Source organism: Cygnus olor, chromosome 23 (genome assembly GCF_009769625.2).
Source record: "Cygnus olor isolate bCygOlo1 chromosome 23, bCygOlo1.pri.v2, whole genome shotgun sequence".
Classification (NCBI taxonomy): domain Eukaryota; kingdom Metazoa; phylum Chordata; class Aves; order Anseriformes; family Anatidae; genus Cygnus; species Cygnus olor.
The window spans coordinates 4,933,431-5,002,958 of record NC_049191.1 but is presented as its reverse complement, the minus strand read 5'-3'; the positions used below and the strand labels follow the sequence as shown (position 1 = coordinate 5,002,958).

Genomic DNA, 69,528 nt, shown 5'->3' with positions numbered 1-69,528 from the left:
CCCTGTACACCCCTCTGAAACAGCGTATCTCCTGTCACCCACAGCCAAAATGATGCATTATTTGTACACCAACCCTTCTGTGCACCTCCTGGATGCTCCTGCAGCAACCCTCCTGACCACGTTTGGGGCAGGTGGTCTCTGGGTTTCTCACAGTGCCCCGACAGCCCTTCCCACCTCCTTCAAGGCAGAAGAAGGGACAGAGACAAAGTCATTTGCCAAACACCATCAACAAGAAATGCCAGGGGTTGGAGCCTACCTTTCTCCTCTCCTGGCTGCTCCCCCCGTGGCCACCTCACGGGACTGGGGAAGGGCACAGAAGGGTTTGCTTTCCCCTCTTGCTCCCCACGATTGCCATCGGCTTGCCTGCAGAACAGAAGCCTGCCCTTGGATGGGCCTCAGTTGTTGCCATGAAGATGACTCCTGACTGCACCAGAATGGAAAAGCAAAATTAAAAAAGCAGCAAAAACACAACTAAAAAAAAGTCTCATTTGCATAACAGGTTTCTAAAGTTTTTCATGCAAATTGGGGCATAGAATACAATGCGGAGCTGAGAACGGAGCAGCTCTGTGCTGGTGCTCTCCTTGCCCAGGCAGTGAATCCTCTGCTCCCGGCAGCAGCACAGGGCGGGATCCATCCCAGCACGGAGCAGCCACCAGCAGCCCATAGCAGCTGGCAGTGACCTGGGTTTGGTTGGGTTCCCTGAAACCTGCGCCCCAAAACCCTCAGCCCAGGATGGGAAAGCTGCCCTGAGTCTGTTCCCCATGGAGATCTCCTGGGCTCCAGGTGGTCAGATCCCATTTTTACCTGTTCAAGCTCTGGGCCGTGCAGAAAAAACAGAATGAGTCACAAAACAGCCTGGCTTGGCTTAAAATGACCGATTTTGGAGCTGTGCTGCTAAGACACAAAGCTACTGCTGCGTGGCGAGGGCTCTTTGTGGGAGCTGGCGGCTCTAAAATTGGTCTCATCTCTCAGGCTTTGCATGCAGGCACCAAATTTTTCTTCTGGATAAACTCTGCCTTGGAAAGGTTCTTCAGGGGAAATTCATGAAATTTTAAATTACACCAAGGTTTGAGCACTTCAAAGGGCTTCAGCATCACGATGCTTCACTTACGAGCATCAGCAGCCTCTCAGGTCCTCCACGGGCAGGGTCACCAGGACCTCCTCACCTCCTCTCACTCCAAGACTTTAAACAAGAGCCTCTTCCCTGCCACCTCAACAACATACAAATACCTCACCGACAGAGAGCAAACATCTCTTTGAAAAGCATCGTCAGCCTTCCTCGGGGCCACAGAGCCCTTACTGGAGCTGGGTGCCCATCGCCCCGTGGTCCAGGCTGCTCATGGGGATGGTGGTGCTGGCTCCAACAAAACCTCCTCGCCTCGGCCGCATTCAGGGCACGGCATGAAGTGCTTCTCTTGGTGAGACGCACTAAGTAATCCCAGCTTCCCAGGAAGATAATTAAGTTCCACTCAATGGTGTGACTGCTACAATTTAAAGCACGCACGTACACACACAGAATGAGTAAAGGTGGTGCTTTTTTTTTTCTTTGTCCTAATAAAAATAATTGTTTTTGGCCAGTTGAGGGTGTTTCTTCTCCCGTTTTCAGCAGCAGCACCGTAGTGAGCAAAGCCTGCTCAATGACAAAGCTTGGGCCATCCTTTCCACGGCAGGACCCCAGGGAGGTGCTGCACCCTTTGCAGCACCCATGGGATGCACACACAGACACAGACCTCGCCCTGTGGCCTAAACAGGCAAGAAAACAACCCCAGCAGAGCAATTTGCCTTTAGGAGCATTGGCTGATGCAAAAATAGGGAATTATTGGGATGATGTCCTTATGCTGCCATTTTCACAGCATGTTTGACGTGCCCACGGGAATGTCTGGCAGCCCCGGCGAGCTGGCCCTGCTGTGTCCCACACCATATTGCAGTGACAAACGGAGGCACAACGGCAGTGACAGACGTGCCCCAGGGCTGCAAAGGCTGTGCACAGTGGATGCATCCCCAGGCACACCTCCACACAGCCATACAGCCCTGGGGGCCCCATATGGTGGGGCTGCAGGCACCCGCAGGGTGTATGGGCTGCAGGGACCAAGGCTGTCCCCAGGCCCCCCTCTGCCCATGGGGGCTGAGCTGCTCCATGCATGCATGGGGAGATTGTTTCCAGCCTGGATGAAGCCCAAACATCTCAAAGGGGATAGGATCCCGATTCTGAATGCCACAATGTCTCTAAGCTCTGGATAAGGTATTTGTTGTCTTGAACACCACTATTTTCACTTGCAGACCCCAAAGCATTTTGCAAAACATTCACCCGCCCTGTTGAGCAACGCATCCCTAACATGAGGACATTGCAGCACCTACCCTGCAGCCAAACCTGAGCTGCCCCTGCCCAGCTGCTGAATCGGGCCCATCTCCACAGTTCCACGTGGAGACAGAGCTGGGCATCAAGAAACGGTTAAATTCCTAAGCGAGCCAGTAATTACATTTTTACTGTAGTTTAAAAAGGCCATTTGAGGCCTTACAGAGCAAACATTTTCCCTTTTAATGACACGGTAATAGATTAAGAGGGGCCTGTCTCACGACAAACATCAAACAAGGGAGATGGATTCCCCCAGTGGTGGGAGCGAGCGGATCTCTGGCACACGGTGTGGGCACAGGAAAGCAGCGGCCACCACTACAGCATGGACCTGGCACGGGCAGGGTGGCACCAGCATCCCTCGTGCCCCTCCTCATCTCCAAAAGGCACCAGGGGGCTGAAGCTGTGCCAGAAAAAGGAAAAGAGAAGGGGCTTTGGGGGGAAGGGGGCGTGTTATTGTAGGTGTTTTAGTTATTGCAGATGTTTGGGTTGTTGCAAGATGATGTCCAGGAGGAGTGAAAGGGAGAGGCAGCGGGGGAAAGGAAATATTTACCAAGCTTCAAAAGCAGCAGATGGTTGCAATGGAAGGGAAGTGCAGGCAGGGCAGCTCCAGCGGGAGCAGGATCAGCCCTGATATTGCAAAGGATTTCAGGTGCTCAGCACTCCGGGCCACCACAGCACTGCTGGAAGCCCAGGGTGCTCCATGCACAGCTGGGTGCTCCATACAAACCTCTGTGCCCAATGCAAAGCAGGGGGTCCTGGGGATCTGGGAGCTATCGAGCACCCCACCAGCCCGGACATTGCTGGTGCTTTGCTCCAAGACACGCATCCAGCCAGGATCTGCGCTCCCTATGGGCCACATCCCCTCCCCTGGCTGCTCGGTGGGGGCTGCCCCCAGCGCTCAGCACCTCCAGCCCCCACTAGGAGAAGCGCCTGCGCTCGACGGGATGGAAACCTGCCTAATTAGTGCCAGGAAAAGCAGCAGCAGCAGCAGGGGCCCAGGCAGCCCCTTGCCAAGCAAACATGTTCAAATCAAACCAGAGCTTCCTCGCTCCAAAGTTTACAAGATGTTTCTTTCAAACCCTCATTAAGCCCTTCTGTCGTCGCCTGCGCTGCCTGGCCCCCGTGCCGGGGCTGGGAGATGCCACCAGGCGCAGGAGCTGTGGGTTTTCAGAACGTCAGGGGCTTCTCCTAAAGCCCTACATGCATTAATCCACATTTACACCCAAGCTGCCCAGCCAAAATCCTGTAATGCATGCAGACAAATAATCCTCCTGGAGCGCTGTCCCCATTTTTGCACTCTTGGCTGGATCAGACCAGCCCCTTGGGCATCCCTGCACCATCACCCCGTGCCTGGACATGGTCTGGGCTCCGTAGCTGGTCACCCATAGTTTGGGGTTAGTGGGCAATAAAACCAGCAGACAGAGCTACAGCCTAGTTCTGGGCTGTACTGGCCTCCGGCCACGGCTCAGCACTCAGAAACAGCCAGAGCCCCTGCACGGCACGCAGCGTACCCGTACCTGCCCCCTGCCCAGCACCCACAGCAAGATTTGTTGGAAAATAGCACAGATATTGAGTTAGGGTGAAACCAAGCAGCTGGGGGACAAGGCGGTGGCGAAGCACATCCATATGGGATCAGCGCAGCTTGCAAACCCTGGCATTGCTGCTAGAAACACACCCCAAGCTTTGCCAAATCCAACTGGGTTTTTAAAGGGTGTTTTTTGGGTGGGGGAAGGCCGAGGAAAAGCACTGGAAAATATCGGGTTTCAACGCTCTTGCAGCATTGTGTGTTTTCCCTTTTGATGTTACTTTTTAGTTTTTATTGAAAAATATTTTGTGGTCTGACACAAACCTCACTCTTGCCTGAAGAGCCAATGTCAACATGAAATTCTGCGAGCGCCTCAAAGGGAAACATTTAAAACTACATAATGAAAAAAATAAAAAGAAACTGCCTTCTCTTTCCTTAGCTTTTCCTTTTTCCCTCCTGGCAACTTTCAGCATTTTTTGCTCTTTTCTTTACGAACCAAAGTCATGGTTTGGGGTCTCAGCGTGGAGCAGAGCCCAGCTCCATGTAACAGGGCAGTGCCCAAACCTGCTGCGCTCCAGGGCAGCATCCCGGGGAGAAGACCCTGCCGAAGTTTCCCCCCCATGAAACCATCACCCCTGGAGCTAAGCCAAACACCTTCCTCTCCTGGCACAGCACACAGAGGCCAGCTGGGAGGCCAACGGCTCTTTGGTTAATGTCAGAGAAACCTTGGATCAACCAAAAAACCAACATCTACCCCCAGGAAAATACAGCCCTCACCCCCCTCCTCCAGTCAATTAGTCCTCCTGTTAATTAGGGCTCCCCAGACTGGCCTCACACCCTTTCCTTGACCAACAGGGCTTGGTTTTTTTTTTGTGCTGTCATTAGTCGGCACATCACAAAACCAAAAAAGCCCAGGAAAGGCACGAAACTGGGCAAGGGCAGGCTTGCTAAAATCTGCAGCTTCTGCATCTTGGCAACACGTTTAATTTTGGCTAGAGAGGCTCAAACCAAGGGCTATGCCAAACAGTGCATCTATAAAACCGTGCACGTTTAAGACGTTTGTGCCCCACTTTTGTGCACGTTCCTGCTCTGGCTGCAGGGAAGGGGAAAACCCATGCCCACACGTGCATTTTTGCACACCTGAGCAGCTCTGCAGAGAGTTGCAAACACACCTGCCTGCGTGCACGCACTTCAGGCTTACTGGGGGGCGTGAGCCTGTTTATTTGTGTCTGTTTGTGTGTCTGCACTCAGGCTGTTTGTTGGTACGGGCTGCCTTTCCCTCCACATATGTCTCTGTGGCTACGTGCCTGACTGCGTAGGAGAGCTCCCGTGGCTTTCTGGTGCCATTCCCAGGCAGCTCTGACAGCAAAAGGCACGCTTTGCACCGGGAGATTATTAAACAGTGATGGAAGAGGGGAGGAAGCACTGAGAAATGGTTAATTTTCAACCTGCATCTCATTCCTTCATGGTTTTAAAGGATGTTTCCCACCCACCTTTTCTGGCATGCGAAAGAAGATCTGCCCGAAGCGAAGCTTTCCTGTACCCAGGCATGCACAGGAGCAGGGGTTGGATCCTTCTCAGTGTGCAAGAAAGCTGCTTGTGCTCAGGTCTCCATTTTATCCTTCTCCTCTAACCAGTCCCCCCGACCCAGCATCTGTACTAGTTTTTTTTCCTACTGGATTTGAAGGAAAAAATAAATGGAAAATCCTTTTTGGACCACTACTAACACCTTGGAAGAGTCGAGCCAGAAAGGGACAGGAGACAGGTGGTGACCATAAAACATCTCGAGGGTGCTCCAGGGGCAGAAATTGGGATCTCTCCAGTAGACTACTGCCAGTTTAACGAGCAGAAAACAACAATCCCTTAAATCTCAACTGCGCAAGTGCTCCCTGCCTTTTTGCAATGCCAAGGCATGCTAGGGCCTGCGCCTGCATTCAGGAGGGAGGATTTATCACACAAGCACATCTTAGCACCACATTATAGGCAGCAGACCTGTCTGGACAGCGTCTGCAGGGCCCTCAGGTGTGCCATGCCAGTGCTACTGGTGTCCCACCAGTAACCCCCATTGCAGCCCAGGGCTCTTCCCGATAGACGGGCACTCCAAGCCCCGAGCAGCAAGCAGGCACAGCAGTCTCCAAGAAAACCAGGCTGAACATCCATCCCTGCAGTGCAGGCGTTGCAATGAGACAGAGACACATCATGCTGTGAGCAGTGGCGGCCCCAGGAGATAAATCCTTGTTGCACCCACACCACAGCTCTGAAGCACCTTCCTCCTGCTCTGCTGGCACCTCCCAGCACCACCACCACTCACCGGGCAGCCGTTCAAGCACCCTGGGGTGAGGTTCCACCAGCAGGTTCCACCAAACCAAAAGCTTTGCAGTTCCCCAGGGTCCGTACTTGACCCCTTCCTGGCCCCAAGGTCCTGCCCACCTTCACTGCTGTCAGCTGTGGAACACCTGAGCACCACCTGAGCGCTGATGAAGACCAACGACAGTGACTGGTGCTTCATCCATCCTTCAGCCTGCTCATGAACCTTCCTCTCCCACTAAGTCCTTGGGCAGCTCTTCCTTGTTCTAACAGCCTTACAAAAGGATTTCTGGTTACTTCAGATGCCCAATGCCAGTCTGCTATGGTTCCTCCAGACTATTCTGGGCTCATCTTCCACTCACAACCTAATTCCCCTTTCCTGGATGCTCTTTGCACGTGAGTGTGCACTGTGTGTGCTCCTACTCACTTGCTCCCCCAGCACAAGCCATGCAAGCCACCAACACTCTCCTGGTGATGCCTCAACCCCATAGCAGAGAGCAAATCGCTCTCTTGTCGAGGAACCTCCATGCCAAAGGTCTCTGGGGGTCCCATCTGTAACTCTTATCAGCGCCCCTCTTTGGCTCATTTCTTTAACAAATCTTCCCTGCACATCTCACTGGAAACAGCCCAGAGATAACAACAGCAGATATGGGCTGACCTATGGGATTCCTGGAGTGATCAAACTGTCAGATAACAGAATAAATCTTTCTCATGGGCTGGGGATTAAATCAGAGAGTGTTAGCTGCTGCGGCTTCTTATTTATTTCTGTTCTCTTAAATTGCATTTCCCTTCCCCCCACCAAGAGCGCAGGCTGCCTACAGCTGTAAATTACTGCAAACCTTTATGGCACGTTTAGACACTGAGTCTCTTAACCTTGCAAACACCTCTTGTTTTCCTTGATGGTCTCCAAAAGCTCTAGGGAAAGAGAAAGCAAAAAGGGAGGGGAACGATTTGATTGCAGGCGCGTGCCTCAGCATTGCACGATGGCATGACTGGGTCTGAAGGTCGCCTGAAGCCCAGGGGCTGGGTGTGCAGCTCTTGGCTTTTGCATTCAGCAGCCTCCTGGCCTTGGGTGCAGCACCTCATCTCTGCTTTGCCCCAGCCCTCCTCTGTCCCTGCATCCTGCTGAGGATGCAAACCGGGCTGTGGGTGCCGCTCTCTGATGCAGACGTGTTGTCGCCCCAAAATGTAGTGATTCCCTGTTGGATTTGGTGGGGCTGCACTAAGCAGCATCTCTGGGGTTTGGGTGGAAGAGAACCCTGAGAACTGCAGAGCACAGAGCTGCCCAGGGAGCTCTGAAACAGGGGATGGAGAAATATCGAGAGGTGGTTCGGTCTCTGGCGTCTGTTGAGCAAAAGCGTTTGACATGGCAAAATATGTTCTCCTTCCAAAAAATAAAAAGAAATAAAATAAAAAGCAAGAAATAAAAGAAAAACAAATAACACGAGTGCTATTCAGGTCCAAAGAGATTTGCAGGCATGCACCTTCTGCTAAGAAAACCTCACTGCACGGGTTTGCCCCCACAGTGTGCTGCAGCCTTACCCCACGTGTGGGGACAAACGAGGCTGGTGGGCAGCCTGTCAGTGCTGGGATTGGCAGCCTGATGTCAGGTCCAGAGGTGGCACATTAGCTTGCCAACACCTTCGTGCAAGGCTGGGAAAAGCAATCAGAGGAGACCAGCTCGGGCTGCCCGGGGGGGCTCGCCTGCTGGCTCATTACAGGATTGCTGCCCCGCTGCGAGCGGCGAGGACGAGCAGCAGGTCAGTGGAAAAGTATCAGGGGAAGAGAAAATCCCGAAGTCACCTGAATGTCCAGATGCCCTGGGCACCACCCCTTGGGGCTGTGCTGGTCCTGCAGCAGATCACCACTTCCCAAATCCTGGGGACGGCCTCGCCGTGCTGCTAGCCTGCCTCCAGCCCCGCGCACCCCTGCGGGGCTGCTGCAAGCCCTCGTTTCCCAAACTGCCTGCGAATTTTGGGTGCATTCATCTCCCCTTAGGAGGCCCGGCGTTCAGACACAGCCGAGTGCCTCCCCTTTACAGACCTGGCAGCTTCGCCAGCCAGCTGAGCCCTTCTTAATAGGCAGCAGCAGCGGCATCCAGGTGCCCTGGGCCAGCCCCGCTTTGCTCGGCGCTGTGCAGTCCTCAGCCCAGAGCTCTGGCTCGGGGGAAGGCAGGAGGACAGCAGGGTTTTTGTCCCCAAGGTGACAGCGAGATGCCAGCACGGGCTCAGAGGCTGTGCCCGGCACAGGGACACCCTGAGCCCTTCCCCAGCGATGCTGGGTCGCTGCCCATCTGCTCCACCTCGGACGAGGTCACCTCGGATTGTGCAAAGAGGGGAAGCGTTCAGAGATCCTGTCCCAAAAGTCCCCCAAAGGACCGTTGACCAAACCAAGCAGCCGACCCCACTCCCCTCCACTTGCCTTACCCACGGGACCACCCCCCAGCCCACCAGAAAGGGACAATTTCTCAATCCACCGGCACCACCAACACGTCTATATGGCACTGAAACCCACCCAGGAGCTTCATCACCTCTTGGGACTGGACAGAAAAATGTCACCTGGCTGTTGGCCCCAAAACACAGAGGGACACGTGGGTTGGAGCACCAGCTCCAATAGCATCAGGAAGGGAACAAGGAGCCCATGAACGGGAGATTTTCTATGGACTCAAAGGACTTCAGGCTGCTCAGGGAGGGGAGGATCAATGATCCACTGCTGTTAACCTGCAGGGGACCAGAAACTGCAGATAAATCCCCGATAAAAGCTGTTCCAGCAGGAACACCTTCCCTGTCCCATGAACCTCAAAGGCACAACACTAAGGGAAAGGTAAATGATTCATTTCTTTTACAAAACCACGTCCTGAGAACACTATCACGTTTTCTAGCTGGAGTGAAATCCTCCTGGGAGCCCCTGTTGCTGTTTGGGACCTCGTACTAGCTGGCTGCAGAATGCTCGTGTGCTTTTCGACACTGCAGATCTGTGTTTGCCTCCCTATTTCAAATTCTCCCCAAACTTCCTGGGCAGGTTTTTCTCACCCAGCCATTCGTATTTGGTATCCGTGCTGAAATACTGCTTTATAAATAGCAAGAGCTTTATCTTGACTCTAACCAGCAACCTCAACTTAAAGCTAAATGCATAATTTACTGCAAATTAAACTTAATGGGACTAGAATAATTATGTTGACTTTTGGAAGTACTTAAGGATAAATACATGATTAGATATTTTGCACACCGTGAGGAAATATTTATTTCGAAATACAAATTCTTCCCATTGAGCCTTTTGATGGCACATTTAGAGGTGACACCATCAGCATATAGATTGCAATACCATTAAGGCTACTTAAATAAATTACCCGGCTGTATTTGCAGCACTGGGGAGATGGGAAGGCTCCAGCCGTGCACGGTGCCTGTGCCACCAGCTCGCCGGACACTGCAGCCTCTGCTCGCCATGCCCGTCGCAGAGATGCTGCGAGCTTCCCTCCACTCCTCTTGCCAAAAAAATGAACCGAGCAACATCAGGGCTAATGCATATTTCTTCCCCCAGGGATTTGTATTTTTTATGGAAATGGCTCAATTTGAGAAGTGTAATTTTTTTTTCTTTCCTGCAAGTCAAAAGTGAGGGAAATTTCAGCAGGAGGACTTGCAGGATCTTTATCAGCAGCTGATGCTGTAAAAGCAGCTGTGGCCACAGCACGCTCCTGCTTTGTGCTTGTCTGAAGCTCTGCTGCTCTGAGCTGCCAAGAGGTGAACAAAGAGGTTTCGGCAATGGGCTGCTCTGGGGGGAACCCCAGCTCGTGGCTGCGTGGGGTCAGGGCAGCCCCGAATTAACAACCAAAGGGGGAAACATCACAGCAAAGTGTCGCTCTCTTCCTCCTCCTCCTCCTGCAGGCTCTGGCTCCAGCAGCCACTGCCCAGTGAAGATGAAATCTGGGAGACGGGGCACTATTCCTGGCTGCCAATGGCCGGGGACAGCCCAGGGTTTAAATCAAAAATAATATTACGTGGGGGCTCTTTTTTTTTCTTGTAGTGATGCTAGCAGAAGGGAGCTTTCCTCTCACGTCTCCTGAGGGGTGAAACCTTGGCTGATCTGGGGCTTTCCTGGATGTTAGGATCGTGCTCCCAGCTGGGTTCCTGTTCCAAGGACGGGTGGGATGGCTGTCCTAGGCGAGTGGCTCTGCCCTGGGGACAGCTGTGACACGTTTGTCCCCTCCAGGCCAATCAGAAAGGCACCAGCACTCAGAGGCTGGCGATGGCGAGGGGATGGAGGTGACAGCCCCACCTGAGCCACAAGCAGATAAATCACAGGCAATAAATGAGCTGCTCTAGCTAATTGAATTTAGGTTTCGCTTTCATGAATTAATCTGCCAAGGTTAATTTGGGGGGGGGGGGGGGGAGTTAGCTTGCTGTCCTGGTTTCAGTTAGGACAGAGTTCATTTTCTCTTAGTAGCTGGTAGGGTGCTATGTTTTGGATTAGGATGAGAAGAGCGCTGATAACACGCTGATGTTTTAATTGTTGTAGAGCAGTGCTTACACCAAGCCAAGGACTTTTCAGCTTCTCACTCTGGCCTGCCAGGGGGCAGGCTGGGGGTGCAGCAGGAGCTGGGAGGGGACAGACCCGGGACAGCTGACCCAAACTGGCCACAGGGGTATTCCATACCATCTGGCATCACGCTAAACAATATATAGGGGTGGCCAGCCAGGGTGGGGGGGCCGGCTGCTCGGGGATAGGCTGGGCATCGGTCAGTGGGTGGTGAGCAATTGCATTGTGCATCACTTGTTTCGTACACGTTATTAGTAGTACTATTACCATTATTATTATTATTATTGTTATTATTATTTTCCTGTCTTAATAAAGTGTCTTTATCTCAACTTACAGACTTCACTTTCTCGTTTGCCTCCTCCATCCCAGAGAGGGAGGGGGGAGGGTGAGCGAACGGCTGTGTGGTGCTTAGCTGCCGACAGGGTTAAACCACAACACTTGCCCTTCCCTCAGCCCTCCTTCCACCCTTGCTCAAGGCAATCTTGACAATGCCACGTACAAAGGAGCAAGCCCGAAGCCTTGCCATCTGGGTGGTTCCACAACAGCCACCCCGGCACCATGGCAGGATGCTCACCATGGATGGAGAGGATGGAGCAGAGCGTCTGCAGGGAGTTTTAGCCCCTGTAGATGGGAGGACGGGGGGCATGGGGGGTACGGGGGGCATGGGGGACCCCGCCTGCAATCCGCTGGACACCAGCAGGGGATGGAGTCGGCACCTCCTGCACACCCAGCCCTGGTTAGGGAACGAGGCTGGGAACGGAACAGGAATATCCAGGTCACCTCCAGCACTACCACAGCTTCGGCTGTGGGAAATCACTGCCGGCTGTGCTGCGGGTAAGGGCACAAAAGAGGAGAGGAGGAACAGTTCCTAGGAACCAAAATTTGGGTATCAGGCAGCACGTTTGCATTCAGTATTGAAAGACAAACCACTCCGTTGAAGTAGCTCTAATCCATCCAGGGGCAACAAGACCCGGGTACTTGTAGCCATGCCCAGGGCCTGAGGCTTTCCTCTCCACCCCGTCCCCAGCCCGTCACTCACCGGGATGCGCTGGGACAGAAGGGACCTCTCCATGGGACAGGGACCCAGACTCCAGGTCCTGCCCTGGCTCCGCAGGGTGGTGCGGGCTGCCTGGTGCTCCGGGCTCTCCGCACGTCTTCGAGATGTTGTGGGGATAAAACAAGGCAGGAAAGTGAGGTCCTCGCTGCCACCAGCTGCAGGCAACACGTCCCCGCTCTTCTCGGGCCCCAAAAGCCCTCCTCCACCACCCCATCACCCCACAGAGGCCATCCCATCCCCTCCCCAGCTGGCCACCAAGTGCCACCCCGCTGTGCCCCATGGCCAGGCTGGGACCCAGACCCTGCTGCCACCCCTTGTCCCCAGGGAAAAGCTCCTGTTTTACCTTCACGGGGCACGGCGGAGAAGGGCAACACGTCGGTCCTGGCAGAGCAGCTGCTGTTTGTATTACGGACCCGCCGACCGAGTGATGGCCTTCATAAACCCAGGGGAAAGGTTTTGTCATCGTTAGTGGCCGGTGACAGCGAGCGCCCAACGAGCTGTGGCTGAAATACGGCTCGAGAAGAGCCCGAAACCAGCAGGGAGGTGACCAGGGGGTGGGCACGGTGACACTGCCACCGCTCCAGGACAGCACCGCAGGGCTTGGGGACACCCGACCAAGGACAGACCCCGAAGCCTGAGGGTGCTGCACACACCCCCAGCCCTTCCCAGGTGTGGTTCTTGGTTTTAATTTGCATTAGCCCCTTTTTTTATTATTTATTGGTAAAATGTAATTACCGCATCCTTCACGAACCTTAATTAAAGATGAAAAACAGTCCTGACAAGTCAATTAGATCTTTTTTTTTTTTCCTTGGTCTCCATTAAATTAAGACTCAAGTGTTACTGGAAGTGTTTAATATCACAACACATTAAACTGAAGGCTGCTTTGCAATAAATAAATCACCAAAGACAATGCAGGAGCTTTCTTTTTCAGAAGGCTTTCCTTACAATAGCTGTTCACTTCCCAGCTGGGAAGGGCACGGGAAGTTTCTTCTTGCTTTGTGCACCTTTCCCAGCACTGGCCCATCCCATCGCTGGGAGTCCAAGGACTGGTCCCTCTCCCTCTTTGCTATTCCCAGCATCTCCACGGAGCCCCCTGCTTGCTTTCTGGGAAAACAGAGGGATGGAAAATCAGCCCAGAGGCAAAAAGGAGCCAAAGCATCATCCTAGGGGCTGTCCCGGGAGATTCAGACCCTGCCCTGAGCGATGGGGATGCTGCTGAGGTTTGGGTCAGACCCAGCTGAGCTGGTTGAGGTTGGGTGAGAGCCCTGAGGACATCCCATCATCAAATCCCAGAGGATGGTGCCCCTGTTGGATGGAGCATTGCCCACCCCCGCCCTGCTGCAGCCCCAGCTCCCAAGCACTCCATGCAGCAGCTGCAGAGGTGGCACCAAATGGGAGCATCCTCCCTGCTGCCTGCTCCATCCCGAGAGCTCTCTGCACCTCCAGAGGCTCCACCAGCGATTCCTAGGGCCACGCTCCCTGGAGGAAAACGGGACGACCAAGCAAGGGGAAATCCCCTTCCCATCCCATGAAAGGAAACCTCGCTCCTCGCCAGCCAGCCAGAGGAACGGGCAAGGACAGGCACTTTTACCGTCCACGAGGACACCGCTCCATTACGACCGCCACATGAAGTTGCGAGCACTCACCCTCCACTGGTTGAGGAGGGGGGAGTTGCAATTCTCAACCATGGGACCTCGTCTGAGATGTCATCATACTGCTCGCAGAAGGAACCCCTAAAGCTCTGCAAGCACAAGGCAGCCCTGTCCTCAGTGCCAGGAAGGTTTTGCAATCCCAGAATCTGGCCCTACAAATGGGTTCCCCCAAAATATCATCCTTCAACAAAGCATGATACAGCTGTATCTTTATATTTTCCTCTCCCTTTTTTTTTGTTGTTGTTTTTTTAAACTACACGGTGCACCAGGGCTCCCTAAAGTATGGGTCCCAGACCAGGGCCAGCAAAAAGAAACCTAGAGGCCATCACGAATTTGGAACATTTATTTATGCAACTGATTTTCTTAAAAGGAAAGAAAGCCAAAAATAATAATTAAAAAAAATAAAAATTAAACAGATAACAGCTGGATGCGTGTGGTACAATCCACATTGGACGTGTCCCTCCTGTGCCACCCTCAGTCCCCACCACGCTGCCCCCGATGTCCCCTCCACGGTGGAGCCGCTTCATGGCACCAGTCCCCTTGGCAACAGCTCTTGGATGCTGCCAAAGGTTTCGGGAGTCAAAACCATTCCAATTCGGTGTTTTTCTTGGGTTCTGATTTTTTTCTTTGTTTTTTTCTTTTTTTTTTTATTAGAAATGAAAAAAGAAAGCACCACTCCAACCTGTAATACCAATAAACATTATCCATCTTAAGAACAGTATTTATATTTATATATATATATTTCTCTATATATATTTCTATGTACAGGCTGTCCTTGCCTTGTGTCACGTGAGCATCCCGGCAGGAGTTGGAGATGGGTCGGCTTTTATAGCACTTTGATGTCAAAGTCTGCCCTTTGGAAGAGATACCCTAAAAACCCAGAGACATCCAGCAAGGAGATATCAAAAGAGAAAAGGGAAAAAAAAAAAATCTCACTTTTAAAACGTATATACAACTCCACCAGCCTCTACCTTATCGGGACTAAAGGGGAGTTCAAATTTTCCTTTTTTTCTTTTTTTTTTCTCCTGTTTTTCTGGCCACAGGTCAGCTGCGAGCAGCACCCAACGCAGCACCCTTCTCGCGAGAAGGGGATGGGACGAGGACACCAACTTGCTCCATACGAGTACCAGCATTACCCAAAGTCCTGCCACAACCAGCCCGTGTCGGGGTAAGGAGACTATTTGGTCACAAAACAGCACTGGCACACAGCACGGATGGAAACGAAAGGGAACACGTTGTATAGCCCTTGGATCAGGTATTGTCAAGCCGTGCGAATTAGGCAGCGGGAGCACGGGAAAGTCAAGGATCCGGGCAAAACCCACGGACATGCTCCGGTGCCACTGCAGTCCCCTCGAAGGAGGCGCAGGATCCAGCTCAGGGCAGTGCAGCTTATTCCCAGCTAAGCACCGAGTAGCAAGTGTTGGCTCCCCAAGCATAAATCCTCCAAGGTGGAGAGATTCATCTCATGTCCCTCTGCCTTTGGAAAGCAGGTGGAAGTTTCTCTGGGTTTTGCTCAGCTGGGGTGAATCCCCTTTGGCTCTGAGACCTTCACGTTGTTGAGTGGTCCGGCCAAATAGCATCTGCCTGGGCTTTGGATCATGGTCGGGGTGCGAATGCACCAGGGCTGGAAAGGGTCTGCTGTCCAGGGCAGGTGGGGCTGGAGGATGAAGGATGCGGGTGCCCACAGGCAACCTCCAGCACATGGAGGCCGGTTTCTCATTTGCTCTTGTCTACCCACCAAAAATGACTGTCAAGGGTCTTGCCTGCGTTGAGACAAGCAAGATCCCCAGTTCGTCAAGTCTCTGAGGCAGCCCCCAGACCTGTACCTCTTCACTGCACCTTTGTGGGGCCACATGCAGAGAGAAATCCCTGACCACAGCTGGCTCCCCAAGCCCCAGGACAACCTGGCTTCCCCCAGTAAGCAGGAAACCCTGCAATTATTACAACATCGGACAGCAGAAATGACATCTCACGCCTGCCTGTAGCAGGATGAAGCCAAAAAGCATCAGATGCCCTCAGCCCCAGCCCCAGCCATTTGCCTGGGTGGCAACAGGAATTTGTCACCAGCACTCAGAGCCCCCCAGGAGGGGATAATTGATATGGATGGAGATAACTGCATGGAGACAGACAAGCCACAGGGGAAACATCACTTCTGAAGCTCTGCAAGGACACCGGGAAGGCTCCAGGCCGGTCCCCACAGAGGGACACTTTTTGTCCCCTGCCTCCCATCCCACATCCCTGCTCTGTCCAGCGCTGGATGCACGAAGGGGCGCAGCTCACAGAAATACGACAGTGGAAACCAGGCTCGTGGCGAGCGGGCAGAAATCCACGAGCTGCCTTTAGGGGCTTTGCTCCAGCACAGAGCACAAAAGGTCCCCACAAAGGGCAAAACCAACCGGTAGCCATCAGGGCTCCTCAAAGAGCAGCTTTGACTCCACATACGATTTAAAAACAACGTCTCTTCCCCAAATATCTATCCTGCCCTGCTGGGAAACAGGCTCACATCCTTCTGTCCTCTTCCTCCCCTCCTTGGGGTCTTCTCCGGCTATTCCAGATGTGTCCAAGCAGGACCAGGCAGCACTCCGGGGCAACTTCTCAGGCTCACCAACCCCACGCCACCGCAGGGACGGGACAAGACGAGCTGTGGCAGCGACCCACGACCACCCAGACGAGCTTGGAGCAAGGGGAGGGGAGTTGGAAAGCAGAGGATGAAGATGGAGAACGGCCAACGCATCCCCACATCCTTTTGTTGCTCTCAATTTGTGTTTGCATCTGCTCCGCTGCTGTTTTTTCCCCTCCTTGCCTTCAGCACTAATGCAACGTCTGAGCACAAAACTGCGCGTTTGGCACAAACCCTACGCAGCCCCCTGCCTTCGCCCTCCTGGCGAGGTGCTATCTGGTCTCCAGCGACTCCAGGTATTCCAGTGCTATGTCGTAGCAGAAATGATACTGCTCCTGTTCGGGGAGAGAGATGAGAGAGTTAAGATCCCGAATTAAGTGTTTCCCAAAGCTTAAGGGCAAAATAAGTTTCAGCAGCCCTAAGGAAAAGCTGTTGAGCTCTACAGGACAGGAGTATAACCCTCGCTGGGGGCTTCCTCCCTCTCCTGTCCCCTATAAAGCTCCTGCCAAAACAACACTGCCACAAACAACTCTTTTAGCAAACAATGCCCATTGCTGGGGAAAATGGATGAAACACCCGTTGGATGCAAACACACCAACAGCACTGATTTTCCTGTATTTAGGGGGCACAGGGCATCTTCACCTCCCCCAAAAGGAAGAACAAGGACTGCAACATCCCCTTAGTGTGAGGATCTTGGTTTATTAATTGCACCAGGGCTGAGCCTTCCCTGAAACCAAAGGCATTTTTTGCTTCCCACTACCTGGCTCCCTGACTGCACGAGGGCAAGCCCAACATAGCTGGCTCCTATTTTTATAGCAAAAATCACTGAAATTGGGCTCACGAAGGCTGTTTTGTCTATCCTTGTCCTCCTTTATGTGACCTGTTCTTGTGCTCTCCTGTCCTCATACAATTTATAGCACACAAAACTACGGGGAACCTCAGAAGTGTCCATCCCCACGAGATGTTGCTCCTTCAAGCATCCAACAAGAAAGAGAAAAAAAAAAAAACAAAAACCATTAAGATTTCTGATGCCCCTGCGTGGGAGCATCCTGGGTCCCCCCATCTCCCCAAATCCTCGGCAGCATTATGGAGATGGCAGCTTGAGTGCCGGCGTGCGAATCCCGTTATCCCCAGGTGGGAGTGGGCAGAGGGGCTTCAAAGCGAGGAGGCTGCTGCAGCTTAGATTAAAAGCACATAAAGCTTCTGGATTAAGAAAAGGGATTGTTTCCATTTATTTTAATATAAAAATAACCCCCCAGAGGCAAGCAGAGGGGGAAAAAAGCACAAGCTGGATCCAGAGGGAAATGTTCTGCTCCGGCTGCTCTCTGCGGGGCTGCAGCTCCTTACACCGGAGGAGGATCCAGCCTCCAGCAGCTCCGGTAGATTGGGATTCCCAGAATAGCTGTTTCAGGTTCATTTGAGGCTGGAGGACGCTCGTGTCCTGATGCGAAATGTCGCCTTTTTAATACCTTGGCAATTTAGCCCAATGGGGCTCGTGGCCTCATGCTTGTCACATCGTCTTTCCATTAGCTGCAGCTCTCCCTCCGCTCTCCAGTCCCCTCCCTCACCTTCTCCTCCACTTTAATTCCTGATGCAAATCACATCCCCCTCAAAACCATTTCATTTCTCAATTTAGGGATTTTATAATCCGGACAGGGTAAACATTTCCGGCTGGCTTGCTTTGGAACCACCACGAGGCACCAGCCCAGCATGGGACGCATGGGGACAGCCACGTGCCTGCTCCCTCCCCGGTCCTGCCATCGGGGTCTGGAGTAGGGCACAAAACTTTCGCCCTCCCCCCATGAAACGTGGCTCCATCGCCACCCCCAGCAGCTTGCCCACCAAGTCACTCTGCTCAAAATGCCGTTCCCTTTTGTATCTCCAACAGGAATTTGTCAGGCTTCACCTTCCAGCCCTCAGCTCCCCTCCTGGCAGCACGAAACCATCCCATGGAGCTGGCTGGGTGAATTTAACTCCAGGCTGTTTTCTCTAAATTACATCCACTGGAAGGAGACCCCCTGCTCCAGCCGAGGATGGGGACAGGGAGCCAGCGCCATGCGCCACCTCTCCAGGGACACCCCTGGGCACACGGGTGTTGCCGGGGGCTCAGCTCAGCTGAGCCGGGCAGGCAGCGAGTGACCCAGGGCTGTTCCCAGCCCCCCAACCCTCAAAAAAGCCACAATTACAGAACCACAGGATGGCTGTGGTGGGAAGGGACCTCTGGGTCCATCTGGTCCAACCTCTGCTCCAGCAGGGCCACCCAGAGCAGGGTGCCCATGACCATGTCCAGAGGGCATTTGAAGATCTCCAAGAAGACCCCACCACGTCTCTGCGCAGCCTGCTCCAGTGCTCTGTCACCCCTGTGAACCTGCCCTATTAGTCCAGGGATGGATTTCTGGCAAGCCCAGTGCCAAGGGCACATCAGCACAGTGAGATGAAGGCAGCACCAAGGCAGCTTTCAAGAGGCTTTCACCTACCCACCCAGCCAAGCCTGCTGGGGAACTCACTGAGACATGCTCCTGCAGGATGCCCCAAACACTAGTTGGGTTTGGGATGGGAAATGAGGTGTTTTGGGGTGCATGCATCCCCCAGCACCTCGCCCCCTCTGCCAGAGGCTTGCAGGAAGGCAGATGCACAGGGAGCAGCAGCCAGTGCAGACACTGGTGGTGCCTGATGCTTACCAAGGTCTCCACCATGTTTGGCTTGTAGTTGCGGAGGGTCTTTGCGGCGTAGAAGACATCCGCCATGTTGTGACACTTGAGCATCTCCAGGATCATGGTGGAGGCACAGTAGGTGCCGCTCCGGCCGCCCCCGTTCCTGGTGGGAGAGGCACGCGTGGCGGTGGCAGGAGGATGGCACCTGAGCATCCTCCTGCACCATCCAGTTCCCCTCGTACTCTGCCCATTCCTCCCCTCCCAGGAGAGGTCCCAGAGCCCCCCTAAAGTGGGGGACCTGGACTGGACCCCACCGGGCCTCACAAGAGCCACAACAGAGCAGGAAAACGCCTTTTTGGACCATCAGGGCTAGACCTGCGGCGTGGCAAAATCATTCACCCTGGGGTGAAACCATCCGACATGGTCACGTCTGATCACTGACAGCAACGGGGACTGGGGAGAGGAAGAGCAAGCATGATGCCGGTGTTTTATAAAGCATGTTCTCAAATTATCCCTTGGCTAATGAAGACAGACGAGGCCGTCATTAATTTTTGATTAAAGGCTCGCCTGCTGTCTCTACCAATCTGCAAACATGCTGAGTCCCATCTGAGCAGAGCGTGCGGGGGTTTGGGCACAAAAATTGCCAGGAAAGGGATTTTCAGAAGAATTTCTGGCAGGACTGCTGACAAATGAGCTGGTGGCTTCTCCCCCCATGCCAGAGCCCGCTCCTCTCCAGTGGACACTCACAAGCAGTGCACCACGGTCCTGCCATCGCCACTCTCCTTCTGCCATCTCTCCACTTGGGCCAGGAGGTGCAGGAAGGACTTCTTGGAGTCCGGGGTCTCTCGGTACGCCGACCACCGCAGGTACTGGAAATGCCGGACCATCAGGTGCCCCTCCTGCAACTAGAAAAGTAAACCTCATTAACGTGATCCCACATTAATGGGATGTGCCCTCTCTTTTCCTTCTGCTGCCCTTTTTTCCTCCACTGGAGGTTTCACGGAGGGCTCTTGCCATGTATTAATAGCAGAGGAAAAGAGGAAAAGCTTTTCCTGGCGCAGTAGGACGGATGGTTCTCAGCTCACACCGACCCTTTGGTCCCACCAACCCAGGCAGCTCCACAAACACAGTTTCCCCTAACCAGCAGCATCTCAGGCTGTCCACGTATCTCACAAAACTTTCCACCTCAGCCTCCCCACGGCTTCTCCATCACATCCTCAGCTCGCAGGCAGAGGATCCCCAGGGGACACGTTTTGTTGTGTTCGCTGGAAGCCAGGAGCTCACCGAAAGCTGCCTCCCACAGAACTGGGGCACGGTGGCAGCGCGCCTTAATACCCTGGTAAGCTGGTTAGCCTTGAAACCTAATCTAGTTAGCAGGCTGCGGGAGGAGGATTACACCCAGGGAGCTGAACGAGGCCAGGTTCCAGCCCGGCAGATGTGGGGCTCTAGCTCAGAAATACTCTGGACACCAGGAGGAAACTTCTCTGACAGCCCGCTACAGAAAGCTGCAGGGTAAATCTTGAAGCTTAGGTGCTCCTGATTTTTGGGTGGTCCTGTGTGGACCCAGGGGTTGGACTCGATGACCCTTATGGGTACCTTCCAACTTGGGACACTCTCTAGTTCTGTGGCTCTAGGTGAAAGCTCTGGCTCACGGAGCTGGCTCCCCTCCAGCCACCAGCAGCCGGCACGGCTCGGCTAGAAGCGGCTCCTTGCGTTTAGCAGCGCTCCTCCGGCACTCTGCTCCCTGGGGAGATCTCTGCTTGGATCCAGAGCCTGCGATCACACTGCATTTTAATTCAGCAAGGGGCATATTCTGCCACCAGCCATGGCCAACGAAGGATTTCAGGCTGACACCCACGAAAGACCAGATGCTGCCATGGGGGGCAGAAACCAAGACCCCCTGATTCCAGACCAGTCAGGACCTGTCTCCTCCGAGCCCAGACTCTCCCCAAATTCCCTCTGTCCAATGACCTCCATCATCAGAGCATCACCCTAAGCCCTTTGGCAACCCCTGGGAGATGTACAGCCTTCGGAGCCATCACCTCTTCCTGGCCAGGTTCTGCAATCAAACCAGCTCTTCTCTGCATGAAACTCTGCACCCACACGTGCTGCTCATCACAATCGGTGTCCTTTCCCAATTTCACTCCATTTCTCCTCATTTAAAGGCAAGCCAAACTGACCAAGCATGAAAGCCGGGCTTGCAGTGAACGCTGCAGCAAGGACATGAAACCCTCGGCAGGTCTCACCCCAAAGGAAAACTGCTCAGCAGGTCCCAGAGAGCCCACAGCACCCACGGGGGGCATTTCTGTCCCAAGGTGCACTCACAGCGGGGTACAGATGGACCTCCAGGAGGATGGGAAAGGTCTTCTGTAGAGTTGTCTAAGATTTAAAGTTGCGCCAGGGGAGGTTTAGGTTGGATATTAGGAAAAACTTCTTTACTGAAAAGGTTGTTAGGCATTGGGCTGGGCTGCCCAGAGAAGTGGTTGAGTCACCATCCCTGGAGGTCTTTAAAAGACATTTAGATGTAGAGCTTGGTGATATGGTTTAGTGGAGGGCTTGTTAGTGTTAGGTCAGAGGTTGGAGTAGGGGATCTTGGAGGTCTCTTCCAACCTAGATGATTCTGTGATCTTGTAAGGATGTGGGAACTGGAGGACGGTTGGATGGAGCCAACGGCACTGAAGGCTCCTCTCGGCCAGGATGCAGCTGGTGCTGCACCCTCTGGAGGAGCTGGGTTGGGCTGAAGAGCACGACAGCACCTACAGGTCGGGTGGTCTGTAGGGTGAGTTACCCGGCCGAGCTCCAGGACTGCGTGGCCTCACTAGGTACATCCTTCTGCTCTCCAAGGGTCTTCACTCTCATAAAGAAGCTCTTTGAGGTGCCCCAGCCCTTCCCCAGACCCATCCAGCCCGGCCCACAAGCTCCTTCAGTGATCTGCACTGGGGGAACCTGGTTGCACACAGCCACACGTGGAGCCCCCCGACCCACCCCGTGCCTCACCCGCGTGATGTTCTGTACTCGGAAGAGTCGGGACACGATGTCCTCATCCGCCGCTCCCGAAACGTACTCCACCTCCATGGGGCCGTAGTGCTGGAGCCCGGGCTCGGGCCAGTACTGCAGGCAGGGCTGAGGGGAGAAGAGGCACAGCACCGTGACCGGGGACACGGGCAAGGGCCACCTCGCACCACGGGCAGCTGGTCCCAGAGGGGGCAGGACGGTCCCCAGGCCTGATCCTGTGCTGGGATGGAGCAGGGCTTGGATGCTCTGGCTTTATAAGCAGCTTTGCCACCGGCAGCAAATGGGACAATAGGGACCCTCATCCCATGGCCAGGACATCCCCAAAATCACGCCGGTGGCAGCCAACAGCCCAGGGAAGGTTGTGTCCCTCCCATGTGTCCTGCAGGGCACTGACGGATGGCTCCGGCCAAGGGTCACAGATGGGATTGTTTTCACACCCTGACAGCTGGGAAACCAGCAGCGATACAAAATATATGATGTTTGTCACCGCACTTTAACAGAACATTTAGCATTTCAGGCCATCTAACGGCTTGGGCCTAACTGCATGGCAAATGTGTTTGAGAAATAATTGGTTATTAATAGGGGCTATAAATCTCCAAGATCTCTAAGCCTTCTAGACTCAGAGCTATAATTTGGATATTAAAACTTCCTTCGGCAAGACATAGTTCAAGTGAGGGATATACCCTCTAAGTCACCTTTCAAAGCTGCCTGCTGTAAAGGCTGATTTATTAGCTGTTGGTCCTAAACTGGTAAACATTTAAGACCCAGCTAAATATTGTAACACAGACATCCCTGAAGAATAGATGTCCAGAGAGAGAGACAGGGCTGAATAATGAAGAAAAACGGCAGAGACCCCGCCAGGACAGTGCCACGGGACAGCAGCTGCCCTGCCATGCTGCAGGGGATGGGGACAGGGATGGGGACAGGCAGCTCCTGCTGGGCATTTCTGAACTAGGGGATGAAAGAACAGGTGGACAGGGAAAAAATATGTGTTTTTTTCTTTTTTTATCCCTTGCCGTGGTTCCCTGCAGCCGGGTTCAGCCAACAGCTGATGCTTTTGCTGCAGAGGTGATGCACGGCCCCGGTGGAAGGACGGTGACATGGTGGCACAGCCACAGGGCTGGCTTTGAAGGGGCACTTTGTCCCCCCTGCAGGAGGGTAAGCGTGAATCCAGGGGCAAAACGCACTGGGCACCCACTCCAGCTGGACCTACCCGCTGCTCCTGCATGGCACCCCCAGTGTAATTGTATTTACACCACTTGTATTTACACCACTTGTATTTACACCACTCAGGACCAGTGCTGCATCCGTGTCCTTGTGATGAATGGTACAACTGCCAGTCTGGGTCATTTACATCGCGTATCTGATCTCACCTCGTCAAATAAGCCAGCTAATGAAGTCTTCTCCGGACATCCATTAAGTGCCCATAATGCTAATTTTATGTAAAATCCACTAAGTTTCCTCACTGAATTAATGTTGCAGACCTGGAGTGGACTTTTACATCTGCTCTGGCTGTGACTCCAGCTCCCTGGCCACCTCAGGAGAGGGCTTCTGTCCCCTCTCTACAGGGGACAGGTGACAGGGAACACTCCCCTCCAGCTCAGCAGATCTGCACATCCCATCACACCGTAAAGCCGCAGGACAGCCACTTTGCAGCAGGCTCATTTATAAAGCAGCATTCACAAGTCACCACTCATTTGGAAGACAAACACCTGATGGCTTGGCGCCGAAACATCACCTCTGCCAGGGCAGAGCACTGGAGGGGCTGACAGTGTGCAAGGAAACTACAAACCCTCTCATGGCAGGAGAGAGGGAAGGACACACCTTGCTAGAGAAACGAGGTCCTGGTGGTGTATCCCTGCAAGAAGAACCAGGGGAGTCCCGTTTTGTGCCAAGCTGAACCAAAACATCTCAAAGAACCAGGGAAATCCCCCGTGCCTCAGTTTCCCCTTTGTAAAAGGAGGATAAAATCAGTTCTTTACTCCCACACTTTCCGTTTCCTGTTAACTCTATCTCCTCTGGGCATCCCCAAAGATTAGAGTACAGTAATGCAACGTCAACGCAACGTCAACGCAACGTCAAGCAGGACAGGGCCGCCTGCAGGGCCAGCAGCAGCACTCACCCAGGCGGAGTTGGACTGGTTGAGCTGGTTGAGCATGACGATGGAGGTGCAGCCGTAGTCGTACACCAGCCGCCAGAAGTCAGTCATAGTGTTCTGCAGCGGGTGCAGGGTGACAATGAAGGCAGCGCTCTTGGTGTAGCTCTGCAGAGAGGGAAGATGGGCACCATTAAGGATATGGTGGCAGCACTGAAGCCATTGCTGTCACACCCCAAAAAAAAGAGTACTGAGTGCCAGTAAAGCCATTTTCTCTGTGCTGGAACAGAACTGGCCTCCCTGGCATTGACCTCGGTCTTGGTGCTGGGAGACGCTATCAAACCAGGCCCAGGCTACTGGTGAGGATGAAAGCATCAGCTTTCTGCTCTCGGTTCTAGCAGGGAAAGGCGTTTTGAACACATAACTAGGAAAGAGAAATCACCCTGGATCCAAGAACAAGCGCAGCTGGATGGCCCCAGGCCTGAGCAAAAGTGCCTCTGCATCACCCACGGCCTCACCACCGCTGCGCCCCAGCACCTTTGGGCACCCCAAGCAGCAGAGACAACTGGCTCAGCTTATTTTCAGGGGGGAAAGGAAACCAGAATGAAAGACCTCTAGAGACAAGAGAAACCATTTCAGCTCCTTAAAATATCACCCCTCAAATTAAAGACGGAGGAAGGGAAAGAGGCAAAAGAAAGAAAGCGGAGGTTTCCAGAAAGGAAACTGGGGTCCTTCCTCCCCATCAAACCCAATGGGGACCCAGAGAAGCTCAGTTGGGTGCCAGCACCCTCCCAGCAGGACTGTCTGTGCCCGATCACAACCTCCCCAAGCACAACAGGAGCAGCGACGAGGTTTCCATCCTCCCCTATTAACCACACGTGCCTCTAGCACCCGCAGTCATTTTGCGCCCATGTCAATGACGGTGCTGCGGCTCTGCCAGTGCCACCACCGTGCTCAGCACCAGCGGTGGGCAGCATGGACCGTGGATCTGACAGGCGGACAGACTGACTGAGCAAATGGCTTTGGCACTAAAAGAAAATGAGACTTTTGTTTGTTTGTTTTCTAAAGAGAGAAATGGATTTTAGCCCTTCAGCAAGAATTTCATCCAAAGGGCTTTTTGTGTCTGTATAGAAATGTATTCTCTGACCCGGGCAGTCCCCGTAGCAGCGATTAAGGAAGGGATGCTCAGTGATGTATAAACACAAAATGGATGTGCAGACCCCAAGCAAGCTGAAAACAAAGCTGCCAGCACACGATAGCCACAGTCTCCATTTGCCGGCTGCCGCTCCCGAGCCATCAAGCAGCCACCTCCAGCACAGGAACTGCTCCTGCTGCAAGCAAATGCAGGTACAAGATCTGTACAGAGATGCAGCGTGATAAATCACCAGCTGGGGGAAAAACGCAGGGCTGAGCCAGGAGGTGCTGGTGCTCAGGTGCTCGGAGGCGCTGGGGGGAGGCAGGGGAGGGGAGGCTGCCCAGTACACGCGGAGCTGCGAGGCTCAGCCAAAGCTCCCAGCTCGCTTCCAGAAAGTGGTTTCGGTGACAAATGACCCATCACTCCACACTCCGAGCTTGCAGCAAGCCTCTCTGCTCTGCTTTGCCATCACTGGCAGGCAGGAAATAGCTTTTCCATGACGGGTGGCCTTTCTGATTGCACAAGGGGACGCACGGTGGCTTGGGGACCACTTCAGAGCCCCCTGAACTGCAGCAGAAGGGGCAAGCAGCACGCACCGCGGGATGCTGGCAGCACACAGGGAGGCTTGGCGCTAACAACCCCCTGCCAGAGCTCCGTCTCCCTTCCGTGCTCCAGTTTCCGTATGAAATAAATGAAGATAATGCCCTGACTTTCTTTTGTGAGCGATGAAAAGCTCTTCTGAGACGAATAAGATGCCACCGCACAAAAGAAGGGGTGAGAGACCCCACTGTGCTGGTTCCTGCCCTTTCTGCACAGGCTGGGGCCGACATGGGCCCACACCTTTGTGCATTTGTGAGAAACAAGGCACTGTGAGTGCACACTGAGCAAGGGTTTGGCATGAAAGTCCACCCCACAGCCTGCGAGAACCCTCCACCCACGGCATGCCCACTTCTGCATTGAAAGGGGGGCTCAAGGCCGCATGCTGTGGGCTGCACGGGCACTGACCGCTCTGCAAGATCAGCAGCGAGCTGCAAAACCGCACCAGGCTTCCCCACATCCCCTCTGCAAGCCCAGGGCCCCCATATCCAAGGGGGACACCCTTGAAATTATACCAGTTATACCCAAGAAACCCAGCATTTCCACCCACAAGGACACCAAGGCTCGCCTCATCCCACCTCCGAGCCCACACACCATCCAGGAAGGTTTGCAGCGTGGCATGAGGACCCTGAACCCAAAGCAGCCCCTTCCTTCCCACCCCCAGAGCACACGTACATCGGTTAAGGCTGCGTTGATGTAGTTGTTGCTGTCTCCGTCCACGGAGATGAGGAAGGGAAGGCATCGGTCGGGCGGCAGGACGTCCATGCTGCGGTTCCTCTCCCGGTTGCGGGGCAAGAGGGCGATGCTGCACTCCTCCACGTCCAGGTGGGGAGTGACAGAGTTCAGGGTCTGCAGGCAAACACGCTCCCCTTAGCTCCATCCCTGCTGGGACCGGTCCTCAAATCCCCTCTCTCACCTCTGGAGCTTGGGAGGGGTGGCAGGGGTTTTGGGGCCGCTCACCTGGAACTCCTCCCGCAGCTGCGAGGAGTTGCTCTGTGGCTCTATCCTCACCATCTCCTTGTAGGTGGGCTTGAACTCGCTGGCGGGGATGCTGGTCTCCCCGCACAGGCAGGCTTCCAGGATGGCATCGTGGATGAAGACGTACTGCTCCTTTTGGGGAGGGAAGAGGCTGAGCTGGGCAGCAAACACAGGAGGTTCCTCCTCCTCCTCCTCCATCGCCCAGCCCCTTCTCTGCCAGATCAATTTGTGCAAGGCCAGGGCAGCTGCTGCTTGCGGGCAGCAAAACAGCCTCACACTCCTGCTGCAGCTCTGCCAGCCCTAGAAAAACCACCCCACAAAGGCTGAAAAGCCACAAGATGGGTGCTGGCTTTCCATGGGACACAATCTTGGTGATACACCAGGCTGAAAGGACTTTACAGTCTGGAAGGGGACAGCAGAGCGAGAGCAATCCCTCCACAAGGTGCTGGCACCCGCAGCACGACCTGCCCCCGGTCCCCAGCCATCCCCGCTCACCTCCGTCTGTATCATGTTGATCCTCCGCGAGCACAGCGTCTTCACACAGTTGTAGATGTCCACGACGCCCTCACACTCGGCCATGTCCAACATGACGTCCAGGACGATGTAGCAGCCGGTCCTCCCCGTGCCAGCGCTGGAGGAGAAAGGGAAAACAAAGCAGAGATGTTCCCAGTCCATACGGCATCCGCATGAAGCCCCGGGTGCCAGCAAGGTCCGCACGGTGCCAGAGGACATCGCACACCTCCGTAACGCAGCCCTCAGCCTGGCTTTCCCTTCATCCACCCCCTCCACACACCCACACGCTGCTGCAGGGCCGGGGCTGTGCGTGGGAGCATGGGCGCTCACGGCAAAGGGGAATCAGCGCCTTCGCGCAGCTGCAATCTACGTTTTTTGCAACAAACCTGGCAGTCCTGAGCGCTGACAGTCCTGCGGGACCCCACCCAAAAGGATGCTGCAGGAGGACGCTCAGCACCATGCCCCAGTGCTCAGCACCGTGCCCCGATGCCAGCAGCCAGAGCAGGCAGCAGCCCAAATCCTGGCACCTTCGGACCCCACAGAGAGCGACTGAGGCTGAGCCCCCCAGAACAGAGCCGCCCCCCTGCTCCTTTCCCACAAAGTCTTCCGCAGTGAAATCCTAATTTCTGGGGCTGATGAATCATTCGTCGTGATTATCAGCGATTACATACTATGGGAACTAATCACAGTTGCTCTTGCCAGTGAATGAATACTGATGAGGCAACTGACAGGGAGAAATCAAATAAAAAATCTCTCCCGTTCACCGGCTCCTCCTTGTTTGCCCAGCTAAGGAAGAGCCATTAACCTGTCACACAGGGACACCAGCGTGAGGACGGAAAACCGCTGCTCCCAGCTCTGCTTTCGCACGGCCAGACCCGGGGACACGCCGTGGGGACAGGGAATGGCACTGCCCCACGGGGCAAACCCAGCATCTCGACACAGCCACCACCGGTGGCCCAGCCACCCGTCCTTCTGTGCCACCATCTCCCATGGGGACAAAGCTGGGGCAGCACCCACGGCACGCTGCTCCCTGCCACCCACCCCAAGCAACCCGCAGCCCTGGGGATGACTCCTTACAGCTCGATGCCTTCATATGGGGACACCCAGCTGCAAATCCCAGCTCCTACCCTACCTCAGTCCTCCCTTTCGTTACACATTTCCTATTTCTCTACTAAAATGTACAATTTCCGAGCTTTTCAAAGGCTGAGCACCCACCCGTGACACATTGCGCTGCTCCGTGCACAACCCAAAATCCCAAAAACCCACGTGGGATGTGGCCGGTCCCCGTGCCCACCTGCAGTGGATGACGATGGGGCCGGCGTCAGGCGGCGTGGACGCCTTCACGCGGCGGATGAAGGCCAGCAGCCCCGTGGCATGGTAGGGGACGCCGTGCTCGGGCCAGGACGTGAAGTGGAACTGCTTCACCTCGTGCCGGGCCGAGTAACCTCGCTGCAAGGGAAGGGCAACACGGCGTGAGGACGGACGGACAGACGGATGCTGTGCAAAGCTGGGGCGGCTGCCACGGGGGGGCTGCACGGGGCAGAGCAGCAGAAGCAGCCCCTGAGCCTGCTTCAGCTGCTTTGTGCAAACCCTCGGGACAAGACCCCTGCAGCAGGGATGCTAAAAAGGTCTTTACAGCAGAGAAGGGCACAATCCTGCCCCAGCCACCCAAACACCCGATTTCCTTAAGAATTGAGGATTTTCCCAGCCACACCACGGTCGGTCACTTCGGGAGCCCTACAGCTCTCTCCTCCTCGGCTGCGAGAGGGTTAAAAACAACCAGAGAAGGCAGCAGCAGCCCTGGGGCAATCTGGATCCGTTCCATGAGCATCTTTTCTACCTGCCTCCTAACTAGACAGTAATTTCATGTTCCTTTAGATTAAGGGGTGAATTACACCGGCTCCATCCCCAGGTACCACGCTGGAAAATAACTGCCACATTACGCACGCCGCAGCCTGGAGGGGAAAAAGCATCATTCATCCTCCTTTGCAATTACACAGCGCTCACCCTGAAATTCAATGCTCACCGCTGACCACAGAAACAAAAGCAGGGCTGAGCTGTGTGCCCGGGCAGAGGGCACAGGGCCAGGACAGGGCTTACAGCAAGGAGCACAAAGGGAGGAGGTACCGGCGTCTCCAGGCTTGGAGGTGGCACCTCCAAAGATGCAGAAAGCCCCACGCTGGGGTAAATAAAGAGGATGTTGGTAAATGTTAACAAAGAATGGTTAAAGATGCCCAAGGTCTGTCCTTTGCCTGCTGGGTCGGGCGGGTTCCTGGCTGATGGAAGCGTACCCTCTCGAGAGCAAAGGTGCGCACGGCGTACTCTGCCAGCGTCTCCGACTGCACCAAGGTGATCTTGATGTCCCCATACATCTCGGAGTCATCCGGCCAGTATTTGGAGCATTTCACCTGCAAGGAGGGGAGACAGGATGGGCTTTTCAGCTCCTGTGGAGCAGATCACAGAGCCACAGGGTAGGAAGGAGCGAAGGAGACCCTTACCCGGCCCACCTCCACCAGCTTGGTTATCATCACGATGCTGGAACAGTGCTCCTGCCACACCATGCGCCAGAAGTCGTACACCATCTCCTGCTTGGGACCTGCGGGACGGAGGGAGGGGGCAGCTGTGTGGGCTGGGTGCTGGGGGATCCTCAGCTGGCCAGCACCACACAGCCGATGGTGGAAAATGTGGTCCTGGGGATCCTGTGGCTAGGACAGCTGACCGGCTTTGCTGTTGCCCCATTTGGCCCCAAAACCAGCCCCTTTCCTCCCTTTTCTCACAAACACAAGGTTAAATCCCCCAGGGACAAAATCCAGCTGCTAAATCCGGCAGAGAGTGAAGAGGGGGGGGACGACTCACCTTGGGTGGCTATGAAGTGGTTGGACCTGTGGTAACCCTGCAAGGGAAGCGGAGGCGTCAGGCCCAACTGGGGCTGTGGGGCACTCGAGCGCTGCCCCACCAAACCCTTCTGCCACCAGGCTAGCCATGCCACCAGCCCAGTGCTGCCCCAGCACCATGTCCTGGCCCAGATCTCATCCCCTGTCCCAGCAAAGGCTCGTGTGACCCCCCCAGCCTGCATCTGCCTTCTGCACCAGCACCTCCAAAACGTCCCAGGCTCCACCAGCATCGCTGCCACACCATCACGAGAGCCCGATGAGAATTGCCCAGCCCACAGCCGCCCCCCGGACTTCATTTCTCCCCCCTTCCCCACTCTGTCCACACATATAACCAATCCTGACACTCACGGGCACTATCCTACACCTTTACACAGAGCAACAGCCCCGTGCCCGGGAGCAGGGAACCATCTACTTACTTCTCGGTTAATCCGAATCTGAACAATCCCGTTTGGACACAGGTTTGAGAAAGAAAGATCAGAGACAGACATTAGTGAGGCAGAGCTCAAGAGACAGGACAGAGCCACGGGGCAGGAAGGACACACGGGGACAGGCACAGGGACACCACTCAAGCACAGGGAGCCCATCACAGTGGCATCAGGCCCCCTTTGCTGGATGATGTCCTCTGGACAGGAGGGAAGAATGGGATCTGCTGCTGCTTCCAGAAGATGTGAGGAGCCCACAGAGCCCCTGAGCTGTTCCTCACTCAGTACTAACGAAGCTTCCACCAGAGCCCACAGACACAAGCCTCCCCTGGGCTTGGCATTGCTGGGGGCACTGGGATGTCATTCTGGGGACTGAGCTCTGCCCAAATTCAAGCACTGCTGTGACTGGGGGTCCCCAAATTCAAGCACTGCTGCCTCCCGAGCCCAGGATGAGACAACAGCCTGTCCCCATGTCCCCCCCAACCTCTGCATCCTATACCCTGGGTAGACAATGATCCTGGGACCATGGCGAGAACAGAGAGCATAGAAAAGGGGATGAGGAAGGAGAGAGAGAGGAGCAGAGGAGGAGGGAGAGATGCATCTGCATGGGGCTGGGACAGAAACGAGCAGAAATTGCTGACGGACATAAACCAGGCTTGTCAGAGTCCAGCCTGGCTCAGCTCCCTGCAGGGCACAGACCCTGACGGTCCCATAGGACGCTCAGCCCCCGCCGGAGGGGACCTCGGCCCCGTCCCCACTTACATCGATGTAGTTGGCGTTGATGTAATCCGAGTTGGGATCGCCCAGCAGCGGATGGAGCTTCACACGGTGGCGGTCGTCTGGAAGGCAAGGGGAGAAGGTGGCATCAGGAGGTGGCAGGGACAGCGTGTCACCTGCCCACCTTCGGTGTCAAACAGGGCCCCGGGCAGTGCCAGCAAGGGAGAGACGAAGCTCCAGAGAGCAGCACGCCGCAGGGGGGAGGCAGCAGGGCTCCTGAAGGACCTGGTGGGTCCCCATCCCCGCAGCAACATGCAGGGAGCATCGTGTAACTCCTGTGTCACCCCCAACCACCTGCATTCCCACACCAGGAGCACCCTGGGATGCACCAGGACCTTATTGTGGGTGTTACCACTGTTTAAGCACCCCAAAATGTCCCATTTTCAATTGCTCCCAGTTCCAGCCCTCCTGTTTGCGCTGGTGCTGATCCAACGGGAGCTTCCAGACCTGGAGCCCAGCTGAGCAAAGCTTGCTGCTGCCCCCGACCAGCCAAACCCCATCAGTTTATTCTTTGCCACAGACCAGACAGTTACCAAAACCCAAACCAACCAACCAGCCCTTTAGAAGGCTTTTCACACCCTTTGGGGTACCCAAGCCTTTGTTACAGGCACTCACATGTCGACACATGGTCCTGTCTCCCTTTGGTTTTGTCTTTCTTCTTCGAAGCATCCCAGCCTTCAAAGAAACTCTGCAAGGAGAGGTGGCTGTCACACCTCGAGGACAGGGCTCTGGGGACACCCCCAGTTCCAAAACCCTCCCCAGGGAGCAGGGGCAGATGTGCCAACTCCATAGCAGCTCTGCCAGCTCCATGCTTCTGTTGCATCCACAAAATGCCCCATTTTCCAGCAAATTATATGCTGCTTTTTTTTTTCAGCTTTTTTTTTTTTTAATCTCCCCAGACCCTTTCTCTTCCCAGCACAGAATAGGTTTGTGTGTAATAACAGTAACATTCATAGATTGGCATAAGAGGAGGAAAGTGGAAGGAAATTACATGTTTTCTCCCCTCCCATAATATCTGAGTGCTTTCAAATGACTAGTTCCAAGAACATACAGCAGCTTTTCAAGGAGCACTAATGATTATAGCCAGCCCAGGTTTGTCCAATACGTGAAAAGGGGGGAAAAAAAGCTCCTGCACTTGAAACAACTAAACATTAAACAGTAATTTCCCTGGGAAATTTCAATCGCCGGATCTGTGGGACACCGAGGAGTCAGGAAATCAACACCGCTGGGTGCGCTGCAGCAGAGCCGCACAGAACACGGCGCTCTGTTACAAGAGCTGCAGCCCCACGAGGTGGGACGGGCACGATGCGAGCGGTGACCCTCGGGGGGACGTCCATCCCCTGCAGCCTCGCCACGGCCTCGGGAGCTGCTGGATTGCTGTGGAATTGCTCGGAGGAATTGCTCATCCTCGGGCTGTGCCCAGTCACGGGGAGAGCACGGTGGAGAGGGAGGAGGTGGCAGGGAGGTGACACCGAGGGGTGTTTGCCCAGGAGGACCTGAGCATGGAGAAGCATCCCCAGCCCCGGCAGGAGATGCTGGGTGACTCGCTGCATGGCTGGCAGAGTTGTTTGGGCTCATCTCATCGGATTAAATCCTGAGCTGTCAGCACCAGAAACTCAACCCAGACCAGCCAGAAAGCAGGGACACCCCACGTGCTGACAACACCTAACGATTCAGGACGCCCAGAGAGCTCGGAGGCCCACCTCCTCCTCTCCAGAGAACCACAGCTCCAGATCTGGAGCATCCTCTTGCACGTGGGTCCTCCCCATGCCACCCTGCCACATCACAGGGGACATGTCCATCCAAAAACCCGCCCTCCCCTTGACACTGGCACGCGAGGCTCTCACCTCGTACTCCTGCTTGAAGCCATAGCCTTCGGCCGTCTTCATCTGGTTGATGTGCTGGAGGAGGTCGGCCACGCGCACAGCGGGATGCAGCTGCCCGGTGTGGTACGGGGACCCTTTGCGGCCACACTGGCGGCGGGGGGAGCCCCCGAGCAGGCTGCTGGACTCGTTGACCACGCTGCTGCGCTGGTCGCCTGCAAGCAGGGAGGGAGAAACAAGACCATCAGGGGGGCAACGCCTCTAGGACCACAGCAGAGATGTTAAAAACCAGTGGGCAAGGTCTTAGGGGGCTCATGTGCTTATTTCCCATCGATTGGAGCACTTAGAGCAGCACGAGCTACGTGCACAAATACCCACTTGAAGACCCGCCTTGAAGAATTGCACTGCCAACGTCTCCAGCCCACCCTAAGGGTTAATTCTCCTCGCTGCTGGACCCCACCGCCTTATTTCTAGCAGCGACACAATGGACTTCGCTGCTGGTTAACGGGCAAGTTTATACAGTGTTTTACCCAGTTCGTGCCTTTGCCATATAATTACCAGCGTCCCACACGACCGTGTGCCTGGCCAGCAGACGGAATCCCAAAACTGGGGTTTGGGCAAGAACCGATGCTTCCCACTGCTGCCAGGAGAGGCGGCCGGCGCGGAGCCCGCAGTGCCGGCACGCAGCTCTGCCGCGACGGTGAGCCCTGGATGCGGTTTCCCTAACAACACTTCTAAAAACCGCCCGTGCCAGCCCGCTCACACAGCTGCCAGGCTTTTTTTGGGGTCTGCTTGGATGCAAGGTGCAGCCCCCTTGCTCGTGCCGACATCCCCCCGCTCCCTGTGCGGCCCATGCAGAGAAGTTCTCCGTTGGGGTTAATAGGAAATGAACTGCGATGTGCCAGCAGCTCTGTGCCGGCTGGGATCTGCACAGCCAAATGCTGAGGAGCCTGCTAGGTATTTTACAAGATGCACTAGGGACTTGGTTTAAATGCAAGGAAACTGAGGCAGGGTGAGGAACAGCCCACAATGGGTTACGGAGCAGCCCGGGCATTTATCCCCATTAAACAGCGATGGTTTGGGGTCAGCGTGGCTGCAGCAGAGACTGAGCCTCCCACATCTCCTTCTCCACTCCTCAGCCGAGCAGAGGGATGGGGAGCAGCCCGGAGACGAGGAGAAAAGCAGCTCCAGCCTAGGTGGGAGCAGGATCGGGCCCCTCACAGCCCCCTTCCCAAAAGAAACCCAGCGCAGCGTGCTCTCCCGGCTCCGAGATGGAGGAAAAGCTCCGTACAGAGCAGCCTGGTTACGAGAGTTTCGAGAAACCCCAGTAGGAGCGTAACTGAAAAATAATACACCTATACGGATGCATTAAAAGGAGGAAAAGTTTGCCCTCTGGGCTTCTATTATCTGCAAGACAATGCCAGGAATCATATTAATCCAGCAGTCGGCGGAGAGGAGCTGTGTGTAAGCAGCATCTTGGAGTTACTGTAACAGATGTTATTAGCATATGGTTGAAACTGGGGCACTGAACAAGTTATTTTACAACTAAATCAGCGCCGAGACGCATCCTCCAGTGGGTGTGAAGTTATCAGTCTCCCTCTGATGTGAACACTGTGGCTCTTTAACCCTCCACACCCTGCAGCTGTGCACGGCGACACAAAACACGTCCTGCTGGAGCTGAGGAGCCGACTCGGGCGTGCCACTGCTGCTCCAGGGCTCCAAATGCCGTGGTTCCCCGTCCTTACCCCGGTTGCTGTAGTTGTGGGTGTCCATGAAAGACAGCCCCAGCCTCTCATCCTCCTGCAGCGTGCTCTGGTCCGTGAAGCTCCGGTCGATGGCGCTCATCATGTGCGTCTTCTCGTGGCGGTAATTGATGGTCGCTTTGGTCATGTTGACGGGTTTGCTGCAGAGGGATGGAAGGAGAGAAGCGGGGGTGAGCAGAGCTGGACTGGCCATGCTGCCAGGTCCCCAAACCAGTGACCCTGGGCTGCAAGGCTTGGATCCTTTTGGGCACCAGGATGGATTTTCTCCCCTGCTCCTTTTGTTTTCTGCTGCCCCGAGCCAGCTGCAGCCCCGCATAGAGCACCTCTCGCTGGCTGGAGCAGTTCCAAACCATCCATCCTGCGTCCCCCTCTGTCACCAGGGGGGAGGACAAGCAGGAGACCCAAACCCACATCACCCGAGGGACCTCACAGCTCCTGGTGGGGACAGGACCCTGCAGGACACTGCCAAAACACTGCATTCAATCAGGCATCGGCCACCCCAGCAGGAGCAGAGCCGTGCTGGGTATCTGGCCCTTCCTGCTTACGCTTCCTTTGGTCTCTAACGAGCTCAGAAGCATTATTTTCCCAAGCCAAAGAGGCCCTTAAAAAGTACTTGACAGGGAAAAGGACTTGTTGGAGTGGAGAGCGGCAGAGCAAGGGGGACAGGAGGAAGGGAGGAGAGAGAATGACAATTACTTACGGGTAATAGGAATAGGAATAGTAGTTCCTCCTGGCAGGCGTGCAAACAAAGAGAACGGCAGAAATTGCATAAGCAGCTTTTCTCTGGCGGAGCAAAGGGGGGCTCGGGGGCACGGTGCGGGAGGGAAGCGATGGGCATCTGCACGCTGCAGCCAGCCCCAAGCATCTCGGGGCGCTCTCCCTCCTCTCCAGCCCTCCTTCCCCATGGAGCCATTCTCTTTTTGCTCCATAAAGCGTCAAAGCACGGGATGGAAGCCGAGGGTGGCTCTTCCCTGCCTCTGGCAGCGAGCCTTGGAGGGCAGGTAACGGGCTGCATGTGCCCTCATGCCTGTGAGTTACTACCGGGGAGCCTGGAGCTGTCAGACGAAGCCCTGGGGACTTCAGCCCTCCTCGGTGCTCAGGAAATTAAATGCTCCCAACAGAAACCTGGTTCCCCTTTTGCACCTGCAGGAACCTGGGCATCCTGGCAGTGGGGCCAAGCACCGGCTCTTGTGGCCATCACGGTCCCAGGGTGGGCGGAGAGGTGTCCGAGGGGATATTCCCTGTTTTGTGAGACTGAGCAGCAAACACGCCAAGAATTTAGGCCATCCCCATGGAGCTGAGGAGGCAGCCCGCTCGTTCCCCCGTCCGGGGACGCGGGGTGGGGACGCCGCGTTTCCAGCCTCCGCTGCCTGTCGCCATTCATTACGGACGAGCGGATTCTGGGGGCACATTTCCATTCCACCACGTCAGCGTTTTTCCAACGGCAAAATGCTCCAGAGGAGATTTATGAGCCAGTCCCAGCTTTCCGACAGCCCCCAGTTCGGGGCCCTCGGCACCGGATCTGATTTGTGGCCCCTTCCAGCGGTTCACGCCGGGGTGCTGAAGCAAAGCAGCTCCTCCTCCTGCCCCAGACCGGTGGAAATGCAGCGGTTTTCTACCCGCTGGCCCAACAGCATCGCTTGTAAGAACCAAAGGGCTTCAAATGCAGCAGCACCACCGGCGTTTGCTCCGTCCAGGACAGGTCCAATGCCACATGCGCAGGCAGGCAGGGAGCTACGGGCCGATCCTGCTCGCCTCGCAGCAGCACGGTGGTGATGGGACACCGCAGCCTTGTTTTCAAGCTGGCACAAATCAGCAAGAATCCCTCCAGGTGAACAAAGCCATAAAGAGATCCGCAGCTCTGCACTGGCTGCGGCTGTTTTGCTCCCCCCCGGCCATTAGCACACTTTCCTTATTTTGCTCTCGAGCCCGGCACGCGGACAGCGTTTAATTGCTGCCCTTTTCTCCCCATTGTGCCAGCCCTGCTTTTAATGCCCCCCCCACCCCCCCGGCTCTGCCGCCTCAGGACCCCCGCATTAAAAGGCCACTTTCCAGGGTGCTGCGCTCCAGCGAAAAGCAGCGGCCGCAGCCCCAGCACTCCCGGGGACGAGTGTCCTGGAAAGCCCTCGTCCTCCTCCCTCCCGCCCCACCGAGCTTCACGAATATCGGCCGGCTGCAACGGCCACGGCCGCATCCAGGCCAATGCTCAAGCTGGGGAGCGCAGGGACCCCCCCCCGGGAGGAGTTTGGGGTCCCCAGGGAGCAGGGCGCAGAGCCCTGGGAGGCTTCCCCACCTCCAGCATGCACAGGAACTGGAACGTCTCAGAGCCAGAAAAACTGGAGGCTACTCAAAAAATCAGTATTTCTGCATGAAAATGAGCACGACGTCCTCCTGCCTAGGCTGGGAGCAGGGAGCCCTGTTCGTCTTGGTGCCCTCGAGCACAGGGATGGTGACAGAGGGGCTGAGCGCTGCCCCAGGACCCCTGAAGCTGCAGCGTTTCAGTCCCTACAGAACTGGCAGAGCAGCACGAAGCCAAGAAGGAGCAGTAAAAGACTGGAAAACACGGGGGAGAGCGGTGGAGCAAAGCTGCAGAGGGTGAAGGGGCATCCCAGGACTTTGTCCTTTGGTCCCCCCGTGTCGCAGGCAGGATGCAGCCTTTTTTGCTGCTGTGCCTGAGTTTATTCCACGTCCTCGACCCATGCAATGCCCCAGGTGCTCAGCATCTCCTTCCCACCCATGCGGGCTGACCACCACCGAGCCATCAACACCAGCCCTTCCCCGGGCTCCCAGCAGGCAGAGGAGGGTTGGATGGGACCGGGGAAGCGAACGGGAAACCTCAAAAATCCCCTCTGTTGTGCTGGGAGGAGGTCACCAGTCCCCAGTCACCCCCAGTCAGTGCCATCACCCCGTAAGTTGGAGCGGGGAGGACAGACAGACGGATGGGAGGCGCGGGTTCCCCTTACCCTTTCCGGATGACGACGATGATGGCTCCCAGGAGGATAATGAGGACGACGAGCCCGCCGGCACAGATCCCCAGGATCAGCCCCATCTCCTCCGAGTGCTGCGACACCTCCAGCGGCCGCTTGCTCTCTTTGCAGGCAGCTGCCAGGGGAAAGCGGGGCGGGGGGATCAGTGCTCAGCTCCCTCCTGGCCCCTGCCAGGGCCGGGCACTGTCCCCTGCCTCCCACATGGCCGGGGGGGGAAAAGGAAATTCACAGAATCCCCCCAGCTGGAAGTGACCCACGAGGACCATTGCATCCAGCTCCTACGTAACATCTACGTGATGTTCATGTAACGTGCTGTGCAACGTCTCCTCTAGATGCAGGGGGTGGCAAAGGACGATGCAACACAGAGCCCAGAAGTCTCTCTTCTCCCCAGTTCCTCCCCGTGAGATGCTCTGAGCTCCCTGCATGTTTTATCCCTGCCGAGATGCAGGGAAAAACCTGGAGAGCCGCAGTGCCTTGGGCACATCCCTTCACCTCTCAATCCCCAGGGGACAATGCGGTCCCTCTGGGCCACCTTTTGTCACCCCAGCCACAATCTCCCTGCGCTCAGCATCCAGCACAACCAGCCCCAGCACCACCTCAATAACAGCATTAGAAAAAAAACTCAGCCAAGGGAAAAAAACAAAATACACCAGACAGCGAGCAACAACCGCACACCCTCCCAGCAGCGTGGGGCTGAGCTGTACCAAGCCATCGAGCACCCGACCTCGCGGCAGCACCCCGGGTCTGCAGCCCCGGCAGGACAAGCTGCTGGAGCAGGGATCCTGCTGAAAGCAGGGAGCTTACCTTTGCGGGCGATGCGGATGCAGTTCAGCCGGGTTTCCTGCGGAGGAAAGAGATGAGGAGTCAGGCTGGCTGGATGCAAACCTGCTCTGTTGATGCTTTTGCCCCCCAAACTGGGGGAGTTCCCGTGTGGTTTGTGTTGAAGCACCCGCTGCCGAGCCTTAGGAGCTCTGGGGCACACAGAGTTATCCATCCCGCTGAGTTATCCATCCCCGGCATCTTCTAAACCAACATCCTTTGATTTAACAAGGCCATCACTGCTGGCACAGAGGGGGAGCAAAGCTCAGGGAGGTGCAAAGTGAAGGTCCCCAGCGAGCTCCTGGAGGGACCCCAGCAGTCCCAGCCACCCACAGGTCACCAGCAAGCCACTAACCATGGCTAGAACACCCCAAGTCACCATTTGGAGCTTTGTGGGGTTTTTATTTATGATCAAAGCTTTCAACCCCCATCCCTGGTGCTCTGCACATGCTGCCAACATTGCCGTGAGGGCTTCATGCTCGGCTGTCCAATAATTTTCACATTTGCATTGTGGGTTGAGCTCCAATATTCCATTTTTCCATGTATCTGATTTCTGTTGAAAAAAAAAAATCCACCATTTTCACAGCTCTCCTCTCTGAGCTTCCTCCAGCGCCTCGGGACACCAGCGCTGCCAAACCCGCTCTGTCCTCGCAGCCCGATGCCAAAATCTGCCCGCGCGAGGTGCCCGGGGTGGCTGGCACAGTACCACTCTCCTGGAGGTGCCAGGTCTGGCTTCTCCTGCTTCGTGGTCCAGCTGGCCCCAGAGCCAGGACAAACCCAAGCTGGGAGGCAGCTTTTTTGTGACGCCTGACGGCAGCCAGGACAAACCCATTGCCTCCCAGCAGGAAGGTTATGAAGCACCAGTTATCATCCAGCAGTGCCTGAGCGAGCCGGAGCTGAGATGCTGCCGCCTGTCTCGGCTCTAATTACAAGCCAGCGAGGTGTGAACGATCCCGGAGGAGGAGGATTCGAAATTCAGCTCCTTCCCTGCGAGAAGGGAGCTGCAGCCAGCGTGCGGAGCCACGGAGGAGCAGAGATGCTGCCACGGTGCCACAGCTTTGTGTTTAGCAGCTCGTCCCCAGGGTGGACCAGGAGCTGCTGGAGCACGTGAGGATGATGAAGGTCTCCCAGGGGTCCTGATGGCAGTTTGGAAGAAATCAGCCCAGATGGGGAGCGGAGCTTGGGACAGACAGATCCGGATACTGCTGCCGGGAAGCCAGGGAACTGGTAGCCGAGGAATGTGCAGACATTTCTTGGTTCCCAGATTGTCCTTTCTCACCCCAGGATCAGCCCCTGGGAACATGGGTCTGCCCCAACAGCAGTAGGGCTGAGGCTGGACCCCCCAGGCCCAGCGCTGGTGGCCAGGACCAGGCAGGGGACACGCACACCCCGGTGGGTGCCCAGGCTCTGGGTAGGACGGGGAGCACCGGGCTGCACTCCCAACGCGCCCCAGGGTGGCTTCAAGTGACAGGAACCAAGGGCAGGCAGCCAGCAGGTGGACCTAAAGCAAAGGATCTAAAGCAAGCCCCGCTTTCCAACACCCCCTGGGACCCCATGGGGCTGGTGGCAAACCAGTGGTCCCCGTGTCCCCACGGGGACCCAGCGAGCCGCACAGCTACTCACCCCTTTGAGGTTGCTCATGGCCTGGAAGTAGATGAGATACGCCTTCTTGGGCTCCAGCGGCGGGTTCCAGTAGCCGCTGTAGGTCTGGTTGTCCCCCACGGTGAAGGGTTTGGCTTCGGTGAGGCTGCTGGCGGGCAGCTCGGCCCCGAAATAGTGCACGGAGCCGCGGGACACGGCGTCATCGAACGTCAGCGGCACCGGGAAGCACTCCTGGCCGCCCAGCTCCCGCTTGATCTTCTTGGGCCGGTCCTCTTCCACGATGACCTGGTAGGTGCTGGGCGGGCGGCGGGCGCAGGTTAGCTTTGCGAGGACGGCTCTGCCCTGCCCGCCGTGCCCTCGTCCCCCCGCAGCCCCCTGCCTACCTGATGGGCGCCCCCCTGCCCTGCGCCGGCCGCAGCAGCACCGTGATCGTGCTCTCCGACTCGCCCAGCGGCGACGGCATGTCCCCGTAGTCGAAGGTGGGAGCTGCAAAGGGAGCGGGCAGGAGTGAGCCGCGGCCCCGTGGCCGCCTGCAAGGGGAAACTGAGGCACGAGCAAAATCCCCCCAGGTTTTGAGCGAGTGTTGCATTTTGGAGAGGACCGTGGGGGGGTTGCGGTGAGGGGGTTAAGTAACACCACCGGTCTGGCTGATGGGAGGAGACGGAGCAGGATGCGACCTGGGCTGACGCTCCAGCCTTGCCCCCATGCACACTGAGCGCATCCCATCACCACGGACAACCTCTGGCACGGCACAAGCATCGCCCCAAGGGGCAGCAGCACCCCCAAGGCAAGGAGGGGACCCCCCGTGTGCCCAGCACAGTCCCGTGGGCCCCAGGTCATCGTTAGCATTGCTTTGCAGTTTCAGTGCCCCACAGCTGGACACATCTCAGCCATGGGATCTCCTTGGGATCTGCTTTGGGATCTGCTCGTGACCTTGACCCCCAGCAGGAGAGGACTGCCCCCTCTGTCCTGCTGGTCACCACGTGTCCCCTGGTCTGACTGAGCTCTGCCACGCACCCCCGTGCCCAGCCCCACTGCCGCGGAGCAGCCCCGGTGCCAGCATCTCCCTTACGCAGTCCCCTGCACCCACAGCAGGGAGGAGGAGGAAGAGGAGGAGGAAGAAAGGATGCAGAGCAGGACTGCTTTGGAGAAGAAGTTGTGGCCAAAAGGCTACAAAGACATTTTTTGACCTTGCAATAGGTCAGAAACACAAACGCAGTCCCAGGCTATGGGCACAGCACCATGAGCATCCTTCAAAAGCAACAGACAAGCCCACGCGACCGCTACGGACGCTCTGGCACCACCACCACCAACCTGCCCAGGGCAGAAAGCTCCTCAAAAGCCCCAGCACTCGGCACCAGAGCCCAGGGCACCTACCGGATATGTTGGTGGTGATCTCGGTGAGCGCCGTCTGCCCAAAGCCCTTGCCCGTGCGGGCGCGCACCGAGAAGAGGTAGGTGGTGCCGGGGTGCAGGTTGGAGAAGACGTGGTAGGTCTCGTTGCGCAGCTTGGAGACCGTGCGCCGCGGGCCGGGCACGTTGACCGCCGGGTCGGAGGACTCGATGCTCTGGTAGCTGATCTGGAGGGACAAGGGCAGGGCATCACGAGAGGGTGAGGGCTGATGGCGCGGGGAAAGGGATTAATTACAGGGATTAATTACAGGGATTCATCTGCAGGAGCGGTTGCTCATCGGGGCAGCCCTAAAGGTAGGCGTCTGTGTTTGCGTTTTGGGGTAAATCAGAAGATGACTGAAAAGCCACCACTGGATAGTAACAGTGGCACTGAAAGCTGACCCAGGAGACACAAACCCTGTGGCCAGGAGGATTTCAGCAGGCTGGATCTGTGCTCCCACTGCAGCCACCAGCAGCTGCTGAGCTCTGATAGATCCGTGGGTACCGGGGCTCGGGACGTACCTCGTACTGCGTGATGAGGCCGTTGGGCTCCACCGGTTCCTCCCACTTCAGAAATATCATGTCCTCCAGCGGGGTGAAGGTGAGAGACTCTGAGGCGATGCCACCGGGCACTGGGAAAGCAAAGGGAAGGTGCCCACGTGAGGACGAGTCCTGCAGGGATCTGCTCCGGGTGCTTTGGTGCTCCCCAGGGATGCATCCTTGGGGCCGGAGCTGGCGCTGCCCCCGTGATATAACCCCCCCAGCACTCCCCACTATTAACACCACCACCACCAGTAACACCCACAGATAATAACAGCGGGTGAAGGTGCCAGGATCGATATTCCCTTATTTACCATAGATTTCTGCAATTCCCCCTTCCCAGACCCAAGGGGGTTATTAAGGAGGACAGGAGCTCGGCACAGACCAGTATTCCCATTATTCCCAAGCAGAAATAATGCTTCGCTGCCTGAAAAATGCACCCCCTCGCTTCAGGAGCAACTAAACCCACTTCACCAAAAAAATACCACGCTCCACGGGGATGCTGGAGGCACAGGAGAGACGGAGGGCAGCGTTAGCAGCTTGGGACCAGCCCCTGGTGGGATGTGCTCCAGGCAAGGCATCGCTGACAGCTTTATATTCGGCACAGCTTTGTTGAGCTCTGTGCTTTGGGTCCGGGCAGGTTGAGGCACGCAAGCCTCACACGCAGGGAAGCAGCCCCTTCCGACCGGGTGCCAGCTCTCCCCGTCTTCCCTTTATTTTTATTTTTTTTCAGCTTTTGTTCAGATCTAATTACACGGCCAAGGGAGAGGGATTGCCTTCCGCATGCTTCCCACCGTGCAAATACACAATTTCCACTTGATTTACAAGTTAATTTAATCACAGGCACCATGTCCTACACGTGTACACAAGACGCTTATTAAATTTCCGGAAACCTTTAGGGCAGGAGTAGTGTGTACGTATAAATATACATCGCTCCTGCAAACAAACGCGGGGCGCTCACCTGCGGCCTCAAAGCATGTTGAGCTCTGCTCCACACGGGCAGGGCAGAGGGATGCTCGGGGAAAGGGACAGATCCAGCAAACTGCATCCTCAGCCTTGGCCCCAGGGGGAAAAAAGCAACACGGAGGTGCCCAACTCTGGATTCCAGCACTGGCCGACGTGCTCTGCTGTGCCTGTGAGCGCTAATCGCACCCGCAGCACTATTCTCTACTTTCTAGGGGAAAATCCCACTGCTCGGGGATGTTCCCATGCCAGCGGGGACCACACGTTTGTGCGTGCACTGGGATGAGACCAGCGTCGGTGCACAACGGCTGCCAGCTGTGTGTACCCCCCTGCCATCCATCTACACCTATATTTATGTATTTGTATATTTTTATTCTGGCTTGTAGTGCCTGCACCCTGCCTGCAAGGGAGAGAACTGGCTCGCTGCAGCACCCGCACACGGCTCTGCTCAGCGCAGAGTTGAGGGGAAGGGTGGGCAGAAGGAAAGCCAGGGGAACCAAAGCCCTCCCCAGCCAGGTCTTTTTTTCCAACAACTCTCAAAGAAAAGCCCCAGTGCTTCACAAACAAAGCACAAAAAAGCCAAATAAAACACAACCAAAGATTCTATTATCGAGCCTCCGCTACCTCCTCACAATTGCACGTGTGGCTGCTCATTACCCAGTCCTGGCAACTCAAATCATCATTACCCAGTCTCAGCCACTGAGCGCGCCGGAGGAGAGATTCAGCCCATTCCCACCCCGTTCAGTTCCTTGAAAATCAGCAGGGGATGTCCCTGTCCCATGGAGCTCAGGGACACAAGGTGGGGATGTTCCCATCACACAGTGAGGTGGCTGCAGGGTCCCCAGCGCAGCCAAGGCACCAGCCCCTGCTCCTCTGCAAGCCTGCCACAGAAATTTGGGAGTAGTAGGAGCCGAGCTTCACGCCCGGTCATTAGCTAATTTAGCTAAACTGAGCAGTCCTGTAGCTGGGCCAAACCCACACATAACGTTTGCAATATATCCATGCACCCAGAGATGTATCGATCCCTCCTGGGACGGGAAGCGCTGCACCGTGCTCGATCCAAGGGGAAAGCAGCCAGCCCCGGCTCATCAACATAGAGGGAAGCAGCTGGAGCGATTACAGGGTAGCACAAGAACATCTGGAGCTACTGTATTAATATACAATGAGAAAGCAGCTGGAGCAGTCACAGCACAGTGCAAACAGCTGAAGCAATTAGAGATGGAAAATAAAGCGTGGAGCTGGGTGCCCACGGGCAGGCAGGCTCAGGTCTGGGGGTACACAAAGCACTGATGGGACGCACGGAGAAATCGCTCTGATTTTAGCATTTAGAGATTACAGTGGGACCCCAAAGACTCCGGTTGAGTTTGCAGCTCTTCTGCCTTAATTCTGATTCTTGATCGTAAAAAGCACCTCGGAGATCAACAACTATGCAAGGGGTTGCTTAAGCATAGGGAATAGGCTTTGCCCTGGAGCAAGCAGGTAATTTCTTCCCAATTATGTGGCCCATTCCCCACTCACACTGCGGAGAGTTAATGGCGCGTGATGGGCGAGTCGGCGTGAGCCAGCGGGGATGGAGGGATGGATGCTGCCGACACGCTTGGCACCTGGCACCCACTCAGGGACACCACGGCTCCTCGCACCCCAAAGGGGAAATCGCCCCTTGTCGGTGCCTCTGGACAGGGTGCTGGGTCCCAGAGGAAGAAATGGTTCGGCTATGCAAGGAGAGCACACTCGTGCAACCCAAATCCCCCCCCGAAAGCAAACTTAATTGGGGAGAAGTGCTGGGGAAGCCGACCACAGCTGTGCCGGGAGCGCGCTGACCTCTGGCTCCTGGCGCTCACCAAGGAACATAGCAAAGCCAAACTGATCAGCCTGAGCTCTGCAGATGAAAGGAGTTCCCGAAGTGCAAAGCATTAATTGTTTTAATCAGTTGTTATTCCTGCGAGGCTTCAACTCCACAACAAGGGGTGAAGGAGGACCCCTCACGTGGGGACGAGCTGGGCTAAAACATCACAAGGACAGCGCTTCTGGGGCGACGCGGGACATTGCTCTGCCGGAACAACCGGTGCTGCCCCATCACCACCCGACCCCCCCGGGACATCCCACAGCATTTCTCCCCCCCTCTGAGATCACTGCATCATCCTCCCCTCCCCACAGGAGATATTCCCATTGTGCCCCCAGAGAGGAGCAAAGGGAACACCTCGGGGATGCTCCCCAAACCCGCCACGTGCCCTTACCGTCCTCATCCGTCTGGAAGGTCACCTCCTTGCCCTCCTTGCGGCCCTCGGGGTTGGAGAGGATGAGCTTGACGTGGATGTTCTTGTAGGGCAGCAGGTTTTTGATGGTGTAGCGGTTGGCGTTGCGCTCCATCTTCGCGCACTCACGGAAGGTCTGGTTGTGGCCGCTGCCCACCAGGTAGCGGTAGCACAGCGAGACGGTGTAGGTGTGGCAGCGGGTCAGGTTGTAGCCCAGCGGCTCCCACTGCAGCGTCAGCTGCCTCGACTGGATTTCGGAGAAGGCCAAGCCCTTGGGGGCCCTCATAGGCTCTGCCGGGGGAAAGAGGAGTCAGAACACATGGCTCAAAGGTTTAAACCAAGGTTTCAATCACCTAGCTTCAAGCACACGGAGGGAAAGCCCTTTCATGGTGTGGGAGCAAGGCAGCAGTGCACAGAAAGCAACCCTGGCCCCAAAACTGGTCCCAGTTTGTGGCCCCGAGGCCTGCCTTAGGTTGCCCAGAAAGGCTGCGCAGCCTCCTCCTTGGAGATCTTCAAAAGGCATCTGGACATGGTCACAGGCACCCTGCTCTGGGTGGCCCTGCTGGAGCAGGGCTTGGACCAGATGCTTTTGCCCACCTCACCCCAAAGCAGATCCTCGAGCAGTGTTCACACAGCAAATTCCCATGCTTCATCCGTTGCAAAGCCACCACGTGCTGAGTCGGGAATGAAATCCACAGCTGTGTCGCACAGAAGGAGCACAGGGAGCCTGGGCTAGAGGCGGGGACTGTTGGAAATGCAACACGGGGCGCTGACACTTTCAAACAGCGCCTGTCATCGGCTTGAAGGTAATAATGAAAGCCAGACTTTCTCAGAACACTTGTGAAAATTAATCTGGGAGAAAAGCTCCTGCCAGGCCCTGGGTCAGGGTTTGCATCTCCTGATCCTCTCCTCCACTGATGTCAGAAGCTGACCCCGCAGGGTCACAGGCATGGGCAGAGCTGCAGTGCTCCAGCCCCGCAGGCTGCATCCTGCAGCAGCAGCACGGGGAGGATGCACCCAGGGGTGACGAGGTCCCGGCTCACAGCGCTGTCACTGGCAAGATGACAACAAAGGGACAAGCCGGTCCCCATGCCCTGCTAGCTGATTCAAGCTCTGTGGGAAGGATGCTGCTAGTACTTGCGTTGCTCGATCCCTGCATCACCCCCAAAGGGAGCATCCACAGGGACAAGGACCCTCCACCAACAGCAATAAGGCTGAGCTAATTAAAAACAACAAAATAAGCTTGCCCCCAAAAAGGATAAGTGCTCCAAAGCACAGGGACAATCGCAACCCCTCACCTTGTTGCCTGTGCTCAGCCAGAGCAGCGAAGCCCACACTAGAGACAGCTGCCATGGGGCAGCGGAGATGCCTCCACCAGCCTCAATGCCCCAGCAACAGGAGACAGGGACATCCCCAAACCTCGGCCACCACAGCAAGGTGGCCGACAGACACTAGCCAGCCAAGGCCAGGTCTCCTGTCCTGATATTTTAGGGATGCCCTGAGATAGAGGTGGCCCTGGGGACCCCGCAGCCCAGGTGAGCAGCTGTCCCCAGCCCCCTTCACCCATCACCAGGGATGGGAACCAGGCGTTGCCCCTAAGAAGTCAACAAAATGCAGCTCTGTGCATCCAGAGGAGCAATGCTCCAAGCCATGTCACAGCCCCTGGACCACATCAGCTGCTCACGGCCACGGACGCTGCGTGGACGCCAACCCACCTGCGCACTTGGTGCGGCTGATGAGCGGGGGTCCCGGCTTGCCGGTGCCCCCCTCGCCAGGGCGCGTGAGCAGGACGCTGATCTCGTACTCCGTGTCGGGATCCAGGTGCCACAGCTTGTAAGTCTGCATGTTGACGGCATGCACCTCCGACCAGGGCCCCGAAGTCATGCGGTACTCGATTTCCTTGCGCACGATGGGGCCGTCGCCGATGATGGAGTTGGTGTTGAGCTGGATGATGAGGTAGGTGGAGCCGGCCCGCAGCAGCTGGGGGGGCGCGATGGGTGTGGGGGGCTCTGGAAGAGAGAGGAGAAGTGGTTCTCAAAGCTGGAGCATCCCCTCTCAAAGCCGGAGCATCCCCCATCCCAGCACCCCAAGCCACAGGCGCCACAACTGACTGCAGGCAGCACATTCACGTCTCCTCCCAATCCAACCCATCGCCGTCAGGTCATGGGACAAAATCTGATCTTACGCCCAGAGGACAAGCAAAACTCCGACAAGAGATTGACACCGAAATGTCAGAAATCACAGGCTGATCTTCAAATTTCAGCCTGTGCCATGTGCCCTGCATCTCTTCAGCAGTCCTGGCAGCAATAGGGTTTCACCTGACCAAACTTTAATTATTTTTAGAAGATGCACTGCGCAGCCTTCACTAAGGTACTGCAAAGTTTCACCAGAATTAATTAATTCCCACCGACTGCAATGAAAAATAAATGAAGGCCAGTGGGAAAGGTAGTTTCCAGGTTTTATGCTGAAGCGCAGTTTAGCTCATGCCAGTCACAGCGAAGAAATGCAGTCCCAGTGCCCTGACAAAAACCCCTCCGCAACCAGGGGCGATCAGGAGCCATGGCACAATGCAGAGGGATGCCCGCGGGCAGCACCCACCTTTCACGATGAGCTCGGCGAAGTTGGAGACGCCGGCGCCGCGGCTGGACTGGGTGACGCAGCGGTACAGGTCCTGCTCGCCCTTGGACACCTCGTCCAGCTGGAAGGTGGCCAGGAAGCGCCGGTGGCTGATGTGCTTCACGGAGGCAGCGGGGACCACCTCGCCGCTCTGCCTCTGCCCGGCGGGGAGGGAAAAAGCGTGAGGAGGAGTCAGCCTGACACCCAGAGGCACCGAACGTGGTCCCAAAGGATGTCACTGATGAAAGTATGGGGCCGCCCTTCTCCCCCCCAGCCCGGTGCATCCTCTCCGCTCACCTGCATCAGGAACCGCTCCGCCTCGGCGGCCTTGCCGGCGGCCACACACTGGAAGGTGGCATTCTGCCCCGCGTTCACCTCCACGTCGCCCAGGCGGGAGAAGTGGGGGGCTTTGGCTGCCAAAGGACACAAGGGAGGAGTCAGGAGGCTCTCGTCTGCCCCAAATCCCTGCTGCAGCCCCGAAACCCAGCCTGGGGGAGACGAGCTTGGAGCAGGCAGCTTCCTGAGGGCACTGGATGGGCTCGAGGGCATCTTCATGGCCCAGTAAGCCCGTGGTGATCTCCTGGGCAGGACCTCCAGCCTGGGGTTGGGGATTTGTGCCCATCCCCATAGGAGCCTGGGTTTTGTGGCCAGCAGGGCCAGGGAGGTGATTGTCCCCCCGTACTCTGCTCTGGTGAGGCTGCATCTCAAGTGCTGGGTTCAGCTTTGGGCCCCTTACTACAAGAAGGGCATCGAGGCCCTGAAGCGTGTCCAGAGAAGGGCTACAGAGCTGGTGAAGGGCCTGGAGCACAAGTCCTGTGAGGAGCGGCTGAGGGAACTGGGGGGGTTTGGTCTGGAGAAGAGGAGGCTCAGGGCAGACCTCATTGCACTCTGCAGCTGCCTGAAAGGAAGGTGTGGGGGAAGGGGGTCGGCCTCTCCTCACAGGTAACCAGGGATAGGACCAGAGGGAATGGCCTCAAGTTGTGCCAGGGGAGGTTCAGGTTGGAAATGAGGAGACATTTCTTCTCAGAAAGAGCTGTCAGGCGTTGGGACGGGTTGCCCAGGGAGGTGCTGGAGTCACCGTCCCTGGGGGTGTTCAAGGAGAGGTTGGACGTGGTGCTTGGGGACATGGTTAGTGGGTGATGGTGGTGGTAGGGGGACCGTTGGACCAGATGAGCTTGGAGGGCTTTTCCAGCCTTAATGATTCTGTGATTCTATTCCAGCAAGGCTGGAGGTGAAGAAGGAGCCCTGCAGGTGCCCGAGGAGATGGGAGCCCCACCACCCTGGTGACAACAGGACACCTTGGTGCTCGCTGTCCCTAGGACTGGCCCACAGGCCACAAGCCCAGGAGCACCCGCCACCCACCCACCTCCCCACAGCCCCCGCTCATATCACACCCCCACACTCACAGCACGGATAATTCAAGAGCAAGATGTCATCCAAGCCGAGATAGCCGCGGCGCTCGCTGGAAATCACCGCCTCGAATAGGACCTGCAGCACCGAACAGAGGGGTCACGCCTGGCCCGTGGGGTCCCCTAACCCAGCACCCAGCCTTTGGAGGAGACCCCATCCCCTGAGCAAAGGGATTTCAACGCACATTGACAGCAGGTGACGGAGAGCCAGGTCTGTAACACACCAGGGGGTCTCGGGGGGGCTCACCTGGTACTCGTTGGGCCAGAACAAGCTGACTGCCAGCTCCGCTTGGTGCCACTGGCGGCCGTGGGAGCCGGAGGCGTTCCAGACGGCGCTGCCCACCGGGCCCCCCGTCACCCGCACGTAGGCGCTGAGGGTGCCGGGGCTGTGGCCGTCACGGCTGTACATGAAGTAGCTGAACTGCAGGCAGTGGGTGTCGTTCTCGCTCAGCGCCTGGAAGAGCAGGTGAGCCCGCTGGCCCGCGGCGTGCTGCGAGGCGTTCACCATCAGGTAGGAGCCTGTGGCCGGGGGGGGCAAGCAGGAGGGAGAGGAGAGAGAGCGTGGAGCGGTGCCTCTCTCCTCCGCCTTGCCCCTAGATTTGGGGACAGGGAGGGTGGCACCTGCGGGAAGGAGCTGGGAACGAGGGGACCCCAAGGATGGACCCCAAGGGAGAGAGGGATGCCGGAGCCCCAGGCAGCAGCAGGATGCCAAAATGGGACCCAGCAGCTGGAGGAGGAGGGGAGGATCAGACCCGCTGACCCCAGGACAAGCTGCTCATGGCCCTGGTCCCCCCAGGACACCAGGTCCCGTTAGTGGCTTCGATGCCACCAGAGACTCTGCCCCGCACCCAAAACCACCAGCAATGAGCCCAGAGGTGCCAATGCACGCCCCAGGGCCACCCGGGATTCCCCATGAGGACCAAAATCCCAAAGGGGACCCAAAACACAGCATCCGCCCCCCAAGGCTATGCCCCAAAATCCTGCAGGAGTCCCAGAGCCACCCATGGTCCCACAGCTGGTCCTCACCCCCACCCCACAGCAAGGACAGGACTATTAATATTCCTTCCACTTTAATAACAGCAGGTGCTGTAAGTAACGAAGCCAGGCCATTTATTCAAGTCAACTGTTGTTTTCCTGACAGCAGCCCCTTAATTATTAATAGCTCTCACCACTGTTTAATTTACATGAATTCACACACTTTTCTCCCAACAACCCCTGGCGAGAGGCTCAACCAGGGCATGGGCACCGACAGAGCCTAATGAAGGCCGGGGGACATCCGTCCGCCTCCCCCAGCACTTGGGAGCTGCACCCATGGCTGGCCCTGAAGCACCCGATGGGCCCCATCTTCACCTGGGGAAAAGCAACACCGGCACCACACCGCGACATCCTTTAGAGCTAGGAACCAGAGGGATGGAGCAGAGGGGTGGCCAAAAGGGGAAAGAAATCAGCAAAAAGCAAAATTTGGGCCGTATCCACCGATCAAAACTGCCACCAGGCATCCCAGCCCCTCCAGACAGGTGCTTGGTGTAAAATAAACTTATTTTCTCACATAACACAGACACATTTCATGGACAGAGGGGAAGCCAGTATGCAGCTATTCCTTCTGGTTTTTGTTTGGTTGTTTTTTCCTTTCTCCCCTGAAAAATTCTTCCTGCACCGATGAGAGTGGCTCCACTCAGGCCAGGGGATGCCAGCACCAAGAGCCAACATCCCACCCCATCTTCCGGGCTCTCATCGATAACTGAAGCCCTTCCTCCTGCCCACAAACAAAGCAAAGCCAGAGGACATAAAAAAATAATAATAAAAATACCAAGACTAAAATTAACCCCCTGAAAAGTTATTTTAAAGACAAAGAACGTCCATTAGCTCAGCTGGGACTAGACACTCCTGGCTCCGACTGCAGCAGGGCAGCAGAGCTCATCTGGCAAGGCTTCCCACACTCTACATCTTCCTCCTTGATTTTCTTTCCTGGTATTGCTGCAATGGAAAAACCAGGCTCCCGCTGCTCATTCTGGCAGTACCGATGCATCCTTGCAATGTCTTTTCCCCCAAAGCGACCAGCACCGACTCCCAGCGTTGCCTCCACCTGAAGCCCCTGCATACAGGTTGGGTATTTTAAACGCTAGGGAACAAGAAGAGGTTTCCCCTGGGCTTGTTTGCAGGTATTTTTCCATTTTTCAGCCCGTTTCTGGTTATTTTTTAAAGCAGCCCAATTACAAAGGCAGCATGGCCCTGGCTGGGTGCCCCAAGGAGCAGCACCAGCACACGGAGAGCTCCAAGAGGTGGTGGGACCGCAGCACTCGGTCCCAGCATTATGGGCAGCCCTGGGGGGCTTGAAATTAAGAATTATCCTACTGCTGCCAGCAGAGCTGGGGAGGCAGAGGCCACATCCCTGCCCTACAGCATCCCAAAGCCATAGGGATGGGCAGGACCGTTCCCAGCAGCCAGAGCACAACGCAGCATCGCAGCCGGGTTCTGTGAGCCCTGTCCATATGCCGGCGTTACAGCAAAAATCCCCTCCAAAAATCACAGTAGGGGAATTATTTGCAAACCTCACACGAAACAGGCAGCTTCAGCAGCCCCAGGAAGGGGACGTGGCTGGGCTGAGGATGGAGGCAGTCCTGTGAGCATCCTTCCCTCCGCGTCCCTCCTTTCCCCGGCTGCGCCGAGTCCATTAATGCAGGCAGCTCGATCGATGCCGCGCCTCGTTTGTTAAATCCTTTCTCCGCCGTTCAATCCAATCTAAGGTTGGTTTTAATTGACATGCTGGCCCAGCGGGCTGTCACCCCGCTTCGTCACTGCAAGTAATGAGCCAGCCCCCCCCGGAGACAAGCAGCCCCTCTGCTCGGCTGGGAGGACACCGGCAATTTAATTTAATTTAGTTTTCAGGTGGGCTTTTAGGGAAAAGTCCAACTGCTCTGCAGAGAAACAGAGGAGTCTCAAAAGCGCTAAATAATATTTCAAATGAAAACAGAAATAAGTTTCCAGCTATGTTCCCGACGGGAAAAACATCAATTTGTTAGGCTAAAGTTGTCGGCGAGACGCGTCTGAAGGTCTGAGCTGCAAAACCAGCTCGCCTGCATGGGCTGCATGCAGGAAGCCCTGGACCTCTCCCTGCAAAGTCCTTGTGCAAGGTCCCCAGCCTTGTTTTCCCATTTTGGGGACATCATCCCTTCCTTGTGATTCAAACCAGGTCTTCAAGGACAACTCAGCACCTCTGGCAGCCTTGGCTCCAAATTGCGGAGAGGTCGGAGGCGCTGCCGTGCCGCCCCCCCCCCCCCCCCCAGCACTTTCACATCTCACTGAGATTTTATTGTACAAAACCACAGAAAGGGGAATAAAAATAAGAGGAGAGCGCCATTAAGAGGCAGCGAGGCAGGCATGTGAAGCATGCACCAGCACCCAATTTCTGCACTGAGCCATAGGACGAGCATCTCCCTGGGGAGCCCCGGCATCAAGGGCTGGCCAGCCACCACCACTGGGCGCTTGGAAATGTCACAATAACTCTGCCCAGGAGCCAAAACCAAGGTTATTTTTTCCAAGGTTTTTACAGATATGCAGCAGGAGCCGATGGGGAAACAGGGCTGCAGCTGAAGGAGAGGCACCGGGGTGGCAGCATGTGGGGACGACATTGGGAGCACGGAGCAGTTTGATGCGTGAAGATACAAAAGAGACAAGCAGGGATCCATGGAGGGATTTTTTCCAATATCACTGAGTGTGGACAGAAAACTCTCTCATGGTTTTGCAATGCAAACCTAGAAAAGAAAGCCACTCGAAAAACCAGACCCGTGCTCCATCCTGCCCCTGTCCCATCCAACAGATTCGTGCAGGGATTGACCCAAGCACCCGCTTTATTCGGGTGCTCATTAAGCAAATTCCAACCCACATCTCAGCCCCCGGTGCCCGGCACAGCAGCACCACAGCAGCGGTGGCGCAGCCTGCCCCAGCTCTCCACCGCTCTCCCTTAAAAGAACAATAACGAGCTGAAAAAGCAAGACTGCAACGTGGGAGAGACCCATTCGTCTTCTTTATGTGAAAGAGGGAGACGAGTCAAGACGGAAAGAGAGGAAAAAAACAAACACAACAAGAAAACAAAAAGAAAGAGGGAAGAAAAGGTAGAGGCGGGTGGCCGGCAGCCAGCATCCGCTCAAATAAATCCTGCACTCCTTGAAATTGGCTGATCTCCAATAAAAACTCATTTTAATCCAGGACCACGAGACTCCTTTGTAAAGTGCTCCCTGGAGAGGCCACGGCGCTGTGAAATAGCGTTCATCTACCACGCTGCCAGGGGGCCGAGAGGCACGGTGCTGCCTGCACCTTGTGCCCCTGTCTGCAAACAGCCAGGGGGGGTGCTTGGGGACCCCCTGGTAAGGGGCCGAGCACCCCCATGGGTGCCACCCGTCTCTCCCTGATCAGCATCAGGGACAGGGGCACTTCCCAGGGCCGGACCCTGCCCTGCCACACGCTCTCGTAGCTCAGCACCGCAGACGGTTGCACCCCTGAGTTTCAGCGGAATAAACAGGTCAACTCTTTGCTTCCATTTAAGACCCCACTTCTCATTAATCCACGATTACATCCTCGAGCAAGGCAAGCAGCCCCGGCTTTGTGGCCAAGCGCGGTCTCCACCTGACCCCTTCAGCCCCCCAACAAGCCTCCAGGCTTTGAACTGCAGCAGCTCAGCGCAGCTCTTAAATTACAGCAGAAAACCAAATAGAAACCCCAATTACTGGCTGGAGACTCGCCATCATCCATCCCCAGCGTCCCCTCCCCAGCTCTGCTTCCCATCTCGCTGCCCCCAGGTGAGCCCCATCAGAGCACAAATTAGGTTAATTCGGTTTAAAGCAATTATTTGGACAACCGTCGGGGAGGAGCTGCCAGCAGCCCTACAGCTCCGGTGGGTGGCTGAGGCTGGTTTGCGGTGCCTGGGACGTGCTGGCCCCATGGCACATCCCCAGCCCTCCGAGCCGGTGGAGGCTGCTGCCTTCGGGGATGCACCCCACGGATGCTGGGAGAAATCCTGGATCAAAAAGGTGTTGGGAAGAGGAGAAGATAAACGAAGAGAGGATTAGCAGAGGGGAGAAGCAAGCCGAGCCCAAGGCAGAAGAGCGGCTGGAGGCAGGCTGATGGAGCGGCGATGAGATTTCTAAGTAGTAGTGAATGACAAGTCATTTTTACTCTCCAGCTACAAACCGGATTTTCCCTCTTTCTGCCCAGCCTCAGGGTGGGATCTGGCCTCTGGGTGCCTCTCAGGGCCATTGGGCATGGGGACAGCTCCGTGGGGACACACCGGGACGCAGCGTGGGGCTGGGATGAACAAAGCCCCTGAGCAAAACACCCACTCCAACAGCCCAGGCATCGGAGCAAGGTGCTGGACCCACAAAATAACAAAGCGTGGCTCCAAAGCAACGAGATTTTAAAAAAGAGAAGAAATTCAATTCGCATTTTTATCCTCCAGCTCACAGCCAAAAGCCTCTCCCCACACTGCAAGAGCCAGAAGCACACTTCTCTCTTTGCCACGACTCCCGGAGATGGGACCTTCTCACCAGCACCAAGGAACGAGCAGATGGATGCCCCAGCAGGGAGAGCTGCTGAAGGTGCCTGCAAAGAAGGATTTGGGGGCTCCCGTGCTGGCAAGGCAGGGCAGGGGCTGCAGATGCAGCACTCCACAACAGATGGGGAATTTGGCACCACGAGCTTGGGCGCATGTCGCAGGAGATGCTGCAGAGACCCAGGCAAGCTGCTGCCATCCCAGCGCCACAGCGGGGAGAGCCCAGGGCTGCGGGGACACCTCCCTGCAGCAGCGGCAGGGCCCCGTGCCCCATGTCCCCAAGCTGTGACACCCCTGGGGCCATGCAGCATCCTTTTGTGCCATGCCAAGGACCGACACAGCTCATCACACCTCGCCATCAGGCACAGCAGCACCCCGACCCCAAAACCGAGGATAAATCACGACCCAAGTGCCCCAAGGGGTGCTTCCCATCCCAGGCTCCGGGGCAGGGGATGGGTTTGGGGCAGACGCCCGCGGGGCCGGGACTCACCGTGGGGCAGGTCAGCCGTCAGGTGCGGCATCATGTAGCTGCGGACCAGCTCCCACCCGAAGTCATCATCCTCGCCCTGGCTGTACTCGCACTGGGTCAGGTCGTCGTCCTCCTCGAAGGTGCAGCCCGCTGCGGACAGACAGACGTGTCAGTACCCCCGCAAACCAGCTGCTCCCTCCCCGAAATCCCAGCCAGGATGGATGCTGCTGCATCTCACAAAAGGGGGGGGGGGGGGGGTGGCGGTCATCTCTTCCCCCGCTCTCACTCCTGCCAACGCAGGAGCAGAGCTGCCCCGTGCAGCCGCAAACGCTGCCAGGGGTTGGGCGAGGACAGGACCCGTCGGCTGCCTCTGCCCTCCCCTCCCATTGGGTTCCCCCCGCAGTGAAACGAGCTGCCAGGTCTCAGCTCGGGGGGCAGAGGGGTTACATCCCTCTCGGCTGAGCTGCAGTGTGGGAGCCAGGACACAGCTCATGGCTCTGCCTCCCGGGGCCAGGTACTACAACGGGGGTTTCCCTGTTCCACCACAGCCATTGCGCCAGAACTTGCAACTTCAAAAATCCCTCTCTGACCCTTAGACTGTGAGCTCTGCTCTGCCTGACACGCCAGCATCGGGTCCCAGCCAAGACCCCCAGCAGCAATCCCACCCCACAAGCGCATTGCCGAGCCCCCAGCTGCGGCTGGCACCCCCGTGCCCCTTTATTTGTGAGCTGGGGGCTGCTGCTTTTTTCCCTTGCAAAGAGCAAACCTGAAAGATGAGCATCCCCGGGCTGTGGGGCTCCGCATCCTTCCCCTCCGTGTGCCAGCCCCTGGGCTCTGGGGAGCTGCTCCAGGCCGGCTCATTAACACTGCCCCATTGTTCTGCTAAAATCACTGATTACAAGCACTGGGGCTCCAGTGATAATTAACACGAGCCCCTAGGCTGGCGAGGGCAGGCACTTTAGGAAAGCCCTGAGCAAGCAGAAAGAACAAAGACAAACATCCCCTGATGGGCCAGCAGGAAAGCAAAGCCTGGGCCGGGGTGTGTTTTTTGGGGTTTTGTTCTCTTTTTTTGTATTTTATCCCCAAACTACATCGGTTAATCCTCCCCACTGCTGAGGGATTTGTGCTGGTGCAGGTTGTGCTCCCTGCCCTAGCAAGCAGGGGACACACAGACAAATGTCTCTTGTGCAAAGCCACCCGTGGTGGGGACACCAGTGGGACCGTGACAGGGGCGGTGTCACCCCCCTGCGGGCAATGGGATGAAACCAGACCGGGATCTTCCCCTACAAGGCTACAGCAGGGACCTAGGGATGCCTTTTTGCTGCAAACAGCCCCAAAACAGCCACGTTGCCAAGTCAAACCACTGCAAAAAAATCCTGTAAGACTTAAAAAAAAAATTATGTCTCTCGACACTTTCATATATGAGAACAGATTTGAGGCTTTTTCTTTTTCTCCTTTTACACTCAGTTTTTTAAAGCACCAACTACAGCATCGAGCTTTTTTTCTCCCCAGAACCACGCGAACGGGGAAACTTCTTTCACAAAGCCTAAAAGCACATCCTCTCCTATTCATAGGACCGAAGGAGCGGAGCCCTGACAGTTTTCTCAAATCCCTCTCTAAATGGGCCGTTTGTGCTGCTCAGCTCCCAACGCCGACCCTGCCGCTGCCGCGCCTGCCGTGCCCACGCGCGGATGCGGCCCCGGCTGGTTCCCATCACCAGCCCCGCCAGAGCTTAAAAAGCCTGAAGCTTGGCTTCCTAATGGGAGGGAAAAAAAAAAGCAGAAATCTGTCAAAATTTTCCATGAAGGAAAGGAAAAAAAAAAAAGGCAAAATAAGTGTTGGAAATTTCTAAGCACCAAGTGATGTAAAAAAAAAAAAAAAAAGCCCATGTGTTTCCTTCCAAAGTCTGTTGAGATGGGATATTGTAGGAGGGAGAAATTCGTTCATGGGTTTGCTTTATCCTGCCCGAGGAAGCAGAAGGAAAGCAGCAGGACCCCGCAAGGCATTTGGGGCTGCAGAGCCCCATGTACCAGGCACAAAGGATTCCCCGAGGCTCCCAGGGACCATTTCCACCGTTGGGGCACAGGCAGCCTCCTCCTGCGCTTGCACCACGCAGACCCCCAGGCTCTGCCCAGCCCCTTCTCCCTCCCCAAAAGGCGCACCCAGCCCCAACACCCCAGTGTCCCGAGCATCCTCCAGCAGCTGTGACAAGTCCAGCAGGACACGGACAGAGCTGGCTGCTCCCACGCTGAGCTGCTCCCCAAAAATTAAGGGTTTATCAACACGCTTAAAACCAAAATAGGCCTTCCCCACTACCTAAAATCCCCTTTTGCACACACAGGGATGGTTTTACCCAACCCTACTGGCAGCGGGATGTGGCTGGCAGGACTCACTCCGGGTCCAGATGCTCCCTAAAAATCCCCAGGTGGAAGCACAGAGCCCCGCACCCCAGCCCCTGCCTTGGTTCGACGCCAGGGTAAAAGCAGCTCCGTGCAGGGCTAAATGCAGCGAGCGCCACGGGAGGAGCGGTTCCAACAGCAAGAGCGGATAAAAATACCACCGAGGGCGTGACTGCCTGGTCCCGACGGCTCAATGCAGCCCAGACGATGCTCGAGCATCCCAAATTAGCCTAACCCCCCCAAGCCACAAGGGAAGGAGCAGAGGACTGCAGGGACACGACAGATCCGTGCAGAGGAGGGAGGGAAAGGACGAAGAAGCGCGCGCGCAGTTGACGGCGTCTCATTAAATCCCCGTGTGGACGCCTGCCCACCAGCCTGCCCGGCGCTCTTTCATCCGCCGAGGCTGTGCCACTCTCGTTTCAGAGTTAATTACACACTTAAACCTTTGCTGTTTAACCTCCCGCGCCGCGGGACGCACTCCGCGGGCTTCCCCTCGCTTTTATGGAGCGGCCTCGAAAAGGCGCTCGCGCCAATGGGGCCGCCCAACGCCCTCCGGGGCTCGGCTGCTGGAGGCAGGAAAGCTTCAAAAGGGAGGCCGCAGCCGAACTGCTCCCCAGAGCCATGGGAATCAGGCACCTCCGCAGCAACCCCGGGCCATCGGCCAAGACCTCTCTCAAGTGCCAGATGCTCTTGTTTCCATCCCCACCCATATGCAAAGCCCCCCCCGTAGCCCCAACGAGGGTGCTGCAGGCCCAGGAACCTGCCATCCCCATGGAGTGCTTGTGATGGGTTGCCCCGCTCTGATCACACAATCCTGGGATGGCTGAGGTTGGCAGGGACCTCTGGAGATCATCTGGGACCTCTGGAGATCATCTGGGCCAACCCCCCTGCTGAGCAGGATCACCTGGAGCGCACTGCCCAGGATGGCATCCAGATGGGTTTTGGATATCTCCAGAGAAGGAGACTCCACAACCTCTCTGGGCAGCCTGTCCCACTGCTCCATCACCTCACGGCACAGATGCGTCCCTTCACATTGAGCCGGCACCTCCTGTGCTTCAGTTTGTGCCCGTTGCCTCTCGTCCTGTCCCTGGGCACAACTTGCCCTTGTTGAACTTCCTGAGGTTCCTCTCGGCCCAACCCTGCAGCCTGTCGAGGTCCCTCCGAATGCAGCACGGCTTTCGGGGCTACCAGCCACTCCTCCCAGTTTTGTGTCATCAGCAGACTTACTGAGGGTGCACCCCGTTCCTTCGTCCAGGTCGTTGATGAAGAAGTTGAACAACACGGGCCCAGCCCTGACCCCTGGGGGACGATGCCCCTCCAGCCCCAGCAGGACCGAGAGCGATGGGGCCGCACACCGGGACAGGAACAGCAGGCAGCGATGCCCAGCCCCAGGGACACGCAGGGACATGGGACGCCAGCCCTTCCCCTGCCACTATTTCCAGGCGATTCCCTCGGCACAATCCCTGGGCAGGGGGACACAGCCTGTGCTCCTGCCCGAACAGCCAAGCGCGGGCGCTGCCAAGCACCCGGCGGAGTTGTGCACTGCGGCACCGCTCCTCCAAAAACCTGCCGTGCCACAGCATCCCAGCACCTCCATCCCATACCGCCACGGCTCCACAGCCCCTCAAAGCCCCAAATCCCGCTGATTTGAGGCCCCACAGCTTAAATGCCCCTTTAGTCCAGGCAGAAGGGAGCTAAGTACCCAACCAGCTGCATTTTGCACACTCAAAGGGCCTTGGACACAAGCACAACAGCCACATGCAAATCACCTCCTGCGTTGCACACTCCAGAGATTACAACAAGCCCACTCCCTGCCTCTCCTCCTCTCCCCACTCCGGCGAAATAGAAATGTTTAAAAAAAAAATTACTGATTTCCTGGACCCGATAAAAGCTGATTAGAAGAATATGGAAAGCAGCTCCATTAAAATTCTTGCCAGTAGTTTGTTTTGCTTCTCCAAATCATTTTAAATATTGCATTTAATAGAAAAATAATTTGCTCAGCTGTAAGAAACATCAATTTGCAACTTGAAGCCTTGTATATTAGCCAAAGAAGCTAATGTGTAAACATTAGCAGCTCCAATAACGCATGGGGTTTAGCCAATGCAATTCCAGGGAGAGAACAGCCAGATATTAAGACAGAGGATTTGCATAATAAGTCACTTATGCCTGATAACCTCGGTGTTTGGAAAGCGCAGGACTAAGAGAACAATATCCGTCTACCAGCAACTACAGAAGTCATAAATCCGTTTTTGGGCCTGTTGAAGACTCCCTTTATGGGTTTCACCTGCAAAGCCCCCACTCTTGAGCCCCGCAGAGCCGCGGGTGGGGATGGGAAGACCCGGACCCCTTGCGGACAACCGGGAGCCTTCGGGGAGCAAATGCAACGCAGAAAAACGCAACGCTGGGAGAACGCAACAAGAAAAGGGGCTGGCTGCAGGCCACCAAGCTGCAACGTGAGTGCTTTCATAATTAACCATCGCTTAATTAACAAAGTCAGGGCTGCCTCTTCTACAGCATCGGAAGAAAAACAAACGCAGGCTTTCAGAAACCTCCGTCCTGCAGTTATCAGTTGCTCACGGCACAATTACAGCCCTTGGGCTGACGTGCAGGCAGCTCTCATCCACCTGGCCTTTTGGGGGAAAAAAATGGCAAAAAAAATGGTGCTCAAGCCTCTTTCCTGCCCATTATTATCATCAGGGGCCCGTGGTTGTGGTGAAGCCTCCACAAGGGCAAAATGCTGATTTTCGGGAAGCAAGAAGCACATGGGAAGCCCTGAGCACACGGAGACGCTCCCCAGCACAAGTTGGGGCAGCAAAATAAGGAGCTCCGGGACAGGCACAGGGGCAGCAGCAGCATGTCAGCCTTGCAGGGCTCCATCAGCAGCCCAAGCTGCAGAAAACATGCGGGGAAAATAAAGGAAAAAAAAAGGTTTTCTGGAATAAATCCCCCTCTAGAGGGAGGGATGCAGACTCTCACCCTCTGGGTACCACCTTGCTGCAGCAAGGAGCAGCACGCCAGAGGGCAAAGCCTCCAGTGATGGAGCACATGGTGGTGTCAGGGGGGCTCAGCCCCGCTATTTATGGCCTCACAACACCCAGAGCGGGGCCACCCATGGTTTGGAAGAGCTGTGCACCTGCAGCATGATGGGGGCTGCAAGAGGACAACCCTTGTGAGATGGCTTTGAGGAGCTCAGTTCCCTGCAGCAGTCCCAAAACATCCCTGTGCTGCAACCCCAAAAGGGAAAAAAGCATCCTGCCCCTGTATGTGAAGCGGGCAGGAGGAGGAGGAGAGGGGAGGAAGGTCGGGGCAGACCAGCAGCACATCCCGTTGCAAAATCCAGGTCTGCATCACCCTCCCTATCTGGGGTGAGCCGTGAAAAACAAGGAGGGGACAGCAATGCACAGGCTTAAAGGTGGCAACAGGGCTGATGTGAGCAAGCCCCCTGCCTGCTTGCTCCCCCTGCAGAATCCCCCATGGCAGGGAAAACTGGGAAAAGGTGCACAATGCAGCTGAGCAAAAAAAAAAAAAAAACAGCAGGAGGGGTTCAGCAGGACCCCATCCACCTGCAGAGCGCTCTTGGGGTCTCCATGCCCCCTCTGTGCTGCCAGGGGTGGACAGCAAGCCCCCAGCCCCACACCCCTGTGCCCCTTCTTGCATCAGGTAACAGCTCCAGGTCCCCGTGCAGGTGTCGGCTCCAGAGCAGCCGTCGCTGGGGGCCAGTACATTGTAAATCCAGAGCCACGAGAGCCCTCCGCTGCCTTCCCTCAACAGCTTATTTATTGCTTTTAATACCTCCCCTCCATCGCTCGCAGCGCTGTCTGCAAAGCCAGGTTTGCTCTGCAAATGGCCTGTGTCATTTGTCAAAAAATTGAATTCCCCTTTCCTCCGGAATACAAACAAGCTCTCGGGAGGGCTCTGCCGGCCTTGGAGCTCCCCCACTTTGTTTCCAAGCCCTCTGAAAACACAGCAGCGAGGTGCCCGGGTGCTGAGCTGAGGTCTGGCCAGCTCACTGCACTGAACCACGAGGTTCAGTGAACCCAGCGCCTTGAAAGCGAAACGCTGAGCTTTCAAAACCCCGAGATCTGCTGCAAACAGGACAAACACACGAGCCCAGCGCCGGGTGCTGGGTTTGCTCTGTGTCCTGGCCATTGCACAGCTTCGTTCCTCCCTTTTCTCCTCCGTCTGTTGCATCGCTCCAGCTTCTCCCACGCAGGGACCTGCTCATCGGGGCTGGGTTTTTGGCGTGTCCTGGGGATGCACCCAGCAGGCAGGATACAGCTCCCCACACTCCTCCAGGCGAGTAGCAGCAAACAGGCAAGAGCCCGGGTAAGTTACCAAGTAAGTGATTAGAAATACTTTCTCCCCGTGCAGAGATGCGCTGCTTTAGTTTGATGCCATTAATGCAAAAGTAAAGCAGGTCAGTTGTTGGCCGTGGAAAAAAAAAAAAAGAATTGATGGGACTTTATCACTCAGCGAGGAGTGAGACAGCGACCGTGAGGCTGAAAATACAGCAAAAAAAAAAATGAACAGCACAGGGAGAGTCCTTGGGAAAAAGCAGGGCTGGGCAGGAGCCCTGCAGCCCCCCCACGTGCAGCAGCACCACCGGTGCAAAGTCAATAGGAGCCCTCCCTGCTCCGCTAACACCATCAGGCAAATTGCAGCTGATGATTATGTGAGAAGCATTTATTCAGCTAATTACAAGGGGCATTAATGAGTCTAACAGGTCCCTGCAGCACCGCTGATGGCCACAGCCCCGCAGTGCCACCTGATGCCATCCTGCCCGGCTCAGAGCGGGGCTTTGCTCTCTGCATGACTTGCGATCAGCGCGGGACCGGGCACACGTTTCAGTTTGCTGTTGAATCCCTGCTGTCACAGCTCAGGCTTCTCATTCCCCCACAAAGCAAAGTCTCCAGAGGTTCCCAGCGACCCCAAAGGCTCTGCCAGCCCTGCGTAAGGGCACATGAGACACGTGGGACACCCTCGGACATCCAACCAGGGGCACCAGCACCACGCAGGGAGGTTGCAGCTGAGCGCATGGCCAGAGGCAGCTGCGCCCCGCAGAGCATCCCCTATAGCTGCAGCAGCTCCGTGGGCACCTCCAGGTCCATCCAAGCAAGGAAACGCCGTTTGTCCGTGGTCCGTCCATCCATCCATCCAGCCTGCCTCCATCTCCCCGAGCAAGCAGTTGTGATGCTCCACCGCCTTCGTCCCAGGAAAACTGGCTCCCCCCGACGACATGAAGACCCCGAGCAGTGCCCCAAAGACAAAACCCCTCACCGGGGAGCAGCCCTTTTGCCCCTGCGGTGCCATGGTCCCCATGGTGCCATCATAGATGAAGTGCACTGAACTGGAGCGACGCTTGCTCCCCGGCTGGGCTAATTGGGCTAATTGCGCGGGGTTGTTCTTGCACAGGGATGCACGCACGGCTCAGACACCCCGGGGCTGCCAGGGCTCCTCTCTGCTGCCCCGGTCAAGGCCACCAGCACCGAGCACGACCGCGGGGACAGCAGCCTCGTTACAGCACATCAGGTCACCGCAGCCCCCTCGTGCTGTCTGGGGAGCCGCAGCCCTCATTAACTTAACGAAGCCAAGCAAGAGCTGATCCACGGGGGGGGGGGGGGGGGGGGGTGCTCCCAGAGCAAGAGGCTCCCTGCAGTGGAATTTTGCACCGCTGCAACCACCCTGCTGCGGGCGATTCCCCAACATTTTTAGAGCCAAACCACAAAAAAAATTAAAATAAACTCAGTGTTTCTCCGGCCACAATACATTCGCGCCCCTCCAGCTGCAGCACTGCACCTCTGTACCCCCCCCCACCCCCGCCAGGACAGGGTCCCTCCGGCACCGAGGGGTGCACGCAGCGTCCCCAGACGTGGGGACCCGGCTGATGCAGCAGCAGCTCCGTGTCCCCGCTCCCTCTGGTGGCGGTGGCACCGCACGGCACAGCCCCCGCCACCGAGCCGCAGCAGAGCCATCGGCACCCCCACATTTGGGGTCGGGCACACGGGGATGGCCCCAGGAGGGCGCAGCCCCACGGGCTCCGCTTTGGGGAGGAGGAACTGGGGCGCAGCAAAGCCGGAGCCCCCCCCCCAAACCTGTGTGTGCGTCCCCAGGACATCGCTCCCAGCCCAGGACCTCGGGTGAAGCCGGGGAGCTGCCGGGGACACGGGGCAGCCAACGACTGCTCTGCCAGCACCTCGCAGCCCACGGCACGCAGGTGAGGGCAGCGCTGGTGACTGCAAGACCCCAACCAGCCCGTGTGCCCCCAGCACCAACTTGGGGAGGGGACAGGGCTGTCCCTGAGCTCGGGAGCAGCGCTGGACTTTGGATCCACGCGGAGGGTGTAGCAGAAGCCGCTCCCAGCGCCAGGAAAGGAAAGAGCTCGACAAACACCCAGCGCAACTCAGGCAGCAAGAGGGAAGTCCCTGCGGCGCCTGCCAGCTCCTACCACCCCTCCTCCTCCTCCTCCCCAGGGCTGCCCTGTGGGGGTGAAAGAAAGGACGAGCAGGTCCCCGTGTCCTCAGGATGTCCCACAGCCGTGCCAGGTCCGGGCACCCACCCGGATGCGTCCCCACGCTAAAAATCAACAGCAGCCTCTGCCAGGCAGCGGGGTTTGAAGAGGCCATCTGCGGCGGAAAGAGAGCGCTCCGTCTCCAGGACGGATTTATTTTAAGGCTGCCAACAAGGAGGCAATCAGCCCGGGGTGGGGGGGGACGCGCTGGGAATCCTCCTCGCCCAGGTCTCCCCGGGCCGCAGCTTCAGCCTGGAGGGAAAAACCTCGGTTTCCCCAGGCTCTGCAGCCTGGAAGGGCACGGCGAGCCTTCGGGATGGGCAAGGGCCACGGCACGAGTCCCCCTCCAAATCCACGCGGGGTGGAAGCGTGCCCTGCATGAGGCTGCTGCTCCCCCTGCTCCCGGGGGACGGGGCACGGTGGGGACCCCACAGACACGGTCGGGACCCCACGGCCATGAAAGCGGTGCCCAAAGCCAGCTGCAAAGCACCCCCCCCGGCTACCATCGGGGAGAGGAGGAGGTGGTTTGGGAATCTGACATTTAATCACGCAGTAACGAAAGGTTCCCAGACATGTCTAATAAGACAATTATAGTGCATGTTAATAATAGATTATTAAAAAGCTTATTTATGGAGGTTTAAGCAGGCAGATGGCAGGGCTGTGTTGATAAGGCTCTCCCGAGCCCTGCCACCTCCCAGCTCTGAGCATGCGGAAGGGATTTACCTGCCCCTGCCTCCAGCCCCGCACGCTTAACCCCTGCACGGCTGCTGGCAGGGAAGCAGCAAACGCCTGGGGGGTCATGGACAGGAGGGAATTTTTGGGGGGCGTCCCCTGGCAGGAAGAGGGTGAGCAGAGCGCTGGGGGGCTCAGGGCTCCGTGCACCGTGCCAAGAAGTGGTTGTGAGCAAAAAAAAAAAAAAAAAAAAAAAAGCTTCCTTCCAGTGCAATCAGGGGTACACCGTCCCCAGCAGCTGGCAGTGGGGAGGCAGGGGTTGGAGCCACCGGCGAGCGGCCGCCGTTGTCTTCCAGGGCCAGATCCCGCTGGCTTCATGCAGGGAAAACTCCCCGGGAAGCTGGGATTTGGACGGTTCGCCTTAGTTTGGATAAGAAAGAAAAAAAAAATGCTCGGCGCGGGCCAAGAGGTGACTCACCAGGATCCCAGGGCAGGTCCAAGCACCCGCCCGCAGCCGGGGAAAACACGACCCAGGGAGAGCAGCACCAGCTCCGGAGTGGGGAGAAAAAGGCAGAAGAAAAGCAAACGCAACTGCAAGCCTTTGGGGGAGAAAAGCAGCGCTGCAGCCCTCCACCACGGGCATGGGACCACAGCTCCAGCTCCATCCATGGGCTCTGACACCACGGAACATCCCCAAATTCTGCTTCACCCCCACGGACAGCGAAGCCCACCGCACTCCGGCTCCTGGGAAGAGGGGACCACACTAGAGAGCCAAAAATAAGGGAGCACGGGAGCAGAAAAGCTCAACCCAGGGCACACTCGGGGACATCGATGTGAGCAGGATTTTTCAGAGCACCCCAGGAGGGACACAATGTGCCCACACCATCCAGGTGCTGCAGGATCCGGCACCCCACAGCTAGCCCTCACCCCAGTGCCTGACAGCAGCACAGAGCACAGCTTAAAAAGCCCCAAAATGCAGCAAAAACAGCAAGCAAAGATTCTTCCCAACACAGCAGAACAGGCAAGGAGGAAAAAAACATCCCATGCCCAGCACCAGCGAGGGGGCCGCTGGTGACACGAGTCCCCAAATCTGCGCCGGCCCCTGGGGTCCTGACCCCTGCGTGGGGACGCTGAGCTGCAGCATCCCCCATTGTCCCCAGCATCCCCCATTGTCCCCACAGCCTCCTCTGACAAAGACACGGCCGTTAATGGCCCGGGGTGACGATGCCAGATTTGTTCCGCTCCCCGACCCCAATCCCTCACCCAGGGGAACGCGGCCGCTCGCGCTCACCCGGCCCCAACAGCGCGGCCACGGGGTCAGGGGAGAGGCCAAGTTCACCCGTGCCGACCCCTCCACTGCTCACCCCAAAACCATCGTCCTGGTGCCACCAGAGGAGCCCCAAACCTCAGATTTGGGCTCCACCTGAAACCTCCTCCTAAGGGAAAGCTACAAACCCTAATATTTTATTTGCGTAATTGCTGCTAATTGCTGCCGCACACCCCAGGTGCTGCTGGTAAGCACCCCAAGATGGTGCTGGAGGGCAAAGGCAGCCCAAACCAGGGCACCCCTCGAGAGCAGCCCCCACCGGAGCACCCAAGGGTGCCACCAAAGGGACCCTCCCCTGTAAAAAACCCCACTGTGATGTGCACAATGCAGACAGCGCCGACAGCTCAGCCACTGGGAAATTTTAACAAATCTTTAACAAATCACTGAAGTTCAAGCACTCCCGGAGCAGGGAGCATCCCAGGGGGACAGGGCACCGGGCACCCGTCCTGGCTCGCGATGCCAGGTCACTGAGTCCCAGACACCGGGATTTACTCTGGGATTTATGGAAAACCACCGGCTGCAGCGAGGGCGAGAGACCCCAGCGGGCTGGAGGCAGGTCAGGCGCTGCCTGTACCGGGGGAAGCGCTGAGCAGAGGCACTCGGGGCTGCGCAGCTCCGGCTCACAGCAGCCCACGGCTCAGGCTGGAGCCCGTCCTCAGTAAATGTCAGCTCGTGGGCAGGACACCGAGGCCCACGGGAGGGAAGAGGTTCGCCTGGGAGCACGCAAACCCCATCCCGAGCCCCTTCCCCATCCAAACCCAGCCCCATCCCGCTCCCCAGGCGGGCGGGCGGTCCCCTGCAGCCCCCCTTTGGGGAAACCACCACAATCCCCCAAAACTGCCCAGCGCAAATCCCACTCCACACGCCGTGATGCTCCAGACACGGACCCCGCTACCACCACCCCTCGCAGGCTGCTGCAGACCAGATATGACAACACCGGGATGCTACGAGGGGAAAAAAACCCCACACGGGGCTGGGGAGCAGCACAGCCCCGGGCCCCCCAGCACCAGGGGTGGGGGCAGAATCCCCTTCCTCCAGCAGTGGACCCTGCAAAGCCCCGTGCCTCAGTTTCCCCATCGCACCCACCACACAGGTGAGCCCGATGGAGCTCCCCGCAGCTGCCCGGCACTATTTATAATTTTTCGAGCGGGGCCACCACCAAACCCCTCCATGCGCCGGCACCGGGGCTGCGCGCAGGTGAGCCGCTGCGCCCCGAAGTGAAAGGAAAACAGGAAAGATCGAGGCAAAACCCGGCCCCGAAGCAGGGAGCGGCTCCCACCAGCCGGCAGCTGCAGCACCGGGGTCCCTTCTGCCCCGTGCCTCAGTTTCCCCCGTGCCCGCACCTCCCCAGACCCGCACCCAGCACGGCCCCAAACCCACAGACCCCATGGGCACCCCAATTTTGGGGGGGGGGGGGAAAGCAGCGGGGCTGCTGCACCCCAGGGCTGTGCTCCTGGCCCGGCAGAGCAGCTGGGGGCCAGGCAGGGGAGCCCGGCGGAGGGAAAATGTCGAAATAAAAAACAAATCAATACCAAATAATAATAATAACACATCCTTTGGGGAAGCTCTAATTATAACCCCGCAGCACAGCGCCGGGCTGCGAGCAGAGCGCGCTGCCAGCCGCCACCTGTTCCCGCAGCGCTCCCGGAGCCGTGCTGGGGACCGGAGGGGACAAAGGGGGGGGGGGGGGGCACCGGACCCCTTCACCCCCACCCCCCCAAGACCCCCCCCAAACCCCGGGGACCCCCTCCCCGAAGCGGCACCGAGCCCCGCTGCCAGGCTGAGCAACCCGGCGGAGCCCCGACGGGGACGGGAGCGGCGGCTGCGGGGGCACCGGGACGGGACCGGAGGGGGGGGGGGGGGGGGGTGAGGGGGGCAGAGCCGTGCACCGGGACCGGAGCCACCCCCCCAAATTCCCCCCCCCAGCGGAACGCGGGGCTCCGGCGGAGCGCGCACAAAGCAGCGGCTGGAGCAGCCGGGAGCGAGCGAAAGCAACCGAGAGCGCCCTGGGGCGACCGAAAACAACCGGGGGCGACCGAAAGCGACCCCCCCCCCCGTCCCCCGACCCCCCAAACCCCCTCACCGGAGGGCGTCTCGGTGTCCAGGGCGCAGACCCGCAGGGCGAGGGCGAGCAGCAGCGCCCGGGCGCTGCGCATGGTGCGAGCTTTGGGGAAGGGGGGGGGGGGTAAAGGGGAGGTTGGAGGAGGAGGGGGGGGGTCCGGGGGGAGGGGGGGGGGGGCGGGGGTGGGGGGCGGCCACCGCCGCCTGCGGGCCCCGCGGTTGCTGCGGGCGGCGCAGCGGGGCCCCGGCGCCCGCCCCGCGCCTCAAATAGCGGCGGCCCCGCGCCGCTCTGACGTCACTCGCGGGCCCCCCCCACTTCGCCACCGCCCCCCCCCCCCCCTTCCCCGAAAGCCTTCCCCCCCCCCCCCCCCTCAGCTCCGCCGTTCCGCCTCCGGGACCTGCGGGCAAGGGGGGGGCGCCCCCTGGCGGCAGGAGGGGGGGGAGCGGCCCCGCCCCCGCGGGGAGGGGAAAGGGAGGGGGGAAGGGGGGGGTCGAAGGGAGGGGAAAGGGGGGGGGGGGCACGGTTGTGGTTTGGGGGGTCCCGAGTTGCAGCGGGGTGCGAGGCTTGGGGGGGGGGGGGGCAAGGTTGCAAGGGGGGGTTCACAGTTGCTGGGGGCGCAAGGTTGCAAGAGGGGCTGGGGGGTGCAGAGTTGCAGTTTGGGCGGTCCCCAGTTGCTGGGGGTGCAAGGTTGCAAGAGGGGGGGGAAGGCTCAGGGGGCACGGTTGCAGTTTGGGGGGTCCCCAGGTGCAGGGGGTGGAAGGTCGCGGGGGGGGGTTGCAAGGCTGGGGCTGCACGGTTGCAGCACATGGACAATTGCAGGGGGGTCCCCAGTTGCATGGAGGGGTTGCAAGGCTGGGGGGGCACGGTTGCAGTCTGGGGGGTCCCCAGCTGCAGGGGGTGTCACCCGTTGCAAGGGGGGGTCCCCAGCTCCAGTGCGTGCAAGGTTGCAAGACGGTTGCAAGGCTGGGGGCTGTACAGTTGCAGTTGGGGGTGTCCCCAGCTGCAGTGGGGTGCAGTGGTGCAAGGTTGCAAGGGGGGGGTTCAAAGCTGGGGGGTGCATGGTTGCAGGATAGAGACACTTTCGGGGGGGTCCCAGTTGCATGGAGGCGTTGCAAGGCTGGGAGTGCACAGTTGCATTTTAGGGGGGGGGGCCTCAGATGGGGGGGAGCAAGGTTGCGAGGGGGTGGAAGGCTCAGGGGCACGGTTGCAATTTGGGGTTCCCCAGGTGCAGGGGGGCACAGG

General features: G+C 57.0%; 1 protein-coding gene and 1 long non-coding RNA gene across 3 annotated transcripts in view; both read right to left on the bottom strand.

The window, feature by feature from the left end:
• The window catches only part of LOC121058951, an 18,646-nt gene extending 12,394 nt beyond the window's left edge, over window positions 1–6,252 (bottom strand). Inside the window, exon 1 of the long non-coding RNA XR_005814401.1 lies at window positions 6,193–6,252. This is a non-coding gene — a long non-coding RNA (uncharacterized LOC121058951). The remainder of the gene's footprint in view (window positions 1–6,192) is intronic.
• Window positions 6,253–13,760: 7,508 nt separating this feature from the next.
• On the bottom strand, window positions 13,761–68,517 carry PTPRU (protein tyrosine phosphatase receptor type U). Of its 2 annotated transcripts, XM_040534949.1 has the most exons (31): window positions 68,308–68,412; window positions 55,340–55,468; window positions 49,549–49,820; window positions 49,299–49,380; window positions 48,190–48,305; window positions 47,875–48,049; window positions 46,992–47,285; window positions 45,259–45,567; window positions 42,041–42,150; window positions 41,505–41,706; window positions 40,511–40,613; window positions 40,149–40,422; window positions 38,511–38,547; window positions 37,683–37,821; window positions 35,420–35,449; window positions 34,702–34,859; window positions 32,981–33,171; window positions 31,749–31,821; window positions 31,119–31,195; window positions 29,897–29,933; window positions 29,539–29,636; window positions 29,332–29,448; window positions 28,335–28,489; window positions 27,023–27,158; window positions 26,510–26,659; window positions 26,225–26,398; window positions 23,845–23,985; window positions 21,705–21,830; window positions 19,455–19,612; window positions 18,735–18,870; window positions 13,761–16,388 (listed from the first exon to the last, which is right to left on the bottom strand). In XM_040534949.1, exons 1-31 carry the CDS (start codon window positions 68,378–68,380, stop codon window positions 16,326–16,328), a joined length of 4,335 nt encoding a protein of 1,444 aa, XP_040390883.1. In that variant the 5' UTR covers window positions 68,381–68,412; the 3' UTR covers window positions 13,761–16,325. The 2 variants fall into 2 exon arrangements, with proteins under 2 accessions (XP_040390883.1, XP_040390884.1); XM_040534950.1 differs by lacking the exon at window positions 35,420–35,449 and having other exon boundaries at window positions 68,308–68,517.
• Window positions 68,518–69,528: the final 1,011 nt, after the last annotated feature.

What these genes read in the sequence shown, in the direction of transcription:
- PTPRU (XM_040534949.1), bottom strand. Translation starts at nt 68,380, where the DNA reads ATGCGCAGCGCCCGGGCGCTGCTGCTCGCCCTCGCCCTGCGGGTCTGC. An exon ending in GCTCTTGAATTATCCGTGCT is followed by an intron (nt 48,306 to 49,298) that starts GTGAGTGTGGGG and finishes GTCCTTTGGCAG; the next exon opens with CCAAAGCCCCCCACTTCTCC. An exon ending in CTTCCAGACGGATGAGGACG is followed by an intron (nt 42,151 to 45,258) that starts GTAAGGGCACGT and finishes TTGCTTTCCCAG; the next exon opens with TGCCCGGTGGCATCGCCTCA.